The 64,428-nt window shown below is 42.2% G+C and overlaps 1 protein-coding gene across 3 annotated transcripts; it reads left to right on the top strand.

Annotated features, from left to right (window-relative positions):
* The first annotated feature begins 531 nt into the window (after nucleotides 1-531).
* Nucleotides 532-57,630, top strand: C3H12orf75 (chromosome 3 C12orf75 homolog). 3 transcript variants are annotated; one of them, XR_012882704.1, is made up of 6 exons: nucleotides 532-722; nucleotides 33,389-33,413; nucleotides 41,814-41,849; nucleotides 53,940-54,013; nucleotides 56,550-56,825; nucleotides 57,028-57,630. XR_012882704.1 is itself a non-coding variant. In XM_075860079.1 (6 exons), exons 1-5 carry the CDS (start codon nucleotides 692-694, stop codon nucleotides 56,612-56,614), a joined length of 231 nt encoding a protein of 76 aa, XP_075716194.1. In that variant the 5' UTR covers nucleotides 532-691; the 3' UTR covers nucleotides 56,615-56,648; nucleotides 57,028-57,630. The 3 variants fall into 3 exon arrangements, 2 of the variants coding, with proteins under 2 accessions (XP_075716194.1, XP_075716193.1); XM_075860079.1 differs by having other exon boundaries at nucleotides 56,550-56,648; XM_075860078.1 differs by having other exon boundaries at nucleotides 56,550-57,630.
* The last annotated feature ends 6,798 nt before the right edge of the window (nucleotides 57,631-64,428 follow it).

Below are 64,428 nucleotides of genomic sequence, written 5' to 3' on the forward strand. Positions count from 1 at the left end.
CTCTGCGTTTTTCGCCCGCGGCCATTGAGCAAAAAACCCAGAGAAATACGCTTTCTCTGCCTCCTATTGATGTCAATGGGAGGTCAGAGACGTAAACGCCCGAACATAGGGAACGTTGCTTCAGTTTCCTGCAAGACGGTTTTTCCGCTCGCGGGAAAAAAACGCCTCTGCCTCCCACTGAAATCAATGGGATTCATTTTCGGCCGTTTTTTGACGCGTTTTCCAACGCGGTTTCCGCGTCAAAAAAAAGCTCCATGTGAACTGGAAGGAAAGAAGGATATTTTATTTAAGACAAGTTGCTTTGTTTATTTTAACTTTTTTTTTGCACCATTGGAGCAATAAAACAAAAATGGTTGCAAAGGCGGAGACAGCGGTAAGTCCCTTTGTATTCAGCACACAAGCGCCTACTTACGCAGCGCATTGACAGTATGTAGGCATAATTGCTCCCTTTTAAACGACCGCCCTTGGGGTTGGACCAATGAAAATGAAATAAGGGAGAGATCCCGGGCTCTGATTGGACGGCGGTGTGATGGCAGTCATGTGGGTTGCAGCGGTGCCCTGATCCCTCTCTCCGCTGCTTGTCCACTCGGTGTTTGGTCAGTCCCCGCCCCTCCCGTAAAAGCCTCCAGCCCCGCTCTCTGCTGCCAGCTCTATTCCTGACCACAGCGTGCTCTGCCGTGTACCGGACAGCATGGGCTGCTGCAGCTCGTCTTCCGCGGAAGGTAAGGAGGCATCCGCCTGTCATCACAGTGTGTGTAGCTGTCATAGAGCTAACATCGTCTCTCTATAGAGCTCTCCATTGGGAGCAGTGTCTGTCCTATTATGTAGAGAGCTCGTCCTGTCGCCCTATTCACCCTCTGTATGCCAAGAATAATAAACTGTTAGTGTGCCATCAGCAGAGAGGGTAGAAGTGTATACTAGTTCAGTCATCGAGACCTGCAGTGCACTTGTCAGGTGTGAATGAAGCCATCAGTCACGAGAATTGTTGCTTTTATTGGATATGTCGACATTGTACACACTGGGGGAGAATTCTCAGAAAATCAACATGTGAAATAGTTTTGTGATAAGTTATTTAGTTCATGTGACACTTTGTTGTCAGGCTATTGTGTATTATGGCGTATGAGCCTCCTCTGCTGTGTTCTGCTGTAGTTTTAAGGGGGTGTCTTCCTTGGATAGCCCTTTTATTTGTCCTATTAAGACATAAGTTCTAATATGAGAGGTGGGGGTTCCTGGTGTCCTAGAACAAGACTGCTGCAAACAGTGGGATGGAAGACCCATGGAGTGTTTGGCTTGCATTGATGCTACTGGTTTTTAGTGGATGCCATTCTTAATTTACCTGGTTTTCCCCAGAATCCCCCACCATAAAATGGATCCATTCCTGGTTCATTGCACATCCGTTCTCACGTTCGAGGTTCATTTGTGTTCTGCGCTGCGAGATGCAATATCACGCATCCCCCATAGACTAGAGTCCATGGAGAGAAGTGTGAAAAAATAGGATATATCCTATTTTCTCACGGACCCTTCACACGGTCCATTGAAACAACGGTCACATTGAATGATCTAGGTCCGTGTGACGGCCCTTGTTTCAACTCCCGTCACACGGACCTTTAACACGTTCGTGTGAATAAGGCCTTACATGATTGCAGATTGAGTTACTTGGTTGAAAAAGGCACATTCACCTTTCCCAGATCAATTCTATGTTGTTTAGTTCTAAATTATTTCTAGCCCTTTGTGCCATTTGCCATTATATAAACATCTAGCGGGTATTTTTTTTTTTTTTTTTTTAAATGCTTTTGTTGTATCAGCCATAACTATTTTTGGGTAGGACATTCCATAGTTCAACTACTCCTAACTGTAAAGAATACATTCCTATATTGATATCTGAAAAGCCTTTCCAACTTAATGTCTCCTTGTCCTGTGTACAGTTCTTGAAATGAATAAATAAAGTGCCGGGGACCATACACAGTTCTATGTGTTCTTTCCCAGCTGGACTAGCGCCATTTTCCTAGCCTCTCATTGTAAGGGAGACCTCTAGTCGCTCGCCTTTGAACCCCCTCCAGCTCTCCTATATCATCTTTACAGTGGGCTGAATGCCATATTCAAGTTGTGGTCTAAGGCCTCGCACACACGAGCGTGCTTGGTCCGTGATATACAGTCCGCACGTCGGCCGCATTTACCGGACTGAACACGCTGCAGGGAGCCGGGCTCCTAGCATCATAGTTATCTATGACGCTAGGTGTCGCTGCGGGACAACTGTCCTGTACTGAAAACATGATTACAGTACGGGACAGTTGTCCCGCAGTGACACTTACTGTCATAGATAACTATGATGCTAGGAACCCGGCTCCCTGGAGTGTATTCCGTCCGGGAAATGCGGCCGATGTACGGACCGTATATCACGGACCAAGCACGCTTGCCTGTGGGAGGCCATAGTAGGGATTTATGGAGGGGCAATATTAAATTGGGATCACAGGTTTTTATTTTTCCTTATCCACCCGAAAACCATATTTGCTTTTGCAGCTGCTGCTTGACATTAAGGACTGCTGCTTAGCTTACCAGCATAGTTAGGCCCAGAATTATTTGGACGGCGACAAGTTTTGGCATTTTAGCTGTTTACCAAAACATCTTGAATATACCATTATATAATCCATATTGGCTTTAAGTGCAGACCCTCAGTTTTAATTTGAGGGTATTCACGTCCTAATTTGAGGAAGGGTTTAGGAATTACAGCTCTTTGAAGAGGTTCTGTCACCAGATTATAAATGCCCTATCTCCTACGTAATCTGATCGGCGCTGTAATGTAGATAACAGTGGTTTTTATTTTGAAAAACTCATTTTTGAACAAGTTATGAGCAATTTTTTATTTATGCTAATTTTGTTTCTTAATAGACAACATCAGCGTCATAAACTTCTCTCCATTAATTTTTAGCTGAAATCGTAGCACAGCGTGATCTCGCTAGATCACTCTGTGCTGTCACATACTCCCACATTAACTTTACCGTAGTGTCTTGAGAGCGAATAGACATCACTTCCAGCCAGGATGGGATGTCTATTCACACTCCCGACACTTCGGTAAAGTTTCTGTGGTACTTAATCACAGCGCGAGCTCGCGCTGTGAATGACAGCACAGCGTGATCTTGCGCGATCACGCTGTGCTGTGTGAGTAAGTCACACACAAACTTTACCGAAGTGTCGGGAGTGTGAATAGACATCGCATACTGGCTGAAAGCGATGTCTATTCTAGGGATGCACGATGCATCAAACTTCAATACTGTTTCGATACTGTGCATCCCCAAACGGTTCGATACCGCTATTTCATGTATTTCGATACTTAGCTGTGCAGCCGCACAGCTCAGTATTGTAACACATGACTGTATGAGAGCGGTGCTGCGGCTGTGTAATACAGTCATTGCCCCGCTCCGGAGTCCTGATAACAAGTGCGCGCTGTCAGGATGATGCGATGGGGCCAGCCCTGCACTAATGAGCGGCGGCACTGAAGACCGAACATGGCGTGCGCACTGCAAAACACACCCATGTTCTGTCCTCAGTGCCTGAACCGCCGCTCATTAGTGCAGCGCCGGCCGCATCACCTCATGCTGACCGCGCACGCACTACTGTCAGGAGTGGGGCAATGGCTGTATTACACAGCCGCAGCCCCGCTCTATAATGGAGGAGATCAGAGAAACCTCTCATCTCCGCCGCTATTCCCGTGAATGCTGCGATCACAGCGGACTGCAGCATTCAGGAGGAAGTGAGAAGGGGGATGCCCCTTGGATCGCATCACAGGAATCCCTGTGACGCGATTGAGGGACATACCATATATGGGCAGACAGCCCAGGGTCAATTGAAGGACCCCAGGGCTGTCCTACCATATTTCTTGTTAGGGCATACTTAGGTATGTCCTAACAACTGCCTGTGTACTCTCTGTACACAGGCTAATTTACTGGCATATAGATATATGCCTGTGTACTCTCAGTATATAGATATTTGCCAGTACATTAACCCCTTCCCTCTTTGGCCACTTTTGACCTTCCTGACAGAGCCTCATTTTTCAAATCTGACATGTTTCAATTTATGTGGTAATAACTCCGGAATGCTTTTACCTATCCAAGCGATTCTGAGATTGTTTTCTCGTGACAAATTGGACTTTATGTTACTGGCAAAATTTGCCCGATACATTCAGTATTTATTGTGAAAAACACAAAAATTTAGCGAAAAATTGCAAAAATTAACATTTTTCTCAATTTAAATGCATCTGCTTGTAAGACAGGCAGTTATACCACACAAAAATGTTGCTAACTAACATCCCCCATATGTCTACTTTAGATTGGCATCGTTTTTTGATCATCATTTTATTTTTCTAGGACGTTACAAGGCTTAGAACTTTAGCAGCAATTTCTCACATTTTCAAGAAAATTTCAAAATGCTATTTTTACAGGGGCCAGTTCAGTTGTGAAGTGGCTTTGAGGTCCTTAGATATTAGAAACCCCCAATAAGTCACCCCATTTTAAAAACTGCACCCCTCAAAGTATTCAAAACAGCATTTAGAAAGTTTCTTAACCCTTTAGACATTGCGCAGGAATTAAGGCAAAGTAGAGGTGAAATTTACAAAGTTCATTATTTTTTTCCAGAAATTCATTTTGGATCCATTTTTTTTGTACCACAGAAGGTTTTACCCAAGAAATGCAACTCAATAGTTATTGCCCAGGTTCTGCAGTTTTAGGAAATATCCCACATGTGGCCGTAGCGTGCTACTGGACTGAAGCACCGGCCTCAGAAGCAAAGGAGCACCTAGTGGATTTTGGGCCTCCTTTTTATTAGAATATATTTTAGGCACCATGTCAGCTTTGAACAGGTCTAGTGGAACTAAAACAGTGGAAACCCCCCAAAAGTGACCCCATTTGGGAAACTACACCCCTCGAAGAATTTATCTAGGGGTGTAGCAAGCATTTTGACCGGCCAGTTTTTTTGCAAAAATTTTTGGAACTAGGCCATGAAAATGAAAATCTACATTTTTTCAAATAAAATGTAGGTTTAGCTAATTTTTTTTCATTTCCAAAAGAACTAAAGTAGAAAAAGCACCACAGCATTTGTAGAGAAATTTCTCCCGAGTAAAACAGTACCCCACATGTGGTAATAAACGGTTCTTTGGACACACGGCAGGGCTTAGAATGGAAAGTGCGCCATTTGGCTCTTGGAGCTCAAATTTAGCAGAAATGGTTTGCGGAGGCCATGTCACATTTGCAAAGCCCCTGAGGTGACAAAACAGTGGAAACCCCCAACAAGTGACCCCATTTTGGAAACTATACCCCTCGAGGAATTTATCTAGGGGTGTAGCAAGCATTTTGACCGGCCAGTTTTTTTTCAAAAATTTTTGGAACTAGGTCATGAAAATGATAATCTACATTTTTTCAAATAAAATGTAGGTTTAGCTAATTTTTTTTCATTTCCAAGAGAACTAAAGTAGAAAAAGCACCACAACATTTGTAGAGCAATTTCTCCCGAGTAAAACAATACCCCACATGTGGTAATAAACAGTTGTTTGGACACACGGCAGGGCTTAGACGGGAAAGAGCGCCATTTGGCTCTTGGAGCTCAAATTTAGCAGGAATGGTTTGCGGAGGCCATGTCGCATTTGCAAAGCCCCAGAGGTGACAAAACAGTGGAAACCCCCAACAAGTGACCCCATTTTGGAAACTATACCCTTTGAGGAAATTATCTAGGGTATAGTGAGCATTTTGACCCCACAGGTTTTTTGCAGAAATTTTTGCAAGTAGGCTGTGAAAATGAAAATCTACATTTTTTCAAATAAAATGTAGGTTTAGCTAATTTTTTTTCATTTCCACAAGGACTAAAGGAGAAAAAGCACCATAAAATTTGTAAAGAAATTTCTCCCGAGTAAAACAATACCCCACATGTGGTAATAAACGGCTGTTTGGACACACGGCGAGGCTGAGAAGGGAAAGTGCGCCATTTGGCTTTTGGAACTCAAATTTAGCAGGAATGGTTTGCGGAGGCCATGTCACATTTGCAAAGCTCCTGAGGGGACAAAACAGTGGAAACCCGCAACAAGTGACCCCATTTTGGAAACTACACCCCATGAGGGAATTATCTAGGGGTAGAGTGAGCAGTTTTACCCCACAGGTTTTTTACAGAACTTATTGTAACTAGGCCGTAAAAATGAAAATCTACATTTTTTCAAAGAAAATGTAGGTTTAGGTATTTTTTTTTCATTTCCACAAGGACTGAAGGAGAAAAAGCACCACAACATTTGTAAAGCAACTTCTCCAGAGTAAAATAATACCCCACATGTGGTCACAAACATCTGTTTGGACACACGGTAGGGCTCAGAATGGAAGGAGCACCATTTGGATTTTGGAATGGTTTCTGGGTGTCATGTCATATTTGCTGAGCCCCTGTAGTACTAGTACAGTGGAAACACCCCAAAAGTGACACCATTTGGGAAACTGCACCCCCTGAGGAATCATCTAGGGGTATAGTGAAAATTTTGATCCCAAAGGTTTTTTGCTGAATTAATTAGAATTAAGCCATGAAAATGAAAAATATTTTTTTTTTCCAACAAGATGTAGTTTTAGATACACATTTTTCATTTTTACAAGGAATAGAGAAGAAAAAGCACCCCAACATTTGTAAAGTAATTTCTCCCGAGTACGGTAACACCCCATATGTGGTTATAATCAGCTGTTTACATATATGGGAGCATACAGAAGAAAAGGAGCGGTATTTATCTTTTGGAGCGTAGATTTTGCTGGAATGGTTTGCGGACGCCATGTTGCATTTGCAAAACCCCTGATGTACCAAACAAAAGTGACTCCGTTTTAGAAACTACACCCCTAAAGGCATCTATCAAGGGGTGTAGTGAGAATTTAGACTCCACAGGTGTTTTTCAGAAATGAATACGCAGTGGATGGTGCAAAGTGAAAATTGCAATTTCTCCACTGATCTGCCCATTCACCGCACAAGATGTTGTGCCCCTAGAGAATCTTACCCCATAAATTGTTAAGCGGGTTCTCCCGGGCATGGTAATGCCTTACTTGTGGCCATAAATTGCTGTTTGGGCACACTGTAGGGCTAAGAAGGGAAAGACCGCCATTTTGAGCATGGATTTTGCTTGGTAATAGTTCTGTTTGGGGTTTTGCTGGTATTTCAGTTTATAATGTGGTGGCATATGTAATCTGTGCGGAGTATATCAGGGGTATATGTAATCTGTGCGGAGTATATCAGGGCATAATAGGAGGGTATAATCATGGGGTAAATAATACAATTATCCATAGATGTGTGTTACGATGTGAAGCGATCCGTTATGCGCAGGCCGGCGTCACACTGATAAACGGTTTTCTTTCTTATCCCTCCTTTGTAACGCTCTGCACCTTTTGGGGACTTTTTCTCCTTCGTAGTTTGGGAAATATTACTGGGAAAGTTTTGCGCTGGTATAATACGGGCACCCTCGCTTCCAGCGGATGTGCTATGTCCCTTCCCTTTCCTAGTTCCTAAATACTAGGGCCCTGAAACTGAAGGAATGTTCCCCTCCGGCCTGCGCATTGAGATGTTTTTTCATCACCGCATTACTAGTGCCGTAACTTTTTTATTTTTCAGTTGATTGAGCGGTGTGTGGGCTTGTTTTTTGCGAGACGGGCTGTAGATTTTATTGGTACCATTTTAGAACACATACGACTTTTTGATCACTTTTTATTTCATTTTTTGGTAAAGGAAATTACCAAAAACAAGCAATTCTGGAATAGTTTTTTCTTGTTTTTTTTCTCTGCATCCACAGTGCGCCCTAAATTACATGTTAGCTTTATTCTGCGGGTCGATACGATTACGGCGATACCAAATTTATATAGTTTTTTTTATGTATTGCGGCTTTTGCACAATAAAATCACTTTTTTTATAAAATCATTTGTTTTCTCTGTCGACATATTGTAAGACCCATAACTTTATTATTTTTGCGTGCACAAAGCGGTGTCAGGGATTATTTTTTGCGGCACGGATTGGCGTTTTTTATTAGTACTATTTTGGAGTAAATGTGACTTTTTGATCACTTTTTATAGCATTTTTTGGAAGGAGATGTGACCTAAAAACAAAGATTCTGGCGCTGTTTTTCATGTTTTTTTTTTACCGCGTTCACCGTGCGGATAAAATTACATAATAGTTTTGTAGTTTGGGTCGTTACGGACGCGGCGATACCAATTATGTATAGTTTTTTTTATTTTTACGGTTTTTCCCATAATAAAATACTTACTATGGGAAAAAAGTCAGTTTAGCTTTATTTTTATTTGAAATGTGTGTGTTTTTATTGTTTTACCACATTTTTATTTACTTTTTTTTACTTTTTTTACTTGTCCCACTAGGGGACATGAGGGCCTGATGCCCCGATCGCTACTCTAATACACTGCACTACATACGTAGTGCAGTGTATTAGCGCTGTCAGTTATTCACTGACAGCAAGCCTATGAGGACTCGCCGCAGGCGGGTCCTCATCGGCTCCCGTACAAGGCAGACTCGGACGCCATTTTCTGGCGTCCGATTGCCACAGCAACCCAGCGATTGCATCACTGGGTTGCCGATCGGGTGAAAACCTATCAGATGCTGCGCTCTATTGAGCGCAGCATCTGAGGGGATAATCTGCCGGATCGGAGAATAGCTCCGGTCCTGGCAGTTACAGGAGGGTGCCAGCTGTATAATACAGCTGTCCCCCCGCAGTGATAGTGCCGGCTCTGCTTCTGAGCCCGCACCATCACTGCGCCGTATATATACGGCGCTTTGCGGGAACCACCTCCCGACAGCGCCGTATATATACGGCGTATGTCGGGAAGGGGTTAAAGTTTAAAAATAAAGTAATGTTAAATTAAAAAAAAATACACACACCTTTTTTACAATAAACATTAAAATAAGTCTCAATACATAAAATATACACATTCGGTATTTGCACGGGCGTAATAACTTTCACAACAATATTTCGCATCATTTATGATGTGTACGCTGTAAAAAAAAATAAATAAACACTTCTTTCGATCACTTATTGATGTGAGGCGCGAGGTGTGATGAATTTAACCTCCATGTTCCTCACATTAATAGTAAGTAACCCCATCATTACTATTTAATGTAATTACTATTAATGTGAGGCACATTCAAAATTCATCACACCTCGTGCCTCACATCTGAAAACGGAAGAACTTTTTTTTAATTTTTATTACTGTTGGCAAAGTATCGAATTGGTATCGCAATACTAAACAAAGTATCGGTATCGAAGTCCAAATTCTGGTATCGTGACATCCCTAGTCTATTCACTCTCAAGACACTTCGGTAAAGTTAATGTGGGAGTATATGACAGCACCGCGTGATCTCGCGAGATCACTCTGTTCTGCGAGTACTGCTAAAAATGAATGGAGAGAAGTGTATGAGGCTGATTGGTCAGCGTTGTACACTTCTCTTTACAACGCTCAGTTGGTAAAAAGGTTAAAAAATGCCCAGTTGTCTATTAAGAAACTAATTTGCATAAATCTAAAATTGCTCATAACTTGCTAAAAAATTATCGTTTTTCAAAATAAAAACCACTTATCTATATTACAGCGCTGATCAGATTATGTAGGAGATACGACACATAATCTGGTGACAGAGCCTCTTTAATATGTAGCTACCTCTTTTTCAAGGGACCAAAGGTAATTGGACAATTATCTCAAAAGCTATTTAATGGGCTGTTCCCTCGTTAATCCATCATCAGTTAAGCAGGCAAAAGGTCTGGAGTTGATTCCAGGTGTGGCATTTGCATTCGGAAGCTGTTGCTGTGAACCCACAACATGAGGTCAAAGGAGCTCTCAATGCAAGTGAAACAGACAATTGTTAGGCTGAAAAAAATGAAGAAATCCGTCAGAGAGAGCACAAATGTTAGGAGTGGCAAAATGGACAGTTTGGTACATTCTCGGAAAAATAAGAGCGCACTGGTGATCTTGTGATCTCCAAAAGGCCTGGATATCCACAGAAGACAAGTTGTGGATGATCGCAGAATCCTTTCCATGGTGAAGAAAAAGACCTTCACAACATCTACCCAAGTGAAGAACACTCTCCTGGAAGTAGGTGTAGCCCCATAGAACTGAATGGTAGTTATAGAAACAGCGTAGCTTGCATGCTACTCTGCTTCCGTAACTGCTATTCACTACTATGGGAGTTACGGAAACAGCGTAGCTCCCGACCATAAAGTCAGGAAGTGGCCGGGAGTCAGCGATAGAAGACAGTTAGAATGGGGTTTAGGGAGGACCCATTCTAGAGATCGGTGTGGGTCCCAGAGATGGGACCTGCATCTATCTGACATTTGACATATTCTGTGGCTATGTCATAAATATCCCTTGTGGGAAAAACCCTTTAAGACAGACCCACAAACAAGCAACAACTGAAGACAGCTGCAGTAAAGGCCTGGCAAAGCATCACGAAGGAGGAAACCCAGCTTTTGGTGATGTCCATGGGTTCCAGACTTCAGACAGTCATTGCCTGCAAAGGATTCTCTACAAAGTAATTAAAAAAAAATAAATAAAAAATACATTTTATTTATGGTAATAACTTTTCCTATTACTTTTGAGCCCCTGAAATGAGGCGGCTGTGAAGAATAATAGTTGCAATTCCTAAACTTTTCACAGGATATTTTTGTTCAACCCTTGAATTAAACCTGAAAGTCTTCACTTAAATTGCATCTCCGTTATTTAATTCCAAATCTAATGTGGTGGCAGCAGAGCCCAAATCATGAAGATCGTGTCACTGTCCAAATAATTCTGGACCTAACTGTAACATAATCAGGTCCTTCTGTACGGTTATCCCCAGTTTTATTCCATTTAATGTCTATACATTAATCCTATTACTGGTCTAGGTGCATTACTTTACATCTTTCTGTTTGTTGCAGCATTTTATCCTCATCCTTTTTAGTTGTTAGGTGGCTTATAACAAACTCCAATTAATTAACTGTTATTGCACGCATCGTGGATATTTACCCATAGACTCCACACTGTAACAGTTTTCGCCAATGTCTTCATTCAGCACTGGTCTTGACCACTTCCCACATATAGATTTGCTGTTATGTCCTAATTGTCAGGTTACTGTAATAGTATGTACAGGAGCTGTGCCCGCACCATGAGTAGCGTGTGCTTGCTGTAATATACAACCGACATCCTGCTACAACCCCTTGATGCAGTGGTAAACGGTAACCGTGGCATCTAAAGCTAACGAAGGAGGGATTTCCCTCTGCCATCCCATCGGCGCAATGCGATTGTGGGGAGCCAATGGGTTGCCATTGCGGACAGTGGTTAACAAAGGCGTGTGGCGATCCGCCTGTTAGGCCCTGCCAAAGGAACAGACTAATATATTGCCTGCTAGTTTATTTCTAACAGGCAAGAATGCTTTGGTATCATTATGGTAGCGATCGCATTGTAGATTCTCCTAACGGGATTAAAAATGTTTGTTTTAAAAATTATTAAAGAAAAAACGAATTTAGAGAAAAATAAAACTCTGTATTGTGCAAAAGGGTAAGCCCCCCACTACTTTACATATTTGATATCGCCGCAGTCGTGAAGACCTGTATAATACAGTTAACGCGTTATTTATAGCACATGGAGAACGATGTTAAAAAATCGCACAAAAAACAAGGATGCAAATAAAAATACTAAGTCCTATGTACCCCAAAATGGTTTGAAAAATGACTCCCTGCAAAAAAACAAACCCTCGTACAGCTATATTATCCGGGGACCAAAAATTGCTTTGGATTTATATTTTTGTGTGACAAGAAGTCACTTACAAATGTACTGTCGTTTTTTAATTCTGTACTGAGTCGTGCAGTACAAATCCGGTGAAGTGGTACCAGAAGTCGTGTACTTTTCCTATTGATGACGCGGCCCGACGTGAGGGCTTGCTTCCTGTGCCATTTGTCTTCGTGTTATCAAACAGATGACCGCAAGGGGCTGGCACATTGCCTGTTTCTGGGGTCCCCAAGCAAAGCATCAGCTAGCGCTTTGCTCGGGACTCCAGCACTGCTCCCGACATCAGTGTCCATATATGGACCGTTTCATCATGAGTTTCCTATTGCTGAAGTCTCCGAGCAAAATTATCAGACTTTTTTTTTTTTTGTTATGTTTTTTTTCTTCTCCTTTGCAGCAGGTATACCATAATCTGCCACTTCTGTAATTATATTCAATAAATCAGAATATACTAACGAATGCGCCTCACCTAAAAACAAAAAGTTGCCTTAATACCCATTAAATAAATGTTAAAAAGCCTTCAAAGTAATCACAATATAAGAACCTGTTCACATGTGTGTCAGGGCATTCTGTTCTAGTTTTTCAGAAGAACAGAATGAGGGAACGCCGTGAATAGCATGCTGCGCTACGGTTTCCAGTAATTTTTGCCGGACCAGCAATGGAGGGCCCTAACAAAGCCTCCAACGCAGATGTGAACAGGCTCTAAGGTAAACTACATAGGGAGAGATCAGTCAAACTTGTCCAGTACAATTCTGAGACGGAAACTAAGGATAAATTGACTTGCTGTAGATTTTAAAGTTCGCGCTGCAGGTCAATTTATCTGCGGAAATATTTTGCAATGTGTAGTTGAGAACTTAATCTTACTTACATTGCTGGTACTGTAATCTGAAGATTTGTTGAAGGCAAATCTGCATGTAATATGCACTGTGCGCATGTGGCCTAAGTCTGATTTTAAATTGCTCTTTGAGGAAATCTGGGGTAGGTGCTCCACTGCCGTTAAATCCTTCAACAAACCTTTTTCATGGAAAGATAGATTCTGAATTAATTTAAGAGTTGTTCTTTTTTAGACACAATGTGTGAAATTTATAAATGGTGGGGAAATCAACAAAGCTTGCAATTCTGCCAGCTTTAAATTCTTCAGCGATTGCTTCCCTAACAATTTCTTTATGAATTAAAACAGACTTCAGATTATCTACCCAACAGCAACCTTGGTCTATAAATCTCCTGAACTTCAAGGCCCCCTGCACACGCTGCAGTTTTTGTTGCAGCAATATCTGCGTCTGAAAATCAGTTCCATTTCACCTGAATTGGGTTGTTTCTGCAGCAAGCAGGGGTCCTAAAATTGCCTCCCTACCTTGGTGTGTTTCAAGCCACAGACTTTTTTTTTTTTTTTAGCAGATTCACTGGAGTCCAGTAAGTAGTTCAATGTATTACAGCAAATATCAGTCAGTTGGACCTTTAAAGTCCTCTAGTGGGACTAAAGCATTGAAAAAAATAAATAAAAAAGCAAGCAATCATGGAAACTTCTCCTCTCCACTCTTCAGCCTCTCCACTCTTCCTCCAGACTCTGGGACATTGATTTCCAAATGAAATGCAAAATTGACTTCCATCTGAAAACAGGACTTTGGACCACTGAGCAACAGACCAGTCCTTTTTCTCCTTAGCCCAGGTAAAACGCTTCTGGCGATGTCTCTGGGTCATGGGTGGCTTGACCACAAGGATTGCGACAGTTCTATCCCATGTCCTGGATACGTCTGTGTGTGGTGGCTCTTGAAGCACTGACTCCAGCCTCAGTCCACTCCTTGTGAATCTCCCCCAGATTCTTGAATGGCCTTTTCTTGACAATCCTTTCAAGGCTGCGGTTATCCCTGTTGCTTGTGCACCTTTTTCTACCACACTTTCCTTCCTCTCAACTCTATTAATATGCTTGGATACAGCACTCTGTGAACAGCCAGCTTCTTTAGCAATGTCCTTTTGTGGCTTACCCTCCTAGTAGAGGGTGTCAATGACTGTCTTCTGGACAACTGTCTTCCCCATGATTGTGTAGCCTACTGAACCAGACTGTTGGACCATTTAAAGGCATAGGAAACCTTTGCAGGTGTTTTGCGATGATTAGAGTCTGACACCATGAGTCTACAATCTTGAACTTTTACCCAATATTCCAATTTTCTGAGACTAAATTTTGGGTTTTCATAACGTTAGCCGTAATCTTCAACGTTAAAATAAAAAAAATGCTGGAGATCTCTCTGCGTGTAATGAATCTATATAATGTGAGTTTAACTTTTTGAATTAAATTACTGACATTAACTTTTGATATTCTAATTCATTGAGAAGGACCTGTACATCCTGATGTGGAGGCCAGAGAGAAACGTTCCTTTTAGTTTCAAGAGGTGGCTATCCAAGCCCTAATATTTGGCAACCAGGAAGGGGAGGGCACAAACACGTCTGCTGGAAGAGAGCATGCCTGTATTGCACCAGGGCAACACTTTGTCAGTGAAGCTCTGCAAACAGCAAAGACGAGAAGGTCCAAAAAAAGCTGCAGACACTGGCCTGTGCATAAAGGATTGCTTCAGTGTATCAATTTTCATTGTTTGTTTACCCCATTATTATACTATCTTGTTATGCCCTGATGTATTCCACCCAGCTTACATAGGCACTGACACATTATAAATGGAAATACCAGTGAAAGCCCAAACTACTACCAAGCGAAAGACACTCCTTTTCTGAGCCCTACAGTGTGCTGCAATAGCAGTTTACGTCCACATACACTGTATGGCATTGTCATACCCGGGAGACCACGCTCAACAAAATGTGGGGTGCGTGTCTCCTGTGGCACAAGTTGAAATAGTATATATATTTTGTACTTTGCACCATCCACTGCGCATCTATTTCTGGATAACACCTGTGGGGTCAAAATGCTCACCCACGCCTTGGTGACTGGCTTGATGGGTGTAGTCTCCAAAATAGGGTCACCACTCTGGGGTTTCCACTGTACTGGTATCTCAGGGCAATGCAACATGGTGCCCGAAAACACCAATTCAGCAAAATCTGCTCTCCAAAAGACAAATGTTGCTCCTTTCCTTCTAAATCCTGATGTGTGCCCAAACAGCAGTTTATAGCCATATATAGCATATTGCTGTACTCAGGAGAAATTGCGTAACAAATTGCGTTGTTTTTGTTTTGTTTTTTTAAAGCAAACTACATATATAATTTTTACGGCCCAATATAATATAATAAAAGCCCCTGCTGGGTCCAAAATGCTCACTACACCCCTAGAAAAATTCATTGAGGGGTGTAATTTCCGATCTTTTTAGGGGTGTATCCTGTTTTGGCACCTAATAGAGGCCCCCAAATCCACCCAGTGCTGCTTTTTGTTTCAGAGGCCTGTTTCAGTCAAGTTGCACACTAGGGCCACATATGGAATATATCTAAACTATAGAATTGCTGTTACAGAAATAAATGGATTAAAATAGAATATCTGCAAAAAAAAGTGACACTTTTTTTACATTTCACCTCCACTGACTAGACTTGCTTGAAGACAGAACGCTGTGATTTCATGAGGTTTAACCATAAACCCACATCCTTTCCTTACATCCCCATTTCATAGCCAGATGTACCGCTAATTTTGTCTCTAGGTCTTCTAGTTAAACCGTTCTAAATACCGCTGAAGTTGTGGTTGGCCTCTAAAACGATATTTACACTCCAGAGCAGTTATCTGGTTGTCTCTCCAATTACTGCTGCTTATATGCAAAAGGCTCGTATCCAATTCTAAAAGGAATAAGGCAAGGAATGTTTTCTATCCTCTTAATTTCTGAGATTGTTTTCTCGTGACATATTGTACTTTGTTAGGAAAAAAATTTGGTCGATTAAATTCAATATTTATTTGTGAAAAACGTAAAATTTTTGCAAAAATGAGCATTTTTCTAAATTTAAATGTATTCGCTTGTAAAACAGATAGTAATACCACACAAAATAGTTACTAGTTAACATCCCCCATATGTCTACGTTATGCTTGAATCGTTTTCTCCCCGTCCTTTTATTTGCTAGGATGTTACAAGGCTTAGAACTTTAGCAGCAATTTCTCATATTTTCAAGAAAGTTTCAAGAGGCCATTTTTTCAGGGACCAGTTCAGTTCTGAAGTGGCTTTGAGGGCCCTCTATATTAGAAAGTTCCCATAAATCACCCCATTTTGAAAACTGCACCCCTCAAAGTATTCAAAACCACATTCTGAAAGTATTTTAACCCTTTTAGGTGTTTTACAAGAATTAAGGCAAAGTAGAGGTGAGATTTACAAATTTTAATTATTATTTTTTTGCCGAAATTCGTTTGTAATAAAAAAAAAATCTGTAACCCAAAAGGTTTTACCAGGGAAATGCAACTCAATATTTATTGCCCAGATTCTGCAGTTTTTAGAAATATCCAACATGTGGCCCTAGTGTGATAATGGACTGAAACACAGGCCGCAGAAGCAAAGGATTACCTAGGGGATTTTGGGGCCTCTTTTTTTAGGAATATATTTTAGGCACCATTTCAGGTTTGAAGAGGTCTTGTGGAACCTAAACTGTCGCAACCCCCAAAAGTGACCCCATTAAGGAAACGACACCACTTAAAGAGGCTCTGTCACCAGATTTTGCAACCCCTGTCTGCTATTGCAGCAGATAGGCGCTGCAATGTAGATTACAGTGACGTTTTTATTTTTAAAAAACGAGCATTTTTGGCCAAGTTATGACCATTTTTGTAGTTATGCAAATGAGGCTTGCAAAAGTCCAAGTGGGTGTGTTTAAAAGTAAAAGTCCAAGTGGGCGTGTATTATGTGCGTACATCGGGGCGTTTTTAATACTTTTACTAGCTGGGCGTTCTGATGAGAAGTATCATCCACTTCTCTTCAGAACGCCCAGCTTCTGCCTGATCACGCTGTGACGTCACTCACAGGTCCTGCATCGTGTCAGACGAGCGAGGACACATCGGCATCAGAGGCTACAGTTGATTCTGCAGCAGCATCAGCGTTTGCAGGTAAGTAGCTACATCGACTTACCTGCTAACGCCGATGCTGCTGCAGAATCAACTGAAGCCTCTGTTGCCGATGTGTCCGACACGATGCAGGACCTGTGAGTGACGTCACAGATCTGCACTGCCAGAAGCTGGGCGTTCTGAAGAGAAGTGGATGATACTTCTCGTCAGAGCGCCCAGCTAGTAAAAGTATTAAAAACGCCCCGATGTACGCACATAATACATGCCCACTTGGACTTTTACTTTTCAACACACCCACTTGGACTTTTGCAAGCCTCATTTGCATAACTACAAAAATGGTCATAACTTGGCCAAAAATGCTCGTTTTTTAAAAATAAAAACGTCACTGTAATCTACATTGCAGCGCCTATCTGCTGCAATAGCAGATAGGGGTTGCAAAATCTGGTGACAGAGCCTCTTTAAGGCATTTTTCTTTGGGTATAGTTAGCATTTTGACCCCACAGTTATTTTGCAGAATTGAGTGGAATTAGTCTGTGAAGATGAAAATCACCCTTTTTTTTTTTTTTTTTTTTTTTTTTTTCTATGGAAACATCGTTTTTTGTTTTTTTTTTTCATTCTTACAAGGAATAAAGGAGAAAAAACCCCAACATTTTTAAAGCAATTTCTCCCAATTACGGCAATACCCCATATGTGGTCATAAACTGATGTTTGGACCCACAGCAGGGCTCAAAAGGGAAGGAGCGCCTTTTGGATTTTGGAGCGCAGATTTTGCTGGATTGGTTTTCAGTGCCATGTTGGGTTTGCAACGCCACGGAGGGACCAAAACAGTGGAACCTCTCCCCCCACCCCCCCCCCCCAAAAAAGTCATCCTATTTTTGAAACTACACCCCTCAAGGAATTTTTCTAGGGGTATAGTGAGCATTTTGACCCCACAGGATCTTTTTTAGAGATAAATCGCTGTTTTTTTTGGTCACCTTTTGGCACTTTAAATTCTTTATTTCTTAGTGTTCACCGTGCGAATTAAATAAAGTTTTACTTTATTCTGCGGATCGGTACGATTACGGCGATACCATATGAGTATAATAGTTTTTTTTAAGTTTTGCAGGGTTTGCACAATAAAATTACGTTTCTATAAAACTTGTTTTCTGAGACACCCTATTCTGAGCCGTAACTTTTTTTATTTTTTCATCAAAGAAGCTGTGGGAGGTCGTGGTTTGTGTTTTTTTTTTTTTTTAATATGTTTTTATTGATACTATTTTGGGGTAAATGCGACTTTTTGATCACTTTTTATTCTATATTTTGGGAGGGGCGGTGACCAAAAAAATAGCGATGCTGACATAGTTTTCCGTTTATTTTGTTTGCGGCGTTCACCGTGCGGAAAAAATAACATTATAGTTTGGGTTGTTACGAACACGGTGATACCAAATATGTGTAGTTTTTTTTAAAGTTTTCATTTTTTTCCTATAATAAATGACTTATTATAGGAAAACAAACTTTTATTTTTACACTTTTATAAAACATTTTTATTAACTTTTTTTTACTCTTTACACTTTCTCTTTTTACCTGCAGCTCTGATCGCTGCTAGAATACATTACACTACCTAGGTAGTGTAACGTATTCCAACTGTCAGTGTGACGTCACAGTCACTCTGATAGTAAGTCAAAGAGCACCAGCCAGAGGCCTCATAAGCTTCCATACATGGCAGACCCGGAGGCCGTTGCTTGGCCTCCGGATGCCATCACAAGCATCCGCAGCCCCCACAATTGCATGGGGGCTGCTGATGTGCTACAAACCCCCTAAATGTGGCGATCGCAATCGAGCACCACATTTATCGGGTTAATTGCCGAAATCGGCGTCGCTGAACCGCTGATCGGCAACACTGGAGTGTCGGCTGTCGGGGACAGCTGATCTCCCAGTTCCCGATGCACACCTTGTCGCTGACAGTGTGCATCGGGAACAACATAGTGACTTCCTGTCACTCTAACAGGAAGCCAATGTTTCGCGATTTCGGACCAGGGTCTGCCGATATGCTAAAAAAAACTACAATTCGGCGATTGCAACCGATCGCCGAATTTAAGGGGTTAATTCGCTGAAATCCGTGGCAAAGGACCGCTGGCCGGCAAGAGTGGAGTGTCCGCTGTCGCCGACAGTGTGCACCGGAAACAACTCAGTAACTATACGTCCTTGTGCAGGAAGTAACCTCCCGCAATGACGTACAGTTACTTACTTGTGCGGGTAGGGGTTAAAGGGCAACTTTCAAAAAAAAACTTCTGACATGTCATAATGAAATGTCGGAAGTTTTGATTTGGTGGGGGTCAGAGCACTGAAACCCCCACCAACTGCTAAAACTAAGTGGCAGCAGCGCTCGGTTGAGTGCTGAGCAGCTATAGTTTCTTATCGGCTTTCTTCGGTGTACAGGCTCAATAGCCTGAGCCTGTACACATATTTCTTGGCTCTCCAAGAAAAGCTGATCCAACAAAACAGCTCGGCTCACACCCAAGCGCTGCTGCCGTTTTTATTTTAGGGATCTGTGGGGGTCTCCGTGCTCGGACCCCCACCAATCAAAACTTCGGACATGTCAGTTTTTGTTTTTTTTAGTTTAGTTACTCCTTTAACACAAAGTTCAGATACTCCACCTCTTTCAGTAGCAGGTCTCTCGGCATCACAGCCAGAGCGCTCTGCAGATACGAACGCTACATAAAACTGCTGACTTCTCACTCAAAGTTTGAAACCACCAATCGGGAACACCGGTTGTTCCTCACACAGCAGTAAGGAAGATTGTAGGCCCATGCCCTAGCTGATCTTAATTAAAGGTGAGCCCATCTGTAAAATAAAGATGGCTGAACCAAGGCCACATGTTCAGCCATCAGTCCTGTGCGCCGAGCCTCTCCATTCTATTGGTTGCTTGGAGTAATTCCCTGCTGTAGTGATGCCAGTCCTGGACTTGTATCCCTAATGTCAGCCAAACAAGCATATTTACTAGTATGTGCCCACTCAGGGGGAAAAAGTGCCAGGGAGGCTAGTCCTAACCCTTCTTCCCCCTAACTCTTCTTTTAGTTAACCGTGACCCAGCCACTGATCTCGGGGTTAAGTGGACTCCTCATGGTTCATGGAAATGGTTTGCAATGAATGTTTGTATTTTCACTATAGTTGAACTAAAGACTATTTTAGGAATGACTCTTGGTAAGCTCTCCTCTGTAGGTCTCCACATATGCTACTAATTGAAGTACAGCTTAGAGCAGTGTTTATTCTGTACAGTCGGAAGATCAATGCTAGTTAATAGATTTAATGACAGATGAACATTTTTCTTTTCACTTGAGCAATAACCAGTACCCGGGCATTGCAGGTTCATACCAGGACGTCTACAGTAAGTGCAGCTCTGCTTACTCTGAAATCTACTGGTGCTGAGAACTAGTATAGGCTTCAGAGTGTTTATGCAATGTATACAAGAATAGAGGTGGGTACAGCATAGCTAAATGAAGCCAAAGCAAGTGGTACACATTTATTAAAGGGGTTATCCAGGGGCCAAAAATTGCTTTGCATTCATATTTTTATGTAAAAAGTAGTCACTTACTAATATATTTTAATTAAATTCGGTACTAAATAGTGTAGTTCAAACACTGAAGTAAGCCCTGAAGCTTTTCTAATGATGACGCCGACACGGCCCACGTGACTGATGGCTTGCTTCCTGTGCTGTTCGTGTCGGCGTGTTATGAATGGCATGACCGCAAGGGGCTGTCACACTGCCTATTGCTGGAGTCGCTGAGCAGAGCATAAGCTAGCGCTTTGCTCGGGACTCCAGCACTGCTCCCGAAATTTGGTCAGTGACTTCAGGGGTTTCCTATAGCTGGAGTTCCTGAGCAGAGCATCAGGGACAGTGACTTTGGCAGCAGCGCTGGAGTCCCCGAGCATCAGCTGATGCTCTGCCTGGGGACTCCTGTACTGCTGCCAACGTCGTTGTCCATATATGGACCGTGAAAGTGAAGTTGGCAGCAATGCTGGAGTCCCAGGCAGAGCATCAGCTCATTCTCTGCTCGTGGACTCCAGCAATAGGAAACCCCTGAAGTTGCTGTCCATATATGGACAGCAACGTCTGCAGCAGTACTGGAGTGCCCGAGGAGCGCACCTGCTGATGCTCTGACTGGGGTCTCCCGTACTGCTGCCGACGTCATTGTCCATATATTGACAGTGATGTTGGCAGCAATACTGGAGTCCCCGGGCAGAGCATCAGCAGATGCTATGCTCGGGAACTCCAGCTATAGGAAACCCCTGAAGTCATTGACCAAATCTCAGCAGTAGTGCTGGAGTCCCGAGCAAAGAGCTAGTTGATGCTCTGCTCGGGGACTCCAGCAATAGGAAGTGTGACAGCCACTTGCAGTCATGCCATTGATAACATGCCGATACGAACAGCACAGGAAGCAGGCCCTCAGTCACGTGGGGCCGTGTTGGCGCGTCCTCAATATTAGAAAAGCTCCAGGTCTTCCGGGAACAGTTCACCGGGTTTAAACGGCACCATTTAGTACTGAATTTTTAATTAAATTATATTACGAAGTCACTTCTTTTTACATACAAATATGAATGCAAAGCAGTTTTTGGTCCCCGGATAACCCCTTCACACTCAGCGACCTACTATTCCCTCGTGCTAAATTCATCGTTCGCGCACAGCGATGGAATAGTACGTCGCGGGAGGAACAGCCATATCGGCCGTCTTACCGAAACATACAGGAGCTGTGATAGACTGGTTATCCACAGCACTCGATCCGAATACATCTACTCCATTTCAGCTGGATGCAAATTCCAAGTCCAGTAATCCCTCCTGGACAATCAATTGTAGCAAAAAACTTTTTGCTACATACAGGAGCTGTGACAGCAGCATTGTACAGCAGTTGCCGCAGCTCCTTCAGTGGGGACCGATCGCTGTGTCCCCGCTGATTAACCCCTTGAAAGCCGCATTCAATAGTGATTGCGGCTTCTTAAGGGTTAAACTACCATCGTCGGCCTGCTACACGATAGCGGCCAGCGATGGTGGCTATGGCAACTGGACGCCGAAGAATGGTGTCCGGCTATTCTATCTATGGAAGCCTAGTTGGTCCTGACTAAGTCAGGACCCACTATGCTTGCTGTAAGTGAGTAGCTGACAGCGCTAATACACTGCAGTATGCATGTAGTGCAGTGTATTAGAATAGCGATCAGGGCCTCCTGCCCTCAAGTACACTAGTGGGGCAAAGTAATAAAGTAAAAAAAGTTATGTAAAAATAAGCTTTAAAAGTAACAAAAGTAAAAATCCCCCTTTTTCCCTTATCAGTCCTTTTTTATTATTAATAAAAATAAACAAACTATACATAATTGGTATTGCCGAGTCCGTAACGGCCTGAACTACAAAAGTATTTTGTTTATCCCGCACGATGAAAGCCTTAAAAGAAAATAATAAACCATACCAGAATCACAACTTTCTGGTCACTTCACTTCCCGAAAAATTGAATAAAAAGAGATAAAATAGTACTGATTGAAACTGTTCGTTACGCAAAAAACAAGTCCTCACACAGCTTTCTTGATTGGGGGAAAAATACACCTTATGGCTCCTAGAATATGGCAACACAAAAAGTAATTTTTTTTTTTTACTAAAAAGTATTTTATTGTGCAAACGCCATAAGACATAAAAAAAAACTAAACCTATAGTATCGCCGTAATCGTATCAACCCGCAGAATAAAGTGAATGTCCTTTATAGCGCACGGTGAATGCTGTAAAAAAACAATAGTAGAATTCCTTTTTTTTTTTTTTTTCTTAGTCACCGCGCCTCTTAGAAATAGAATAAAAACTGATCAAAAAGTCACATGCACCCCATGAGAACTACAATGAATTCCTCAAGGGGTCTAGTTTCCAAAATAGGGTCACTTGGGGGGTTTCCACTGTTTTGGTACCACAAGACCTCTTCAATCTGGACATGGTACCTAATAAAAAGGAGGCCTCATAATCCTCTAGTTGCTCTTTTGCTTCGGAGGCCGGTGCTACCGTCCATTGGCACACTAGGGCCACATGTGGGATATTTCTCAAAACTGCAGAATCTGGGGAATAAGTATTGAGTTGCGTTTCTCTGGTAAAACCTTCTGTTTTACAGAAAAAAATTGAATGAAAAGGATTTTCTGACCAAATGAAATATGTAAATTTCAACTCTACTTTGCTTTAAATTCCTGTGAAACACCTAAAGGGTTAATAAACTTTCTAAATGCTGTTTTGAATAATTTGAGGGGCCTAGTTTCTAAAATGGGGTGTTTGATAGGGGTGTCTAATATATAGGTCCCTCAAATCCACTTCTGAACTGGAACATAAAAAAAAAAGAGGCTTTTTCTTATACCACACCCCAATGTACCGTATGGCCGTGTCCAGGATGCGTTATGAGGCAATACTTCGCTTCTTACGTTATACTGATAATGAGCAGTGCCCACCCCGAGATGACCCCAGTTTTGGCTGTTTGGATAAACTGAGACCCCTATTAGACCATTTCAGTGCCCGGTTTGCCCAAGCATACACCCCTGAGAAGTGTATTTCTATTGATGAGTCCCTGGTACATTTTAAAGGGAGGCTTCAATTCCGCCAGTACCTGCCAAGTAGGAGGGCAAGGTATGGCATGAAGATGTGTAAGCTGTGCGAGTGTGCATCAGGGTTTACGTACAAATTTAGCATATATGAAGGGAAGGACAGCAGTATTCAGCCCCCAGAATGCCCCCCCTTTACTGGGAGTTAATGCAAAAATTGTGTGGGATTTGGTGCACCCACTGCTGGACCAGGGTTACCACCTCTACCTGGATAATTGTTATACCAGTGCCTCGCTCCCAGAAGTCCTGCGGCATGCGGCACTCCTAGAAGAAATCGGAGAGGCCTCCCTAAGACTCTGCTTGGGCAAACACTCAGAAGGGGTGAGAAAAGGGCACATTCTAGCAGCAACATATTGAGTGTCACGTACAAGAGAGATGTCCTTGTATTGACAATAATACATGGCCACACCAGTACCCATGTACCTTGATGAGGTACGAGTACAGAGACCCCCAAACCAGACTGCATCCTCCTATAGGTACATAGGAGGGGTGGACTTGTCAGATCAAGTCCTGAAGCCCTACAGCGCCATGCGGTGTGGTATAAGAAGCTGGCCGTGCACATCATACAGATGGCATTGTACAATGTGTACATGCTACGATGTACAGGCCAGACGGGAACTTTCCTGGAATTTCAAGAGGTGGTTATCAAGAAACTAATCTTTAGGGACCAGGAAGGGGGGGGCACCCAGTACTTCTGGAAGCGAGGCCACACGCATCGTACCAGGGCAACGCTTTCCAGAAGAAGTTCCCCAAACTGGCAAGAAGGGAAAAAGTCAAGAGGTGCAAAGTCTTCTATAAGAGGGGTATAAGGGAGGACACAATATATCAATGTGACACGTGTCCCGAAAAACCAGAGCTCTGTATGAAAGGGTTTTAAAATGTATCATACTTCCCTTGATTTTTAATCTACCCCAGTTTTACTTACCCTGATGCACTCCGGACAGCTTATCCCCCTCATCTTTCCCCTCTGGGCCCTGCTGTGTGCCCAGGCAGCTGTTAACCGCCACATGTAGGGTATTGTCATACCCGGGAGAATCCACATTACAGTTTATGTGGTGTATGTCTCCGGAGGCACATGCTGGGCACAATATATTGGACACTGAATTGGCATATATGTATAGAAAATTGTGACTCACACTGCACCATCTGCTGCGCATTATCTTTTACACAATACCTGTGGGGTCAAAATGCTCACTACACCTCTAGATCAATGCCTTAAGGGGTGTAGTTTTTAAAACGGGGTCACTTCTCTGGGGTTTCAACTGTACTGCTACCTCGGGGGCTTATGCATACATGATTTAGCACCAGATAATCCCCAGTAGGCCAAATGGTGGTCCTTTCCTTCTGAGCCCTCCCATGGGCTCAAACGGCAGTTTATCACCACAAATGGGGTACTGCCGCACTCAGGACAAATTGGGCAACAAAATTGGGTATTTTATTCCTTGTGAAAATAAGACATTTTGAGCCAAAACGACATCTTATTGGAGAAAATTATTTTTTTTAAATTTCACATCCCAATTCAAATACGCGCTGTGAAACTGGGGTGAAAATGGTAATAAGCATAAATTAATTCCTTGAGGGGTGCAGTTTCCAAAATGGGGTCACTTTTGGGGGATTCCTACTGTTTTGGCACCTCAACACCTCTTCAAACCTGGCATTCTGCCTAAAATATATTCTAATAAAAGAGGCCCTAAAATCCACTAGGTGCTTCTGGGGCTTGTGTTTTAGTCCACATGCACACTAGTGCCACATGTGGGACATTACTAAATATGTATTGTCCAGATTCTACAGTTTTTAGAAGTGTTTTTCTGGTAAAACCTTCTGTTACAGAAAAAAAATAGAATAAAATTGAAATTCAGCAAGAAAAATGAAATGTGCATATTTCATCTCCACTTTGCTTTAATTCTTGTGAAATGCCTAAAGGCTTAAACTTTCTAAATGCTGTTTTGAATACTTTGAGGGGTTTAAAATGGGGTGTTTTATGGGGGCTTCTAATACATAGGCCCCTCAAAGCCACTTCAGAACTGAACAGGTACCAAAAAAGGCTTTTGAAATTTTCTTAACAATATGAGAAATTGCTGTTTATGTTCTAAGCCTTGTAACGTCCAAGAAAAATAAAAATGTTAAAAAAACGATGCCAATATAAAGTAGACATATGGGAAATATGAACTAGTAACTATTTTGGGTGGTATAACATCTGTTTTCTAAGCAGATGCATTTAAATTCGGAAAAATGCAATTTATTTTTTTCTAAACTTTGCAATTTTTCCCAAACACTGAATATATCGACCAAATTTTACCACTAACATAAAGCCCAATGTCTCACGAGAAAACAGTCTCCGAATTGCTTGGATAGGTTTAAGGGTATGTTCACACGCTGAGCCAAAAACGTCTGAAAATACGGAGCTGGTTTCAAGGGAAAACAGCACCTGATTTTCAGACTTTTTTTGAGCAACTCACGTTTTTTCGCGCCGTTTTTTCGCGCCGTTTTTTCGGCCGTTTTTGGAGCTGTTTTCAATAGTCTATGAGAAAACGGCTCCAAAAACGTCCCAAGAAGTGTCCTGCACTTCTTTTGACGAGGCTGTAATTTTACGCGTCGTCTTTTGACAGCTGTCAAACGACGACGCGTAAATTACAGGTCGTCGGCACAGTACGTCGGCAAACCCATTCAAATGAATGGGCAGATGTTTGCCGACGTATTGGAGCCGTATTTTCAGGCGTAAATCGAGGCATGATACGCCTCGTTTACGCCTGAAAATAGGTAGTGTGAACCCAGCCTAAGCATTCCGAAGTTATTACCACATAAAGTGAAATGTCAGATTTCAAAAATGGGCTCTGAGCCTTAAGGAGCAAACTAGGCTGCGTCCTTAAGGGGTTAATAATGAGTTTGCGTCTCTGAAATCTGAGAGGAAAGATTTGGAATTGTCTGTTTGAATTTAGTTTTTCCACCTGTTATAAACAGCCATCCATTTGTCCCACTAAGGCCCCATGCACACAAACGTGCTTTTGCAGCCGCAATTCCCATGAAAATCCACGGAAGATTTTCGGCCCCATTCATTCCTATGGGGCCATGCACATGACCGGTTTTCACGGTCCGTGCATGGCCCGGGAGCCTGGACCGCGGAAACAATGGGCAAGTCTTATTGCGGCCGTGTTCTGCGGTCCAGGCTCATAGGAAATAAAGGCCGCGGCCGTGTGCATGGCCTGCGATTTGCGGGCGGCTTGCGGCTGACAGTCCGCTGCTGGCCGACCCGAAAGTCACGGCCGTGCACATGGCTACAGTCGTGTGCATGAGGCCTAACTCGTGCCTTTTTTTTTTTTTTAACCCTTCCTGCTGCCCCCACATAAATTAGAGGGTGCTAATGGCACAGTCCCTGTGCAAAGGGGGACCAACTCTAGATATGCCACTCTGTTGTTCGTGGAATATCTAGGAGGGAAGAACTGACCTGTTGCAACAGAGTCATTCTATTACAGTACCATCTTTTGGGCCTAGAATCCACGGATTTACTGCGACTCCTGGCATAACTGTGGACAATACAAACTTTGTCCAAATCGATTACGTCCATTTATTTTTTACAGACTACCTCCTAAATATCATTGTCCACTAAACAAATTTATATGCCGTTCATTATAGAAGGAAGAAACCTTCATCCACCCATGCCAGAGATTGGACGCCCACCAATTTGCAGGAATTGAAAAATAAATAAATAATTTGGGGCTCACCCTAAATGGGTATTGTAAAAAAGCCCTCCATTAGGTCTTACTGGTCAACAAGACCCGCCCAACCCACCCCAGTGTATTCTGCAGCAATGCACAGATCTCGTTATGAGATAATAATGAGGTTCCTCCACTTCAATGACAATGCACAGGCGCCCCCCCCCCCCCCCAAGTACCGATGCAAACCGGGATCTGTTGTTCAAAATAAGACCGCTAATTCCCTCAATTTATTTCTGCAACTCTACACCCCTGAGCAGAATGTAAGCGTGGACGAATCCCTCCTCAACTTCCATATATGGGTGTATGTCAGAAGTCCCAGGTTTGAGGCATCCTATTGGTCTACAGCCTCCTCAATGCCCGCCCTGTTCAATTCTTTGCTTACACCTCCATGCCAGCCCCATTTTCTTCGTATTCATGCTATTCCTCAATGCTCGTGTGCTGCCCACCTGAAAAATGTAGTATCCCTGGAAAACCCCCTTTAAAAGCAATGTACTGGTTTTTTGGGTTTTTTTTTTTCTACTTTTTAAGATACAGCTTCTCTCTCTCCGGATCCAGCAAATAATTTTTGCATCAAGTGTACATACTCTAAAGATAATTTATTGCAGGGCATTCTGGTCTATGTACTAAATAGAGCGGATAAAAACTCCATATTGTTTACTTTTTTATTTATTTTTTTACCCCATTCACATCACGTTATTGCCCTACGTTTATCTTGTTCGTCGGGAAAGAGCACCTCTATCCTGACTGAGACCAAACGAGTGTCCTTTTGGCCTCTCTCGGGCTGGCATACGTCCGTATACCCTTTATTTTTTTTAAAAAATGGAATAGCGTTGAAGACTATGCTATTCCAACCTGAGGCATCCCACAAAAAAACAAAACATACACCACATGGTATACGTTTTTGTTTTTTCTCGAACATGGTAGCCTATGGGTGATGGATGGCGTTGGTCACAGGTGTACGCTAACTGTATACCCCGGGGAGCTCTCGACATCACTGGTCATATATGGACAGTGTCGCCAAGAGCAGTGCTGTAGTCTCCGGGCAGAGCACTAGCTAATGCTCTGCTTGGGGACTCCAGCATCCGGAAACGCCAGGAGCAGTGGAATTCCAGTGCGGCTTTTGTACCGCCGGGTACTGCAGCGCTATGGAAGCTCCTAAAGTCACTGTCACTGTATGGACAGTGACGTCAGGTGCTTCCATAGTGCTGAAGTTCCTGGGCAGAGTGCTAGTAGATGCTCTGCCCTGGGAAAGCTCCTGACGTCACTGTCCATGGGGCTCAAGCACTGCACCTGATGTCACTGACCATACATAGACAGTGGCTTCAGGAGTTTTCCTAGGGCCAGTCCCCGGGCCATGTGTTCCACTGTATGCCATACAGTGGTATACGTTTGGGACTTTTGTTGGGGGGGGTCTTCCTGAAGTATACCTCAGAGTTAAGGCCTAAACGTGTTGTGAATGGGGCTAAGAAGTGCCAGGCTTAGTATTGTTCTTCAAGACTCTTATTGCAAATAGTTAGCCCTTGCAGACATTTGGTGTAACAGTTGGAAATTGAGGCAGTTAGCAAAGATGTAAAAATGCACAAGCAATTTAATAAAGTATAGGAAAAATATAAAGTAATTGCCCCATATACCTGCTTTGGGTTTGACTCACTTACTCACTCACATGGGCTATATGTTACCGGTCAAGTAATGCTGAGCAGTAGGAGGTGTTTTATCAATAAATATGAAAGAATTGTGTAAAAAAAATGACTACACCATTGACTGCTTGACCTTGGTCCTAAATGGAGCAGCTGACAGGTCCACTTTTAAATCTGGTTTAGAAAATGCAAAGGGAATTTTGGTGTAGGGAAGCTTTTAAAGATCTCTACTTACTATCCGGTAATGGATGTGCACAGGATTTGGGCTGAGTCTTGTTGGCAACCTGAAAGCCAATTTGTGTATTTTTTGGGGTTTTATGAATCTGAGACTCCACACTACAATAACTTACCCAAACTTTTTTTTTTTTTCCTGTTCTTAGATAAGATAGGATCTATCTATTACTTCTCATGTTGTGGACAGTTCAGATATTGTACAGGTTAAGCTATTTACCATCTGTGTAACTTTTATTGACTTTTGATTTGTCCTTGCGAGGCCATTGTTTTTGTTTTTTTTGTAACTGCTGCTCAGTTAATGATTTCTTATTAAATTATTGTATAGTATCTCAGCTTATCTAGTCTAAGGAAAACCTTGTCAAGTGATTGATCTAGCAATTGATAGTTAAGTTTTTTTTTTATGGGCTTGCCCAAGTATATGAATTTTTATTACTTTTGACTTTTTTTTTGTGCTAGCACATTTTATATGCACTACATACCGTATCATGTACCCGTGGTTATAAACAAACGGTCTGTAAAACTGACGCGTCCATTACGGGACTATAAGGAATAGTAAGACCGCTAGAATTCTCAAACTTCTCAGTGACTTACTGCTAAACTCTAGTAAACCCTGGCCTTACCAGTGGTAAATGACCACCTCCATATGGCACTTCAAAGGAATGTCTGAGTTGCAGCTGATCATCAGTATATTGCATTGGTCTTGGTATTTATTTTATACGGGGGAGGGGGCAGTAGTAAAATATGCTATTGAACTGTTCTTCAATGCTTTCAAATATGGAAGAAATAAATATGCATATATCAAGATATATAAAGACCATAGCAAAACAAGTTTAAAAAAAAAAAGTAGCAAATACAATACAGCGCATAAAGGCGGCACGGGGAAAAAAATGCGTAATGTATCAAAAAAATATGGGATAGAAATATAAGAGTAAATAAAATGAAAGCGAGAAGGAAACAAAATATAAATATGTGAGGAGGCATGGAAGAATGAAAGGATACAGGAAATGAGAAAAGCCATCCCGATACCAGATGGAAGTCTCAAGTATGTCGGATAACTGACATGGTTAATTTCAGCCCAACCAGGTAGCAAAGTGTGGACCCAAGTTAAAGGAGGACCATGCATGCCAAAGAAGCATCATTCGAGTCTCTATCTTCCGCCATCAAAGATTCCTTTCCACGGAGAAGGTCCAACTCAACCACCCATTCTTTGATCGCAGTAGACTTCCAACTGTAAATTAGATTTAATAAGGGGTTGTTGCATCACTTTTAGACTTGTTCCCGAACAGATTATAGCTGACCTTTGAGGTTCATGAGCATATCTAGCAACTACAGTACTACAAACAGTAATAAAGCAATGTATATACACTCTAACCCTGACGTAGAGGAGATTCTGATGTCAGAACCTGATTCAACAATGAGTGGCGCTACATGGACACTGCATCTGGAAGAGGTGTGCAGTCTGTCACAGAGCACTTTTACAGTGGTCACGGAAACCCATTTCAGAAGACTCGAGACGCTTCAGCGCTCCAAGGCCCCACTCTGTCAATCACATGATCGTGGACCAAATTTTACCCACTGGACGTAAACGATAAGCGTTCCTACCGACAACAAGCAGAGATCTTGAAAACTGAAGAATTAATACAGATATACAATTTTCCAAAATACTAACTGTTAATAATACAAAAAATAACCTTAATTAGCTGAAAGTAGACTAACCTCTTAAGCTACATCTGTAAACTGCTAAAATTATGTACTGTTGGACAAGGACATGACCTTGAGTATCCATGAGCAGCAATTTTTATTACAAAAAAGTGTCATAATGCTAGTGAACTAAAATGACTGTTGTGTAGTGCAGTACGTAGTTATGATTCTATAAACCAGATTTGATGAGTATTTATTTTATTTTTTTCCCCACTTTTCCTTGTTTTTAATTAGACTTCTTTTTTTTCTTGGTGCAGGTGTCTTGGCTAAACAAATATTCCTGATATATTGTGTGTGTGTGTATAGTATTGCCATCTTACCTTGAGAAATAAAGCCTTGATTCTTAACCCCTTAATGACCGCCGATTAAGCCTTTTCACGGCGGTCATTAATGGGCTTTATTCTACAGCGCTGCCATTCCACGGCGCAGCATTTGAATAAAGTAAAGAGAGCAGGGAGCTGTCCAATCTCCCTGCTCTCAGCTGCCAGATGTAGCTGAGAGCTGGGGTCGTCCCTGCTCGAACGTGTGAGATCGATATTCGTATCGATCTCACCCGTTTAACCCCTCAGATGCGGTGCTTAATAGCATGCACCGCATCTGAGTGGTTTTGGAGAGAGGGAGGGAGCTCCCTCCCATCCCACTGACACCCGGTGATAAGATCGCCGAGTGTCTGTGTCTCCGATGGCAGCCGGGGGCCTAATATAGGCCCCCAGGTCTGCCTTTCGTGAATGCCTGCTAGATCATGCCGGTGGCATGACCTAGCAGATGCCTGTCCGTTTTAAACGGACAGGCAGTAATACACTGCAATTCGAAAGTATTGCAGTGTATTATAAAAGCGATCGGATGATCGCATATGAAAGTCCCCTAGTAGGACAAGTAAAAAAAAAAGTTGAATAATGTTAATAAAAAAAATGTGGAAAAAAAAATGAAAAACCCACTAAAAATGCTTTACTATTAAAACAAAAAAAAACAAAGCAAAAAAGTTACATGTATTTGGTATCGCCGCGTCCGTAACGACCCCGACTATAAAGCTGTTACATTATTTAACCCGCTCGGTGAACGCTGTAAAAAATAAAATAAAAAACAAAGGAAAAATTGCTGTTTTCTGTTAATCCTGACTTTAAAAAAATTTGATAAAAAGTGATCAAAAATCGAATCTACTCTCAAATGGTACCAATAAAAACTACAAGTCGTCCCGCAAAAAACAAGCCCTCCTACAACTGCATCGGCAGAACAATAAAATAGTTATGACTCTTCAAATATGGAGATGCAAGAACAAATAATTTTGAAAAACTGTTTTTACTGTGTAAAAGTAGTAAAACATACAAAATCTATACAAATTTTTGGTATCTTTGCAATCGTAACAACCCACTGAATAAAGTTATTGTGTTATTTATACCGCACGGTAAACGACGTAGATTTAGGGCGCAAAAAGTGGTGAAATGTCAGGTTTTCTTCCCCCCCCCATAAGTTAATAAAATGTGATGAATAAATTATATGTACCCCAAAATGGTGCTATTAAAAAGTACAACTTGTCCCCCAAAATACAAGACCTTATACAGCTATGTCGACGCAAAAATAAAATAGTTATAGATCTTCGAAAGGGACGATGGAAAAACGTAAAAAATGGCTTGGGCATTAGGGCCCAGAATGCAAGCAGGGGGAAGGGGTTAAAGGGGTTTTCCAGCAATATCGTCCGGTGCCTGGAGGCAGAAACTGATTGGTGTGGGTCCGGGTTTCGTTGGATAGGTCATTCTTTGTCAGAACGTGGAAAACCCTGTTAAAGGCAATTGCCTGTTAGTAAGATTACTGCAATCCGAATTTATTGCTAAACCTATTCAGGAGCGATTGATCCTCAGAACTGTACAGCGGATGCAGTAATAGAATACACCTGTGATTTTCTGCACTGAGATGTGCAGAGCCGGACGCTGTTTAAAAAAAAATATATAAGTAGCCTGCATCATTTGATGCTGATTTGCGGCCGAGAATTGCCCATAGAATTCAATGGAGACCCAAAATCGCATTTTGAAATACAGTGAAGAAAAACCATGTGATTTACATTTATAACCATAAAAAGTATTTTTTTACTCTTGATATTGTGTGTGATAGATAATAGAATACCGACAAACGGCCATAATATGCTTACGGAACTCAATACAAATGAAAATATGCCCATTTACAACTGTTTTCTGGACGGCATATGGCTGTCTTTTCTTTTTTTTTTTTTTTATTTCTTTCTTTTTACAGCGGTATGTATAAGGCCTAAGGCCGGATTTACACGAGTGTGCGTTTTGCACGCACAAAAGGTACTTAACAGCTCCGTATGATGCGTGGCTGCGTGATTTTTGCGCAGCCGCCATCATTGACACTTTTTGTAAACAAAAGCACGTTGTGCTTTTCTGTTTACATTCATACTTTTAACTGCTGTTGCGCGAATCACGTGCGTCACACGAAAGTGCTTCCGTGTGCTGCGCGTGATTTTCATGCACCCATTGACTTGAATGGGTGCGTAATGTGCGAACAATGCACAAATATAGGACATGTCGTGAGTTTTACGCAGCGGACACGCTGCGTGAAACTCACTGACAGTCTGCACGGCCCCATAGACTAAGTATAGGTCCATGCTAGGCGCGTGAAAACCACGTGCGTTGCACGGACGTATATCCCGTTCGTCTAAATAAGCCCTTACCCAAATTGTGGCACAAATAACTATTATCCCCATTAGAATTAGTTACTAAATTATCTAAAATACATTCTTTTACTTTCTAGGTTGCATGGGTCCTAGAAAAGACACGTGAGTACAATAAGTACATTAGCCAAAAACTTTTACATTTTTTAAGTTTAAAGAAATGTTTGCAGATGGCGTATTACAACTTTTGACAACGTTGTACAGTTCATGGTTGGTTTCCTACAGCTGCAATAGCTGGACCCAATGCGGTTCTACTGAACAGATTTTAGAACCGGAGAATCCAAGTGTTGCGGCTGTGTGAAACTGGCATAAGGCCTCATGTACCTGACCATGTACCAATACAGTGTTTTTTATATGGATGTGAAAAGTGAAGTGCGTATGGCTTGCTGTATCGGTGCTGAATGGATTCTGTTTTGTTCCATATCCATTCTTTAAGCATTCCATATACCTTATATCAGAAAATAGAAGTTTAAGGCCCCATGCACACGCTGCAGATTTTGCTGCTGAAATTTATGAAAATTCGTTACGCTTATCTGAATGGGGTTGTTTCTGCAGCGTGTGCAGGGGGGGCCTTAAAGCATGTTGAACTACATGCACTTTCAATACAAAATACAAATTTGTTTTCTACATAGGCATTGTTCCCCCATAGAAGTGAACACAAATTCTTGAGCATAGAACTACCTCCTTATAAAGAAATGTCTGTATTAATTAACCCATAGACTACTGTTACTTTTACTTTTCTATATGGAACCCTATTGCGCTTGTGTGCATGAACCCTAAATCTGCATAAACCATTGCTTACCATAGCAAATACTTCCCTCTTCAGTCACATTAAGGCTGGGTTCACACAACCTATTTTCAGGCGTAAACGAGGCGTATTATGCCTCGTTTTACGCCTGAAAATAGGGCTACAATACGTCGGCAAACATCTGCCCATTCATTTGAATGGGTTTGCCGACGTATTGTGCAGACAACCTGTCGTTTACACGTCGTCGTTTGACAGCTGTCAAACGACGACGCGTAAATTGACTGCCTCGGCAAAGAAGTGCAGGGCACTTCTTTGCAACATAATTTGAGCCGTTCTTCATTGAACTCCATGAAGAGCAGCTCAAGATTTACGAGCGTCACAGACTCCTCGTATATTACGAGGAGGAGCATTTACGTGTGAAACGAGGCAGCTGTTTTCTCTTGAAAACAGTCTGTCATTTCACACGTAAATGCCTGCTATCGTGTGCACATACCCTAAAAGTTGCTTAACTGGTTGCTACTTGGAATGTGTTTGCTAACAATTCTGTGATCTAACATGATCAGAACGGTGATGGACTGATCTATAACCAGCTTTCTGTGTCGGTTTTTTCTGTGTCTATGCGGGAGACTTATTAATAATGGCGCACTATACGACTAGTGCACCATTGTGCCCTTCTTCCTTCCCTAGAGCAATGTGCAACAGATTCAATAACCGAGCTCACCCTGTTTATGAATCTGCCACCGACTAAGGCCTCATGCACACGACCGTAAAAACTCCCGTTATTACGGGGCGGATTTACACGAGTATGTGCTTTTTGCGCGCGCAAAAGGCACTTAACAGCGTGATTTTCGCGCAGCCGCCATCATTATGACACTGTATGTTTATAAGGCTGGGTTCAAACGACCTATTTTCAGGCGTCAACGAGGCGTATTATGCCTCGATTTACGCCTGAAAATACGGCTCCAATACGTCGGCAAACATCTGCTCATTCATTTGAATGGGTTTGCCGACGTACTGTGCAGACGACCTGTCATTTACGCGTCGTCGTTTGACAGCTGTCAAAAGAAGACGCGTAAAATTACAGCCTCGTCAAAAGAAGTGCAGGACACTTCTTGGGACGTTTTTGGAGCCGTTTTCTCACTCTATTGAAAACGGCCGAAAAAACGGCGCGAAAAACGTGAGTTGCTCAAAAAACGTCTGAAAATCAGGTGCGGTTTTCCCTTGAAAACAGCTCCGTATTTTCAGACTTTTTGGCTCCGTGTGTGAACATACCCTAAACAGAAAAGCACGTGGTGCTTTTCTGTTTTCATTCATACTACTTACTGCTGTTGCGCGAATCACGCGCGACCCACGGAAGTGCTTTCGTGTGGTGCGTGTGATTTTCACGCTCCCATTGACTTCAATGGGTACGTGATGCGCAGAAATATAGGACATGTCGTGCGTTTCACGCAGCGGACACGCTGCGTGAAAATCACGGACTGTCTGCATGGCCCCATAGACTAACATAGTTCGTGTAAATCCGCCCTAAAACAAATGCCACGTCGGACCTGACTTTTTACCCTTTCACCTATGACTGCACCCCTGGAGAGACCTTCCATTCGCTGGACAGGAATCCTGATGATCTAAAAAAAAAAGGACACCCCTCTCCACACACCCCAGTCAGGTTTCCTGTCCTCCAGATGGGAATGTCCTGTTGGAAAAGCACTTCTCCCTGGATTGCAGACCCCCTAGCAGGTTCTTACCTTCTCTCCCTAGGGGTGCTCTGCAAGGTAGAAGTCTCCTTTGGAGGGAGCAACCTTAAGCCTGGGATAAGTATTCCCTCCTCTCCTGGTCCATCACTTCCCTACTTGGAGGTGGTTCAGGTCCCACGGCATGAGACTCTCCTCTGGAGGGAGAGCGGTTCTTCCTGGGCCATACTCTGCTCCCTAAAAAGCTGGTACGCATGTCCCGGCATTGGCAGTTTCCGTTGCCTTCTTGCGAGGCTTCCGGTCGTAATGGCATGTCGCTTCTGGCGGGTGACGTTCGCACGTCCCAGGAAGTGGTGGTTCCGGCGGCCCTATCTGGGAGGAGGGGCTTCACGGCATCTGAAGCCGAGGTCCTCCCCAGCCAGTCCAAGGCCTATTTAGGCCTGAACAGAGTCAGTCTCCAGCATCTCCTTTCACAATGGAAATGCCAGGAGAAGCAGCAGGATGCACTGACCGCTCGGATGCCACAAAAAAAAGTAAGAGTGCAGTTTGTAATTAAAAAAAACAAACTAGCAGCTACCTATAATAGTCTATGCCAGATTTGCTTAGACAAAATAATCGTGGAGTCTACAAGTCTGGCATCAAATATTTAAGGGCAGAAGTTAAAAAATGTCCTTAAGTCCCTAAGAAAAAAGGATCAACCATCCACTTCCAGTCGGATGAATTGATCTGATTCTTCTGCTAAAGAGAACTTTCAATTTGAAGGAGAGCGGAGCTCTTAAGATAGTACCTCTGAGGATGGAGGGGGGGGGGGAAATCTGTTCCTAGCAGAAGATGTAGATCAGTTCATTTGAAACTAAGAGCAACTATGAATATTGAGGACTCCAAAGTTTCCCCGTTCTGTACAGTACGTTGCTTTCTGGGCCCTAAACCCTCGAACAGAGTACCTTTCCTATCCATAAGAACATAAGTCCTCAAAAGGGAATGGAAAAAAAACAGATAGATTGGTTTTTCTGAAATTTCTAAAGAAAATATCCATTTGAAGAAGGTTTGCAGGGATTGGGATAATACCCCTAGACTTGACGAACCAGTGACAAAAATCTCTAGGAAAAGTGCTCTTCCCTCTGAGGATCTAGGTTCTTTATCTGATCCCATGGATCGGAAGGCAGATTATTACCTCAAAAGAACCTGGGAGGCTTCTACAGGGGCTTTTAAGCCAGGCATTGCAGCCACTTGTGTGGCTAGGTCTCTAAAAATATGGCTAGCATGATTAGCGCTTTACATTCAAGACAAGACTCCTAGGGATCAGATACTCTCCTCCCTCTCCATATTATCTAAGGCAGCAGATTTCCTGCCCGATGCCCCCGGTAGATTCTGTACGCGCCTCTGCCCGATCAGCTGCTAGAAGGGTTATCTGGCTAAAATCCTGGAAGGGGGACACTGCATCAAAAGGGAAACCGTGGAATTCACTGCTCTGGAGATTTTCTATTTGGGCCTCTGCTAGATTACCTATTAGAGAGAGCGTCTGATAGAAAAAAGGTTTTTTTTCCTACACTAAAAAAATCTGATTTCCTTTTGCCCCAGAAGGCTTAATAAAAAACCTAACCCAAGGGGACTGGATTTCAGGGCCTCAAAGTTCCCTAAGAAGAACAATGGCTTACTTTTCAGGCCTCAAAATGATCCCAAGAACAGAGACCACCAACAATGATGCCAGAAGATCCATGGTGGGGCGTCTAGCTCTATTTTTAAAAAATTGGGAACAAATCTTGACAAATCATTGGATCCTAGGAATTTTAAAAAACCGGGTACATTCTAGAGTTCATATCCCTTCCCCCAGACAGGTTCTTTCCTACAAGGACACAAAAAACCTTAGTCCGAAATTCTGTCACTTATAAAAAGAAAAAAGGGGTTCTGATTCAAGTCCCAAGTGCAGAGACCGGTAAAGGCTTGTATTCCCCTCTTTTCCTGGTGAAGAAACTAAAAGGGAAATACAGGGTCATAATAAATGTAAAAGAACTAAATTCATACTTGATCTACAAAAAAATTAGCATGGAGAGCATTTAGTCAACCATAAATCTCCTCTCCAAGGACTGTGTGATGGCATCACTAGATCTGGAGGATGCATATTATCATGTTTCAATATGCAGTCCTCACCAGAAATATCGAAGGGTAGCAGTGATCCTCAAGAGATCCTTGTTTCACCTCCAGTACAGAGTCCTCCCCAAGGGTTTTTACAAAGTAATAGCGGAAATGACGTCATACATCAGGACACGAGACATCCTCCTGATTTCCTAGCTGGATGATTTCCTAATAGTGGCAGATACAACTCCGACCCTGATTCAGCAGGTAGAAGTAGTTCGTTCTACCTGGTTGATTTCTTCAGATGTTCCATCCTAAATGCAAACTTGATCCCCCTCAAACGACTTTCTAGGGATTCTTCTAGACTCCCTCAGGCAGATGTCCTTTCTTCCAGAGGGGAAGATCGATCCCCTGTTAGACAGTCTCAGAGCTATATTTAAACCATACGTCCTCTTTCAGGAAAGCGATGTCTGTTTTGGGCCTCATGACATCAAGCATTCCAGCAAAATTGTGGCCTCATTTCAGATGCAGAGCTCTAAAATGGGACGTTCTAGAACAGTGGGACAAGAGCAGTCTCCCTAGATCAATCCCTCCACATTTAATCCACAGCCAGGCTGTCTCTCAGATGGTGGTTAAACAGGGAGAACCTCAGACTGGGCATTCCATGGTTAACCACCCCTACTCAACATAACCACAGATGCAAATCCCTGGGGTTGAGGAGCTCATTACCACTTAGATTTTCTCCTGGCAGGATTAAATAAAAACCCTCAAGCTGAACACCATAAGCATTCAGATTTCCGCATGAAGTCCCTTTTTTTTTTTTTTTTTTTTTTTTTTTCAGATTGGCGGAACACCCCTGGGTCAGGAGATTCCTGGCAGCCTGCTATAGACTTTAAACCCCAGATTAGGTCCTCCGTTCCCCCATGGGACTTAAATATTCTCCAGGCTATGACAAAGTCACGATTCAAACCACTGGACCCTATAACCCTAAAGATGCTGACTCTCAAAATGATGTTTTTGTTAGCACATAGAGTAAGTGAGATACAGGTTCTCTGCCTTTCTTCGTATACCCTATTAGATGACGGTCATCTTGGAAACTTTACCGGGTTTCCTTCCTAAGGTAGTCACTCCGATTCGTCTAGACCAAGAGATTATACTCCCCTCCTTTTGTGATTCCCCTAAAAATCAGAGGAAACAGCAGATTAACTGCCTAGATGTAAGTAGATGCCTGGTACAGTACCTAAAGATAATTAAGTATTTAAGAACCTCCGATAATTTGTTAATGGTCCCAACAAGGGTTCGGCAGCCAGTAGATCTACTATAGCTAGATGGATCAAACAGACCATACATTTAGCTTATGTAAATCAATCTCCAGTCTCAAAGTTCTTCGGAGCTCACTCCACCATGGCTGTGTCAACTTCCTGGGCTGAGAGCAGAAGCGTCCCTAGATCAGATATTCAAGGCTCCTACGTGGAGCTCTCCTCACATGTTCCTCAAGCATTAACGATTACAACTGCATACAGCCTCTGACTTGGCGTTTAAAAGAAAGGTACTACAAGCTGTGGTCCCACCCTAATTATGGACTTCTATTGTACATCTCCAGGCGTGCTGTCATAGGTGAAAGGGTGAAGATTTATTACTTACCGGTAATCTGTTTTTCATGAACCTATGACAGCACCCCGCTGTTACCCTATTCTTGTAGCATATATAGTTCTCATATTGACGAAAATTGTCAAACCGGAATCCAGGGAAATTCCTTGTAAATAGCGTGTGTGTGTGTGTATAATATATATATTCATTCCTGTCCAGCGACTGGGATATCTCTCCAAGGGTGCTATCATAGGTTCATGAAAAACTGCCGGTAATCCAGTTTTTCTGGCACTTTTCTAAGTGTTGTAAATCTTTTAATAAGTGTCTTGCTTAAAGAGGCTCTGTCACCAGATTTTGCGACCCCTATCTGCTATTGCAGCAGATCGGCGCTGCAATGTAGATAAGAGTAACGTTTTTATTTTTAAAAAAACGAGCATTTTTGGCCAAGTTATGACCATTTTTGTATTTATGTAAATGAGGCTTGCTGAAGTCCAACTGGGCGTGTATTGTGTGTGTACATCGGGGCGTTTTTACTACTTTTACTAGCTGGGCGTTCTGACTAGAAGTATCACCCACTTCTCTACACAACGCCCAGCTTTTGGCAGTGCAGACACACAGCGTGTTCTCGAGAGATCACGCTGTGTCGTCACTCACTTCCTGCCCCAGGTCCTGCGTCGGACGAGCGAGGACACATCGGCACCAGAGGCTACAGTTGATTCTGCAGCAGCATCGGCAACTGTAGCCTCTGGTGCCGATGTGGCCGACACGATGCAGGACCTGGGGCAGGAAGTGAGTGACGTCACAGCGTGATCTCTCGAACACTCTGTGTCTGCACTGCCAGAAGCTGGGTGTTAACGAACAGAAGTGGATGATGCTGATTCGTCAGCATCATACACTCCCATTCCTAACGCCCAGCTAGTAAAAGAAGTAAAAACGCCCCGATGTACACACATAATACACGCCCAGTTGTACTTTTACTGTAAACACGCCCAGTTGTACTTTTGCAAGCCTCATTTGCATAAATACAAAAATGGTCATAATTTGGCCAAAAATGCTCATTTTAAAAATAAAAACGTTACTGTAATCTACATTGCAGCGCCTATCTGCTGCAATAGCAGATAGGGGTTACAAAATCTGGTGAAAGAGCCTCTTTAAGCCAACTATGAATCCCTGCCCAAAATGGTATTGTAGGTCCTGCCATGTGTCCATACAGTAAAAAATAAACCTGTACATGACAGAGGTAGCAAAATGTGAAGCTGGGTCCGCTAGTCTAGTATGAAAACTTCTTGAGTGAAATTATGCCGTTTTTTAAAAAAGAGAAAATTTGCAAATTCCGGTTGGTACCAATAGGGCATACTCCTATATTGGAATCGTTTTTTTTAAATTATTTCAGCGCCCTGTATTTGACACTTGCATTTCTGATCAGTCATTAAGAAGTAACTATGGGCTAGAGGAAAAAGAATTACGGGCCCATAGACTTCTATTGGCCACAGGTACCTCCCCGTATGCTTACGGGAAGGTGCCCGTGGCGTTGAAAAATATAGATCATGTCCTATTTCAGGCCGTAATAACGGCACGGACAGGACCATAGAAGTCTATGGGGCGCCCGTAATTACGGGTGTCTACGTGTGTGCACTCGTAATTACAGGAGCGTTGCTGGGCGATGTCAGGGGATAGTCACTTTCCAGGGTGCTGAAAGAGGTAAACGATCGGCAGTGACTACCGATCACAATATAGACTTGTAAAAAAAAAAAAGTCCGGCCTCCTGGGATGACATTACAGCCCATGTGACCGCTGCAGCCAATCACAGGCTGCAGTGGTCACAGACTGACGCGTCATCCAGGGAGGTCGGGCTGGATGTCGAAAGAGGGATGCGTTACCAAGACAACGGCCGGGTAAGTATGAATTTATTTTACTTTTACTGTGAAAAGGGCTGTCCCTTCTCTCTGTCCTGCACTGATAGAGAGAAGGGGCTGCCTATTAGTGCAGTGCAATTTTACAACGAAAACGTTCCCGTAAATACGGGTGGAATACTGGTGACACCGCGCCCGTATTTACGGGCGCGGGTCCGTAAATACTGGCGCAATACGGGTCGAATACGTGTGACCAAGGACCCGAATTTACGGGAGGAAAAAAATATGTTTGTGTGCATGAGGCCTTAGCAAGCTATCCATGAACAATGCCAAAGGGTGTTTGACTTTTTTTTTTTTTTTTTTTTTATATAGAGCCCTTATGTTGAGAATTTTGTGGTGATTTGAGATCAGACTTCACCAATGTGATCTTCTCACATGTATCAATAACATTATTTTGACTAGGTTTCCCTTTTCTTTTTTTTTTTTTTTTTTTTTTTTTTAAGATTGTGTGAAAAAAATCTCTAAATTATTACAATCATCTGATTCACAGGTCGGATGACACCACATCTCAAGATGACAAACACAGGTATTTGGTCTAGTGTCTATTTTTGTTATATTATGAGATTCTCCGATCCCAGCTTTTTAAACCCTTTAGGACAAAGCCTGTTTTGGCCTTGTGAATTTTTATTTTTTTATTTGTATTTTTTAAATCTGACATTTGTGGTAACCACTTTGGAATGCTTTTACCTATCCAAGCGATTCTGAGATTGTTTTCTCGTGACATATTGTACTTTGTAGAAAAATTTGGTCGGTAAATTAAATTATGTATTTGTGAAAAACACCAATTTAGAGAAGATTTGCAAAAATTAGCATTTTTCTAAATTTAAATGTATCTGCTTGTAAAGCAGATAGTAATACCACACTAAATAGTTGCTAATTAACATCCCCCATATGTCTACTTTCAATTGGCATCGTTTTTTGAACATCCTTTTATTTTTCTAGTACATTACAAGACTTAGAACTTTAGCAGCAATTTCTCACATTTTCAAGAAAATTTCAAAAGGCTATTTTTCAGGGACCAGTTCAGTTCCTAAGTGGCCTTATTATAGAAAGTTGCCATAAATCATCCCCTTTTAAAAACTGCACCCCTCAAAGTATTCCAAAACCGCATTCAGAAAGTTTCTTTCCCTTTTAATTCATGTGAAACGCCTAAAAAGGGTTAGAGGCTCTGTCACCAGATCATAAGTGCGCTATCTCCTACACAATCTGATAGGCGCTGTAATGTAGATAACAGCAGTGGTTTTTATTTTGAAAAACAATCATATTTGAGCAAGTTATGAGCAATTTTAGATTGCTAATTAGTTTCTTAATGACCAACTGGGCGTGTTTTACTTTTGACTAAGGCTAGATTCACACGAGCGTGTGCGTTTTGCGCGCGCAAAAAACACTGCGTTTTGCGCACGCAAAAGGCACTTGACCGCTCCGTATGTCAGCCCCGTATGATGCGCGGCTGCGTGATTTTCGCGCAGCCGTCATTATGACGCTCCGTTTGGATGTTTGTAAACAGAAAAAGGACTTGGTGCTTTTCTGTTTTCATTCATCCTTTTCACAGCTGTTGCACGAATCACGCACGTCCAACGGAAGTGCTTCCGTGTGGCGTGCGTGATTTCAATGGGTGCTTGATGCGTGAAATATGCTCAAAGATAGGACATGTCGTGAGTTTTTCGCTGCGGACTCACGCAGCGTAAAAATCACGCACCTGTCTGCACGGCCCCATAGACTAATATAGGTCCGTGCGACGCGTGTGAAAATCACACACGTTGCACGGCCGTATATCCCGTTCGTCTGAATAAGCCCTAAGTGGGCGTTGTACAGAGGAGTGTATGATGCTGACCAATCGGTGACCAATCAGCAGCATATACTTCTCATTGTTCCAGCCCATTGTTAGTGTGATTGTGCAGTGAAAGAAGCTGGGCTGGAACAATGAGAAGTGTATAACGCTGATTGGTCACTGATTGGTCAGCGTCATACACTCCTCTGTACAACGCCCACTTGGTCAAAAGTAAAAACACGCCTAGTTGGTCATTAAGAAAGTAATTAGCATAAATCTAAAGTTGCTCATAACTTGTTGAAAAATGATCGTTTTTCAAAATAAAAACCACTGCTATCTACATTACATCGCCGATCACATTATGTAGGAGACAGGGCACTTATAATGTGGTGACAGAGCCTCTTTAACTAAACGTTCAACAAATTTCTGACATGTCATAGTGACGTGTCAGAAGGTTTGGTTGGTTGGGGTCCGAGCACTGAGACCCCCATCAATCTCTAAAACGAAGCAGCAGAAGTGCTCGTTTGAGCGCTGAGCCGCTTAGTTTCTGTTCGGCTTTGTCGGGAAATCGATGTAGAGGTGTACGGGCTCAATAGAAAGTCTATGAGCCCGTACAAGGCTACATTTGCCGAACAGAAACCAAGCGGGCTCCACACTCACATGGGCGCTTCTGCTGCTTCGTTTTAGCAATTGGTGGGTGTCTCAGTGCTCGGACCCCAACCAATCAAACCTTCTGACATGCCACTATGACATGTCAGAAGTTTGACCGTTTAGTTAGCCTTTAAAGCAAAGTAAGATGAAATGTACAATTTTAAAAAAAATATTTTTTGGGCCAAAAATAATTTAGTAGTTTTTTTTTTTTTTTTTTAGTTCCCCCCCCCCCCCCCCCCTGTAACACAAGGTTTTACAAGAGAAACTTGACTCCATGTTTATTGCACAGATTCTGCAGTTTTTAGAAATATTCCACATGTGGCCCTACTGTGCTAATAGACTGAAACACCGGCCTCCGAAGCAAACCTAAAGTATTTTGGGGCGTCATTTTTTTTAAAGAAACTATTTTAGGCACCAGATCAGGTTTGAAGAGGCCGTGTGGTGCCAAAACGTTGGAAACCCCCAAAAAGTGACCCCATTTAAGAAACTACACCCCTGAAGGAATTTTTCTAGGGTTATACTCAGCATTTTGAACAATCAGGTCTTTTGCAGAATTTCTTAGAATTAAACTGTGAAAATGGATATAATTTTTATTTTAGCTAAAATGTTTTTTTCATTTACACAAGGGATAAAGGAGAAGAAGCACCCCAACATTTGTAAAGCAATTTCTCGCGTGTACGGCAATACCCCACATGTGGTCAAATGTATTTTTCATTAGAAATGAATTAACCCTTTCAGGGCTGAGCCTTTTTCTTTGCTTTTTCATTTCACTCCCTGCCTTCCAAGAGCCATAACTGTTTTTTTATTTTTCTGTCAATAGACTGGTGTGGGGGCTTATTTTTTGCGGGAGAAGTTGTAGTTTCTACTGACAGTTTAACCAGTTCCCGCTCCTGGACGTACTATTAGGTCATGGTAACTGCATCGTTCGCGCTCCATGACCTAATAGTACGTCACGGGAGGATCGGCTGTTTCGGCCGCTCTCCCGTCACATGCAGGAGCTGTGACAGCTGCTGTCTCATACAGCAGTTGCCTCCGCTCCTTCAGCGGGGACCGATCGCTGTGTCCCTGCTGATTAGCCCCTTAGAAGCGGTGTTCAATAGCGATGTGCGGCTGCTTAGGGGTTAAACCACCATCGACGGCCCGCTACATGATAGCGGGCGGCGATGTTGGCTATGGCAACCAGAGGCCTAATAATGGCCTCTGGCTGTGCCATCTACTGAAATTCTTAAATACTACGATTCCTCCATGTTTTTTTGGGTTTCTTTTTTACGGCTTTAACCATGCGGTAAAAACGTTGACTTAACGTTCTTCTTTTTTTTGATCACTTTCTATTCTATATTTTTTGAGGGGTGGTGACTAAAAAATAGCAATTCTGGCATTATTTTTAACTTTTTTGCAGTGTTCACCCTGCAAAAAAAAAAAAAAACAGTTTGGGTCGTTACGAGCGCAGTGATACCAAATGTGTACTTTTTAACGTTTGCAGTTTTTTCCTTTTAAAGACTTCTAGGAAAAAAAGCAGTTTTTTTTTTTGGAGCTTACGAACTAATCGAGATAGATATATATATATATATATATATTTCGAACGCGGATGCACACAGCACTCCAACATACCTATATATTGGGCCATGTGCTCGTTACTAGATGATGAATCCGTTCCCCAAATTGAATGTAGAAAAACCATAGAACAAAGTAACGGCACCAGGACTTCAGAGTAGATGAAATAGGGTGGATTTATTCACCTTAAGCGAGCGACATTTCGGTTTGTCGCAGAACCTTTCTCAAGCGTGTGTGTTTCCAAGACCTGCAGCCCTGATCTCTGCTATAATACATTAGTTTAAGGGCTTATTCACACGAACGTGATATACGTCCGTGCAACGCGCGTGATTTTCACGCTCCGCGCATGGACCTATATTAGTCTATGTGGCTGTGCAGACAGTCAGTGATTTTTACGCAGCGTGAGTCCTCTGCGTAAAACTCACGACATGTCCGTTCTTTGTGCGTATTTCGCGCATCACGCACCCATTGAAGTCAGTGGGTGCGTGAAAACCACGCATGGCACACGGAAGCACTTCTGTGGGACACGCGTGATTCGCGCAACAGCAGTGAAAAGTATGAATGAAAACAGAAAAGCACCACGTGCAGAGTGTCATAATGATGGCGGCTGCGCGAAAATCACGCAGCCGCATCATATGGTGATGACACACGGAGCTGTTAAGTGCCTTTTGCGCACGCAAAATGCTGCATTTTTTGCGTGCGCGAAACGCACACGCTCGTGTGAATCCGGCCTTACTACGTAGTGTAATGTATTCGAACAGTCAGTTTGATGCTGTCCGTCATTCTGACAGGAAGTCTATCAGGACCATTTTCTGGCCTCCGGTTGCCATGCCAACCATCGGCACCCCCCTGCAACTGCATCATGGGGGTGGGGGCCGATGTGCTACAAACTCCTATAAGGGGCGATTGCAATCGATCACTGCATTTAAGGGGTTAATTTCCAAAATCAGCCACGATCGACCGCTGGCTGGCAACATTAGTCAGCCGTCGGTGACGGCTGTCTTCCCGGTTCCCATTGCACACTGTCAGACAGTGTGCATCGGGATCGACTCAGTAACTGTATGTCCTCCTGCGGGGAGCAACTTCTTGTGACAATGTACAGTCAGAGTTGTATGGGTTAACCCCTTAGATGCCACAGCCAATAGCAACCACATCAACAATATGGTTATACGAAGGGAGGAGCCCTCTGGCAATGCAATCACAGGGTGCCAATTGGTTGTCATGACAGCTGGGAGTTTTAACAATTGCCCCCAGGTCTACCATGCCTAGTAGGCTGCCTGTCGGTGTAAGGGATTGTTTACACGTAACGTAATTGCTGTGTATTTTTCCATCTGGAATTGCGGACTGTAAATACGCAGCAGCATACAGTAGCAGCAAAGTGAGTGTGATTTAATGTCCTCCACAAGCTGCAGAAAAATTCAGTTCAGAAATTCACCTGCGGTGCGTAATTTTACTGGTTTCCTGCGCTTTTCTGATGTACTGCGTAATTTGGAGTGGAAACGCTGCAGAATTTCTTACAGGGGGTGGAAATGACCTCACAGGGAGAAGAAATATCACCATCCCACAGCCCTTGGGGGAAAAAAAGCAATAAAACCACAGCAACTATCTGCAGTAAAAAAAACTTGAAATGGTGTGAATTTTCCGCAGCAGATTGTCTGCTAGTTGAGGTGTAAATGCTGCGGAGATTTTCTGCGGAAAATCTATTACGTGTGAACAAGACCGAACACTGAAATGTTTAAACAAAAAAAAAAGTTCTATGAAGTTTATAGAAAAAAACTTTACTTACAAAATGCTTTATAGTGGCCAATGGTAAAAATAGTTTTTGCACAAAAATTAACCCATGCTAAATGAAATGGTTCCCAGTCCTGCAGTGTGAACTTGGTAAAACATGAATAAAAATGTAACGACCCATACTATAAAATGAGTAACAATGTGCACTATATTCTGCACGCTGAAAGTAGTAAAACAAAAAAATATATAAATAAATTTGGTTTTGCCATAATCTTAACGACCCACAGAACGAAGTTAACATATCGTGTATTAGAGCTTATTCAGACTAACTTATATGTAGTCCGTGTGACAGTCATTTATTTTTTTTTTAACTGCCGTCACACAGCTGCATGTATTTCTATAGGGCTGTTCACACGGCCGTTGTATTGACAAAACATGTGAAGGGCCAATGAAAAAAGTGTCCTAATTGTATCCATTTTCGCGGATCCCGCAGTAGACAAAAGCCTGAGGGATCTGTGAAAACTGGTCCCACACGGATGAGACTCTGACATCCGGGTTCACTCTGCGTATGTGTATTTTATTTTTTGAGCTGTTCACTGTTTGATTTTTTTCTTTTTTCTCCCCCCCCCCCCCCCCCCCGAAAATGATGACATTAAAAAAATACTACTCCTGCAAAAAAAAGACCTTTTATATGGCTATGTCGACGTAGAAGTGAAAAAAGTTATGGTTTTAGTAATAATGAGATGAAAAAAAAAATGCTGCATCCTTAACCCCTTAAGGACGCAGCCTTGTTTTGGCCTTAAGGCTCAGAGCCCATTTTTCAAATCTGACATATTTCACTTTATGTGGTAATAACGTCGCAATGCTTAAACCTATCCAAGCGATTCTGAGAATGTTTTCTCGTGACACATTGGGCTTTATGTTAGTGGTAAAATTTGGACGATATATTCAGTGTTTATTGTTGAAAAATTGCAAAATTTAGGGAAAATTTATAAAAAATAGCATTTTTCAGAATTTAAATGCATCTGCTTGTAAAACAGACGGTTATACCACCCAAAATAGTTACTAGTTCACACTTCCCATACGTCTACTTTAGATTGCCATCGTTTTTTTGAACATTCTTTTATTTTTCTTGGACGTTACAAGGCTTAGAACATAAACAGTAATTTTCTCTTTTTTTTAAGAATTTCAAAAGCCTTTTTTTTAAGGTACCTCTTCAGTTCTGAAGTGGCTTTGAGGGGCCTATGTATTAGAAACCCTGTTAAAACACCATTTTAAAAACTAGACCCCTCAAAGTACTCAAAACAGCATTTAGAAAGTTTTTTAACCCTTCAGGCATTTCACAGGAATTAAAGCAAAGTGGAGGTGAAATTTGCAATTTTCTTTTTTCTTGCTGAATTTCAATTTTATTCAATTATTTTTGTGTAACACGGAAGGTTTTACCGGAGAAACACTACTAAATATGTATTGTCCAGATTCTGCAGTTTTTAGAAATGTCCCACATGTGGCTCTAGTGCGCTTGTGGACTAAAACACAAGCCCCAGAAGCAAACAAGCACCTAGTGCATTTTGAGGCCCCTTTTTTATTACAATATATTTTAGGCAGCATGCCAGGTTTGAAGAGGTGTTGAGGTGCCAAAACAGTAGGAATCCCCCAATAGTGACCCAATTTTGGAAACTACACCCCTCAAGGAATTAATTTATGGCTGTTATCATTTTGACCACACCGTTTTTTCACAGCACCTATTTTAATTGGGCTGTGAAATTAAAAAAATGAAATTTTTTCCAATAAGATGTAATTTATGATCAAAATTTCCTATTTTCACAGGGAACAAAATACCCCATTTTGTTGCCCAATTTGTCCTGAGTGCAGCAATACCCCATTTGTGGCGATAAACTGCCGTTTGGGCCCATGGGAGGGCTCAGGAGGAAAGGAGCGCTATGTGTTTGTTGGAGTCCAGATTTTGCTGGATTGGCTTTCGGGTGCCATGTCGCATTTGCAGAGCCCCAGAGGTATCAAAGCAATGGAAACCCACCAGAAGTGACCACATTTTGGAAACTACACCCCTCAAGGAATTCATTTATGGGTGTTGTGACCATTTTAACCCCACAGTTTTTTCACAGAACTTATTTGAATTGGGCTGGGAATTAAAACAAAATTATTTTTTCCAATAATATGTAGTTTTGGCTGAAAATTTCTTATTTCTTGTGAAAATGAAATACCCCATTCTGTTGCCCAATTTGTCCTGAGTGCGGCAGTACCCCATTTGTGGTGATAAACTGCCGTTTGGGCCCATGGGAGGGCTCAGAAGGAAAGGACCACCATTTGGCCTACTGGGGATTTTTTGGTGCAAAGTCATGTATGCAGTAGCCCCTAAGGTACCAGTACAGTTGAAACCCCCAAGAAGTGACCCCGTTTTAAAAACGACACCCTTAAGGCATTCATCTAGAGGTGTAGTGAGCATTTTGACCGGAGACATACAGCCCATAAACTGTAATGTGGGTTCTCCCGGGTATGGCAATACCCTACATGTGGCTGTTATCAGCTGCCTAGGCACGCAGCAGGGCTCAGAGGGGAAAGACGAGGGGGGATAATCTGTGCGGAGTGCATCAGGGTAAGTAAAACTGGGGTAGATTAAAAATCATGGGATGTATGATAAATTTTGAAGCACTCTTTCATACGGAGCCTTAGTTTTTCGGGACATGTGTCACATTGATATATTGTGTCCCTCCTTATCCCCCTCTTATAGCAGACTTTGTACCTCTTTTGACTTTTTTCTTTCTTGCCAGTTTGGGGAACTTCTCCTGGAAAGTGTTGCCCTGGTACTGGGTGCCCCCCCCCCCCTTTCTTGGTCCATAAAAATTAGTTTCTTGATAACCACCTCTTGAAATTCCAGGAAAGTTCCCGCCTGGCCTGTACATCGATGTAGCACGTACGCGTTGTACAATGCCATCTGTATGATGTGCCCGGCCAGCTTCTTATACCACACCGCATAGCGCTGTAGGGCTTCAGGGCTTGATCTGACAAGTCCACCCCTCTCATGTACCTATAGTAGTCCAGGATGCAGTCTGGTTTGGGGGTCTCTGTACTGGTACCTCGTACAGGTACATGGGTACTGGTGTGACATCTCTCTTGTCCTTGTACTTGAAACACAATATGTTGCTGCTAGATTGTGCCCTGCTCTCACCCCTTCTGAGCGTTTGCCCTGCAGAGTCTTAGGGAGGCCTCTCAGATTTCTTCTAGCAGTGCCGCATGCCGCAGGACTTCTGGAAGCGAGGCAGTTGAAGAGTGGGACACTGGTATAAAAATTATCCAGGTAGAGGTGGTAACCCTGGTCCAGCAGTGGGTGCACCAAATCCCACACAATTTTTGCATTAACTCCCAGTAAGGGGGGGGGGCATTCTGGGGGCTGAATACTGGTGTCCTTCCCTTCATATATCCTAAATTTGTAAGTATACCCTGATACACTCTCGTACAGCTTATACATCTTTACGCCATACCTTGCCCTCTTAACCGGCAGGTACTGGCGGAATTGAACCCTCCCTTTAAAATGTACCAAGGACTCATCCATAGAAATACACTTCTCGGGGGTGTATGCTTGGGAAAACCGGGCACTGAAACGGTCTAATAGGGGTCTCCATTTATAGAAACGGTCAAAACTGGGGTCATCTCGGGGTGGGCACGGCTCATTATCAGTATAATGTAAGAAGCGAAGTATTGCCTAATTTATTTATTTTTTAAGGTTCCAGTTCAGTTCTGAAGTTGCTTTGAGGGGCCCATATATTAGAAACCCCAATCAAACACCCCATTTTAGAAACTAGACCCCTCAAAGTATTCACAACAGCATTTAGAAAGTTTATGAACCCTTTAGGTGTTTCACATGAATTTAGAGCAAAGTAGAGGTGAAATCTACTTTTTTTTTTTTGTCAGAAAATCCTTTTTATACCACTTTTTTTTATAACACAAAAGGTTTTATCAGAGAAATGCAACTCAATATTTATTGCCCAGATTCTGCAGTTTAGAGAAATATCCCACATGTGGCCCTAGTGCGGTAATGGACTGAAGCACCGGCCTCCGAAGCAAAGGCACACCTAGTGGATTTTGAGCCCTCCTTTTTATTAGGCACAATGTCCGGTTTTAAGAGGTCTTGTGGTGCCAAAACATTGGAAAACCCCCAAAAGTGACAGCATTTTGGAAACTAGACCCCTTGAGGAATCCATTGTAGTTTTCTTGGGGTGCATGCGGCTTTTTGATCAGTTTTCATTCTATTTTTAAGTGGCGCGGTGACTAAAAAACAGCAATTCTACCATTGTTTTTTTATTCTTTTTTTTTTTTACAGCGTTCACCGTGCGCTATAAATGACATATTCACTTTATTCTGCGGGGCGATACGATTACGGCGATACCAGATGTTTATAGTTTTTTTTTTGTCTTATGGCGTTTGCACAATAAAATATGTTTTGTAAAAAATCATTCACTTTTTGTGTTACCTTATTCTAAAAGCCAGAACGTTTTTATTTTTCCATCAATAAAGCCGTGCGAGGACTTATTTTTTGCGTAACGAACTGTAGTGTCCATCAATACCATTTTTAGGTACATGCGACTTTTTGATCTCTTTATTTCATTTTTTGTGAAGTGACCAAAGAATTGTGATTCTGGGACGGTTTATTATTTTATTTTACGGCGTGCACCGCGCAGGATAAATAATAAAATAATTTTGTAGTTCAGGTCGTTACGGACGCGGCGATACCAATTATGTATAGTTTATTTATATATTTTTATTAATAAGAAAGGACTGATGAGGGGAAAAAGGGGGATTTTTACTTTTATTACTTTTAAATCTTTTATTTTCTTATTTTTACACATCTTTTTTTTTTACTTTTTTTTAACTTTACTTTGTCCCACTAGGGGACATGAGGGCAGGAGGCCCTGATCGCTATTCTAATACACTGCACTACATGCGTAGTTCAGTGTATTAGAACTGTCAGCTACTCACTGACAGCAAGCATAGTGGGTCCTGACTTCCTAGGACCCACTAGGCTTCCGTCTATGGCATAGCCGGACGCCATTGTTTGGTGTCCGGTTGCCATAGTCACCATCGCCGGCCGCTATCGTGTAGCAGGCCGGCGATGGCAGCTTAACCCCTAAAAAGCCGTGATCGCTATTGAACACGACTTTTCAGGGGTTAATCAGCGGGGACACAGCGATCGGTCCCCGCTGTAGGAGCTGTGACAGCTGCTGTACGAGACAGCAGCTGTCACAGCTCCTGTATGTGTCGGGAGGACGGCCGAAACGGCCGTTACTCCCGAGACGTACTATTCCGTCATGGAGCGCGAACAGGGCGCTTACCATGACGTAATAGTAAGTCAATGAGCGTTAAGGGGTTAAAAGAATGCTAAACATAGAAAATGCAGAAATAAAAAAATAAAATAGATAACTTTGATAGTCCCTTGATCCTATTTTGTCATCTATGTCCCAGGAGAATCGGCAATGTCCCCCCGCTTCCGTTTCACTATCTTGTATCTTGCTGTCAGAACTGGCTGGCCTCCTCCGCTGTTTCTGTAGTAGGACAAAATCTAATTAGGCCCTGCTCCTTTCAGGACCGGGCTATTTTGTGCCTTCAGGACCAGACACAGTTTATCCCTTTTTAGCATGCGTTTGTTAAATGGCTAGAACTTTTTTTATTTGTTGGGCTAACGACGTGATTTTTCCGATGCTTTTTCCGTAGACCATGCAGGTTTCTTTTTATAATTTTTCTACACCTCCTTTTTGCTATTTTAGAATTCCTAGACGTAAAGTTTGAAAATAATAGCTGAAAAGTAAAAAGCTTATTTTTTTACTGTGTTTTTTTTTCTTTTGGAATGACATAGTTTTTCCCTAAAATAGACCTTTTATTTGTCATGGTCTACCGTAAATGTTAAAATATTACATGTCAATATTGGGGTAATTTGTTCAGGGCTAGCGTTACGACAATGATTGTTGGGGGGCGGAACTTTTTTTTGGGGTGGGAATTTTATGTGTATTTATTATTAAAAAAAAAAAATTTGTTGCACTTTACTTTTACTTTTATTATTTTATTACTATGGTCTGTCCCTCAAAGGTAAAAAGACCTTTGGGGAACTTTTATATGTATTTTTTTCTTTCTTTTACACCATCTTTTTCCACTGTAACTGGGGCTGCACAGTCTCTTAAATTCACAAGTAGTTACTAGGACACATGTAGGGAAACATAACAGCTTCTCTTTAAGGCCCAAACTAGGCTGCATCCTCATGGTAGGTTCACATGCACCGTAAACACTGTCGAATTTCTGACCGGATCTTCTGTGCGGAAATACCGCCGCTTACTGCAGTAGCTGCAAAGACTATGATATTTGAACAAATCTCTTCCACATTCTGTGTAAATAATCAGCAGAAAAGAAATGCGGAAATTTACCTGCAGTGTGGATTCTCAATCTGTAGCATGTCAATTTGTCTTGCGAAACTCTGGAATTACGGACCAGATATTCTGTGCGGAAATTCTGCAGTGTTTATGCTTTGTGTAAACCTTCCCTAAAGAGGTTAATATTTACCCCTAAACACATGAGCGGAAATTTATCAAAACTGGTGGGAGACAAGTGGAACAGTTGCCCATCGCAACAATCATGTATTTAAAGGGGTCTCAAAATTTGATCTGAAATCTAAGTAGCAACCAATCCGTATGTTCTAGGCAACAAGACCATACAATTTGTATAAATCTCCCCATAACTTCTGGTTATTTTTATTAAGCCCGTGCAGTGAGATGTATTACATAAAGCTAAAGTTTCTCAGATTTGTACGAGTTATTAGTGATTTGTTTTGTTATGCACTGTAACCATGTTTGGTCAGGTCATTTGTTACATGTATTTAGTGTTTTTTAATATATTTTCTTTGAGGAATTATGGAGGAGTATATATTGGTCTCCCAACAGATACATCTACTGCTAGTGAAGATGCAAAAGGAGCACAAGGTATTTGTTTATTTTAATTGTTTGGATTTTTCGGTCTAATTAATCCATAAAACACACACACACACAAACTGTAAAGAAAGGTGTCCTAAGGCGAGTTTAGGGAGGACCGAAACCTCCCGTGGAGCAGATGGGCGCATGCCTGTGTCCTGTTGAATACCCCCGCCCCCCGTTCCCTTTTAATGTTTTTGTCTTTTATGCATGGTAACACTACAATTGTCATGGGACAGTGATCTGGTCCAGTGTATAGATTATACCGTCAAGTTGTCTTCAAGTAATTCTATACTGGAGCAACTGATGACAATGTTTCCTGCATCAAAAAATGCCCTGAAATATGTAGGAGTATCTATACACCATTACAAGATACACCTATGTAATGAAAGTGTTCTTCAGTGCCATAAAGCTTGCAAATACACAACAATTTTACATAGTGTGTATATAGCAATATGTGTGCTTCAGACCGATCAAAATTGCTCCAATCATTAAATATATTAAAATGTAAATCCAACTATAAATATTTTGTTTTAGAACTGAAATACTGTGCTGATGCAATGCGGAAAACAGTATATATCTTATAGGGCTTGGAGCTGCTCCAAATGCTGGAGCCAGAGTTAAATTATAAAGTTTTTAGGAACCTTCAGCAACCACTAGGTGGTGCTTACTGCATACAGATTTAGCGTTGTCCTCTATAAAGATATATTCTAGAATTAATCAGCACAGAATTTGACATAAAAACCAAACTTTTCAAAGGCACACTTTTTAATTAATTTTATTTTTTTTGGTCATGTATTTGGAAGTGTCATGAATGATCTACAAATATTCACTGTAAGGCCACTTTCACATGGGTGTATTTTTTCCATTAGCCAGAAGTGGGTCCAAAACACAGAAGAGGTGGAAATATTTCCGAAACGTTTTTTTTTTTAAAATTTTTTTATTTATATACTAGTCCTTCTCAATGAATTAGAATATCATCAAAACTAAATTTATTTCAGTAATTCAATTCAAAAAGTGAAACTCCTATATTATATAGATTCATTGCACACACACCTATTTCTAGCATATTTTTTTTCTCTTTATGTTGAAGATTATGGCTAACAGTTAATGAAAACCCAAAATTTACTCTCATATAATATTCTAATTTTCTAAGTCTAATTTCAAAAATGATTTTTAGTACTGAAATGTTGGCCTGCTGACAGTATATGCCCTCAATACTTGGTCGGGGCTCCTTCTGCATGAATTACTGCATCAATGCGGCGTGTCATGGAGGTGATCAGCCTGTGGCACTGCTGAGGTGTTATGGAAGCCCAGGTTGCTTTGATAGCGGCCTTCATCTCTTCTGCATTGTTGGGTCTGGTGTCTCATCTTCCTCTTGACAATACCCCATAGATTCTCTATGGGTTTTAGGCGAGTTTGCTGGCCAATCAAGTAGTGATACTGTGGTTATTAAACCAGGTACTGGTACTTTTGGCGGTGTGGGCAGGTGCCGAGTCCTGCTGGAAAATGAAATCCGCATCTCCATTAAGCTTGTCCGCAAAGGGAAACATGAAGTGCTCTAAAATTTCCTGGTAGATGGCTGCGTTGACTCTGAACCACTGAGCAACAGTGTTGGTCCACTGTGTTATATCAAGTCCAAAGTCCTGTTTTCAGATGAAAGTAAATTTTGCATTTTATTTGGAAATCAAGGTCCCAGAGTCTGGAGGAAGAGTGGAGAGGCATCAATCCAAGTTGCTTGCCGTCCAGTGTGAAGTTTCCACAGTCAGTGATGGTTTGGGGAGCCATGTCATCTGCTGGTGTTTGTCCACTGTGTTACATCAAGTCCAGAGTCAGCGCAGCATCTACCAGGAAATTTTAGAGCTTCATGCTTCCCTCTGGTGACAAGCTTTATGGAGATGCTGATTTCATTTTCCAGCAGGACTTGGTACATTTGGCAGTGTGGGCAGGTCCAATACCTGGCTTAATAACCACAGTATCACCGCGCTTGATTGGCCAGCAAACTCGCCTGACCTAAACCCCATAGAGAATCTATGGGGTATTGTCAAGAGGAAGATGAGACCCCAGACCCAACAATGAAGACGAGCTGAAGGCCGATATCAAAGCAACCTGGGCTTCCATAACACCTCAGCAGTGCCACAGGCTGATCGCCTCCATGCCACGCCGCATTGATGCAGTAATTCATGTGGAGTCGGAGCCCCGACCAAGTATTGAGTGCATATACTGTACATACCTTTCAGTAGGCCAACAGTTCCGTATTAAAAATCATTTTTGAAATTAGGCTTATATAATATCTAATTTTCTGAGCGTAAATTTGGTGTTTTCATTAACCGTTCGCCATAATCCTCAACATTAAAATAAAAACATGCTGGAAATAGATCACTCTGTGTGTAATGAATCTATATAATATGAGTTTCACTTTTTGAATTGAATTACTGAAATTAACTTTTTGATCTTCTAATTCATTGAGGTGGGATTGCGTGCGTGCTTTTATATATGTGTTTATGTACGGTCACTATATGTAACAATTGTCTTTAAACGTTTTCAGCCTCCTGCCAATTAAAAGCACTGAACACTGCGCCTGGATCCCCTCTACCGAAGAATGACTGCTAGCACAATGCTTGACTATGAGCTCTTAACATTCTAAGTACGGGTAACTGAGTCCACAATTCTGATGTGACGTCTCCTAAGTTTTGCATTATGGAGAGGAGACTGTGGGTCACATCTCAGCTGGCGCTCCTGCTCTTTAATGGAGTCTACAAATTCTGATGTATTACTTACCTTTTATACCAATACAAGATAACCTGGAAGGCTGTTGTATAATGTAAGGCTGTGTTCACGCGATATGATTGTGTGGTGCGCGGTAAACCGCATGAGGAATTGCCATGATTTTTGGGATGCAGCTATCCGCAATGGCACCCTAACTGCACCAGCTAAAGTTTTTTTTTTTTGTTTTTTTTTTTACTGCTATTTAATTACTTAAGATTAACCTACCAGGAATAGGAATGTTTTTTTTTTTCTTTCAGGTTAAAGAGGTTCTCCATTTTTCTCTAAGTATATCCGAAAGCTGCAAAACTTCTCATTATACAATGTGTCAATGCCTTACTATGTTTAATGTTTGTTTCCATTCAATGACTGCAATCCTGTTTACATCCAGAGCTGAAAACAACCCATACAGAACTAATACTTCACACAGAGGTCATGACAATTCTATACAATACAAAGTCTGTACGCTTAAAACCTTGACTCCAGGCTGCTGCAAAAAATCGGTGTAGGTTAAATGTAGCAAACAGAACAGGAATTACAGAACTTCTTATTAGTAATTTATATAAAACTGGAACTTTTGTGATTCAATAAAGCATGGTGAACATTTCAGTAGATTTAGCGGTGTTGGGAAGACTAGGTACAGAAAATCTTTCAATGATATCTTGGTTTGTACGTGGAAACCAATGGTCTTTAACACTAGAGAATAATGTGTTTTTTTTTTTTTGTTTTTTTTTAAATTTATTTACTGCAACTAACATTATTGGTTTATATTCACTCAAATTCATGCTTTTTATGTGTATTTTTGTACAAACTGCAAAATATGAATTTTATACATTCGGAATTAATAAAAGGATTTTTCTGTGCTTGTGAGACTTAATTCTGTACAGTTTCAATACAAGTGCACACATTATTTCTCCGCTTTTTCCTTTCTCATCTGTGTGAACCCCATGTTTCTAATTCACTATTCACATTGAGAGGAGAATTTACCAACTTTTTTTCATACCAGCATCAAAGTTGCAAATGGCTCGAAAATCGAAAAACTGCGACTTTTGGGCTGCTTCCACCACGCTCAGCGTCTTCTAAAAAGTGGGTGGAGTTAAGATGAATGGGTGGAGCCTATCACAGCTGCATGAATACAGTGGTGTAAATTATAGTGGAAATCTATGCCAGATCCTGGCTGGCATAGGTTTCCTTTTATTTTTCTAGGACATTCGCAGCAATTTCTCAATTTCAATAGCCATTTGTTTTTGTTTTTGGGACCAGTTTAGTTCTGAAGTGGCCTTGAGGGCTTTATATATTAGAAACCCCCTATAAATCACCCCATTTTAAAAACTGCACCCTTCGAAGTATTCAATTCGGCATTTAGAAAGTTTCTTAACCCGTTAGGCGATTCACAGGAATTAAAGCAAAATGGAGGTGACCTTTCCAAATTTCAAATTTTTTTTGGGCAGAAAATCTGTTTTAACCCTTTATTTCTGCAACACCGGTTTTACCAGAGAAACATAGCTCAATATTTATTGGCCAGATTCTGCGTTTTTAGAAATATCCCACATGTGGTTCTAGTGCGGTAATGGACTGAAGCACAGGCCTCAGAAGCAAAGCAGCACCTAGTGGATTTTGAGGTCTTGTGGGGCCAAAACCGAAGAAACACCCCCAAAATAGACACCATTTGGCAAACTACACCCTCAAGGGGTATAGTGAGCATTTTGACGCCACAGGTTTTTGTTTGCCGAATCTAGTGGAATGAGGTCATAAAAATGAAAATATTTTTTTTTCCAATAAAACATAGACATTTTCAGTTTTTGCAAGGCCTAAAGAAGAAAAAAAAACATTCGAAAAGCAATTTCTCCCATGTACGACAATACCCCATATGTGGTCATAAACTGCTCTTTGGACACACGGCAGGCCTCAGAAAGGAAGGGGCGCTGTTTATCTTTTCGAGCTTAAACTTAGCTGGAATGGTTTTCAGGTGTCATGTCGCATTTGCAAAGCCCCTGTGGGGCTAAAACATTAGCAACCCCCCAAAAAGTAACCCAATTTAGGAAACTATACCCCTTAAGAAATCTATCTAGAGGTATAGTGAGCATTTAGACCCCACAGGTCTCTTGCAGAATTCATTGGAATTGGGCCGTAAAAATGAATATCCACACTTTTTTTTTTTTCTTCATTATCCCTTGTGAAGATTAAAAAAAGTTCAACTTTAAAAGAGAAAAAGCACCCCAACATTTGTAAAGCAATTTATCCTGAGTATGGCAATACCCCATATGTGGTAATAAACTGCTGTTGGACACACAGCAGGGCTCCAAGGCAGAAGCGCTATTTTGCAGGCGTATTTTGCTGGATTGGTTTTTGGGCGCCATGTCGCATTTGCAAAACCCTAAGGTACTAGAGTACAGTGGAAGCCCCCAAGAAGTGACCCCATTTTTGAAACTACGCCCCTCAAGGCTTTATTTGCCTGGACATATGACAGGGCTCAGACCTCAAATGCGCATGGCGCTCTTCACTTCTATTTTGGTGGTTGTCACAGCATTGACCCACAATTGCAGGGCTCTGAAAGATTCATAATAAAACAAACCCCTAAGCCGCAGCAGATAGTGCAAAGTGAAAATTTAAGTTTTTGCTGATATGCCATTTTGGGGCACAATATGTTGTGCCCAGTTTATGCCACTGAAAGCAAATATCTCAAACTGTTAAGCGGGTTCTCCTGGGTATGGCAATGCCACATATGTGGACATAAACCTCTATTTGGGCAAAATGTAGGGTTCAGAAGGGAGGGAGCGCCATTTGGATTTCAGTTTATAATGTGGGGGCATATGTAATCTGTGCAGAGTACATCAGAGCATAAGGGGGTACATAATAATTCACAGATGTAAAGCCAGTGTCGCCTTGATAAATGGTGCCCGATCGTATCTGCTTTTGGAGCACAGAATATGACGATGCAAATGGTGCAGTGCCAATACTTTTTTTTTTTTCCTCCACCAGAGCTGTGTGAGGGCTTATTTGTTGCGGGACAATCTGTTTTCATGGGTACCGTGTGTGTGTGTGTGTGTGTGTGTGTGTGTGTGTTCAGTTAAATCTGTGTAAGGCCTTATTTACACGAACTTGTGCGTTGCAGTTCCGTGTGTCATCGGTGTTTGGTGCGTGGCTGTGTGATTTTCACGCTTATGGCATCCTTATGACACGCGGTTTTAAGGTTTAGAAAATGAAAGCGGTGGTTTTATTTTTCCCTTCATTTCTTGAACAACTGTTGTGCGAAACACACGCAGCACACGGAAGTGCGTCCATGTGCTTCGTGTGATTTTCATGCACTCATTGACTTCAATGGGTGCGTGATGCGCAAAAAATGCTAGGACATGCTGTGAGTTTCACGCAGCGGGCACACGCTGCGTGAAAAACAGTTTGGCCCCATTGACTTGCATATTGGCACCCCTGTGGTAGCAATGCGGCGATGCTATGGTTTACAATCACTAAGATGCCTTGATTGCAGCATCTAAGTGGTTAATGGCCAGAAGCGGAGCTAGCTCCGTTCCCTGCAGTTACAGCAGGGTGTCAGCTGTAGCATACAGCTGACACCTGTGACTGATGGTGCAGGCTCAGCCATCTTTTTTTTCAATCAGAGACCTTTTAGGCCCTGCCTCTTGGCGGGGCTTAACAAGCCTCCATACTCTACAATCGCAGGGTTCCGATGGCTGCTCCTATCTGCATTGCGGGGTTCCGATCTGCTAATAGATGCAGTGCTCACTTCCAGTCCTCTGCTAGGGGAGAGCGAATGACACGCAGGCACTGTGATAGCCAGGGATGAACCTAGCCCCCCTCCTGCCTGAGGTAAACTATGAAAAGCCCCCCCCAAATCTATCATTTCTCATTACTAGCTTTACACATCAAACATGCAATATATACATTTATTTTTTTTAAATAGGAAAACACTTGTTTGTGTTAAATTGCTGTTTTGAAGTATAGAAAAGATATAAAGAATTCTTCTTACTACCAATCAGTGCAGTGCCAGTAGTACAATCTGCACTGCACAGCCCCATAGCTTTCCTCGGCAGCCAGTCTCCAATTACATTCAGGCCAGTCCAGGACTGATCGCACTTAGCGCTGTTTTGAAGCGGCATGTCCTGGGCTGGTTTCTTTGCGCTACTTTCTGTATTGTTGGGTTCTGCCTGTACTGGCTTGATGCAAGTGGTGGATTATTATGATCTTAGGCCCTGGGCTGTACACAAGTTATGGGCCCACATCCCACACGTAAGTATCACCTGCATGTCAAAGTACATCACATGCCACTCTGCGGACTGTCTCTTAGCCTGATCATCTATTGCCACACTCACACTTGCCCACACCACAGTAATTTACATAGATTGTAAGACCAACATTACCAATAATACCCCATACTGTTACTGAATAATACCATAACCACATAGTGGCTTAATAATACTTCCACACCATGACTGTGTATTACCACCACATAGTGTCTGAATAATACCACCATAGTGTTAATGAATAATACCTCCACTCCATGGGAACATAGTACTACCACATAAATGAATAATATCTGCATACTGTTACTGAATAATACCACCACACCATAACCACATAGTGACTGAATAATACCCCCATATTGATACTGGGAAAAAAAACAAGATCACATAGTACTACAACAGTGTCAGAAAAAACCCACGATACGGTTAGTGAATAAAACACTATATATAGACCAATATTACCATCATACAGTGACCATATAAAGTTAGATGCCAGTTATACACCTGAAATCTGCAGACCATATAAGTGATTACAGTATAGTTATATTGAGTGACTCAGAGGTGACTTCTCAGACTTGAGTTGCTCACTTTCACCTTTTCTTCATCCAGCCAAGACTGCAATGACCACTTCTCTCGGACACTATTTCCTAAGCCCTGTAGAATGACACACATATCTTTGGTTCCTTGCTTTTCTAGCGCACTCCCTAACTATTCCCTACCTCTACACAAACTCTGTATACATACTATACTAGGTGCCCCACACAGTAATAGTACACACACCCTTTTGTTCCCCGAAAGGTCCCACACAGTAAGTGCTACTTTTGTTCCCCCCTACACTGTGTTAGTGTCCCCTTTATACGTTACTCAGTGATAGAGCCACTTTTAGGGTCCCCATCCAGTAATAGGATTCCCACTCCGTACTAATATCCCCTTAATGTCCCCACAGAAATAATGTCTCCTCTCAGTAGTAATGCAACCTTTTATGCCCCCCATTCAGTACTAATGCCACTTTTTCTGCCATCCTCAGTAATAATGCCCCCACAGTCATTTTGCCTCTTTATACCTGCACTCCGTAAGAATTCCTGCTTTATGCCCCCACAATAAGGATGCCCCCTTTTTGTATGCCACTTTTTTTTATTCCCCCTTTTTTTTATTACCTAGTAGACTTATGGGTTGGCTGGCAAATTTTAGTCTGGGGGGCAAGCACACAGCACTGTCCTAAGAGTAGCGGCCCATTCTGGGGGCACTGGGCAATTGGTGAGTTTGCCCCCCCCCACCCCCACCCCACACAAGGCTGCAGTAGAACTCTGCTACCTGTCAACAGAAAAATCATCCGCCAGGAGGAAAAATGTTTCTTGATGGTGGAGTACAAGAAAGACTGACCTGGGAATTAGCCTTTTTTGTACTCTGCCATGGGGAAATATTTTTCCCTGTGGCGGATGACTTTTCAGTTGACAGGAAGCAGAGTTACATGAAGGAGAATTATTTTTCCTTGACCTCTAGTTTCTATTGTGGCAAATTTAAGTTTTTAAAAAATTTTATACTGCTAACTTTTTTTTGGTAGGCTCTGCTGGAGCGTTTGGAGTACATCGTAGATTCATTGGACTACTTCGATCTACTTTTTAAAAAAAAAAAAAAAAAATGGTGAAAGAGGGTTGCATGGGGGGAGTTTAGATTTCAATAAAAAAAAGTTTTATGTATTTTTTTTTTTTTTTTTTTAATACTTTATCATGACCTTAGTAATGGCTGCTGTCTGATTGAGAGAGTCCATTACTAAGACAGGGGCTTAGCCTTTTTACTGGCTAACACTGTCACTAAACCCGATTTATTACCCTGGTTCTCACTGCCGCGAGGGGAGTACGATCCAGTACCCAACCATCTGAAGCAACGGTAAGGCAGCAGGGTGCCCACAGGCTGGTTTTACCAGACTGGGAAGGGACAAAAACTGCGGCCCTTCCCACGCTGGTAATGCTAGGCTGCAGCTGCTTTATTGTATCTGGCTGGTTATGAAAAATACCGGGAACCTTACTTAATTTTTAAAAAAGAAATAGAAAAAAAAATTACGTGAGATTCCTCTCCATTTTTCATAACCAGCCAGATACAATAAAGCCGCATCAGCCTAGCCAGGGTGAGAAGGGCCACGGTTTTTGGCCATTCCGAGCCTCATATTACCAGAAGAAAAATGGAGGAAGCCTCCAGCTCACCAGTCCTGCACTCAAGCTTCGCTCGGATCTCCGTGACGGCCCACGGTAAGTAACTTTAAAAAACAGATGAGTCAATCCAGCGCTGTTTGGTGATTAAAAGGGAATCGATGTTCCCACTTTTATTGTAGTATAAAAGCTAAAATATGAACAGGCACAGTAGCGAGGTGGTTTCAAGTGTATGTGCTAAAACCTATGCGTTTCAAACACTATCAGCCCGAGCCCGAGTGCCAGCCGGTAAAATCGGCCATTCTGCCTGGCCGGTTTGCATAAAGTTTTGCATCTGGGCCGGGCAGATCTGGACAGTGACATCAGCGGCAACTCCTGAAGGGGAATCCCCATGTGTTCGGGGATTCCGCTTCAGGAGTTTCACCTGATGTCACTGCCCAGATATGGACAGACATCAAGCGCTCTGTCCAGGAGCGGAATCCCCGAAAACACGGGGATTCCGCTCCTTCAAGGAGCTAAAGTGCGGCTAGCACATAGCAGAGCGGGGAGATACCTCCCTGCTCTGCTATAGTGGCGTCGCTGCAGTAGTAGCAGCCGCAGCAGCTGCTAGCGGCGCCAACGAAGGTGTTGCCGGGCCAGGGCGCTTTTAAAACAAGCAGGGGAAGGGAGCCAGCGCAGCGCTCCCACCTGCTGTACACCCCGGCCCTGCCACACAGTGTACAGCGCACAGCCATTTGTCAGAATGGCATCAACTCCTCCTCACATGCACTCTGCGCTGTGAGGAGGAGATAGAGCGCAAGCGCCGGAAAACCCGGCCATCACTCGGGACTCATCCCGGTGATGGCCGTGTATTACCCGGCCCCATAGACTTCTATGGGAGCCGGGCGGCCGGGTACCCGGCCGAAGATAGAGCATGTCCTATTTTTTGACGGCCGGTTTTCCAGGCCGTCAAAAAAAAAATCGGTCGTGTGAATAGCCCCATTAGGGGTCTATTATTCCTAATACAGCCGGGTGGGAAACCCTGTCGTGGAAATGAGGCCTTAGTCATGGCTAGTATTCATTTGTAGTGCGAGTCTCCTTGTTTTATACTATGGATAGTTGGGGCGGTATAATTCAGGTAGAACACTTGTAGCAATTAACAATGCATGTAGAAAAAGTAACCCTTTATGATTAAAGTTGATGCTGTTTGTATGGAATATATACAAAAATTAAATATATAGATAATAAAGAGCATACCCGTTTGATAAATGTG

Source organism: Rhinoderma darwinii, chromosome 3, assembly GCF_050947455.1.
Source record: "Rhinoderma darwinii isolate aRhiDar2 chromosome 3, aRhiDar2.hap1, whole genome shotgun sequence".
In the NCBI taxonomy this organism is placed as follows: Eukaryota; Metazoa; Chordata; class Amphibia; order Anura; family Rhinodermatidae; genus Rhinoderma; species Rhinoderma darwinii.

Bases quoted from the DNA above. Each gene is read 5' to 3' on its own strand.
- C3H12orf75 (XM_075860078.1), top strand. From the start codon at position 692: ATGGGCTGCTGCAGCTCGTCTTCCGCGGAAG. The intron at 33,414-41,813 runs GTGAGTACAATA...TCTGATTCACAG, and splicing joins ATGGGTCCTAGAAAAGACAC to GTCGGATGACACCACATCTC. The intron at 54,014-56,549 runs GTATTTGTTTAT...AAACGTTTTCAG, and splicing joins AGATGCAAAAGGAGCACAAG to CCTCCTGCCAATTAAAAGCA.